This window comes from Hydra vulgaris, chromosome 10, assembly GCF_038396675.1.
Source record: "Hydra vulgaris chromosome 10, alternate assembly HydraT2T_AEP".
NCBI classification, from domain to species: Eukaryota; Metazoa; Cnidaria; class Hydrozoa; order Anthoathecata; family Hydridae; genus Hydra; species Hydra vulgaris.
Genome location: NC_088929.1, coordinates 33,612,411 through 33,684,499, shown reverse-complemented (window position 1 = coordinate 33,684,499; position 72,089 = coordinate 33,612,411). Strand labels below are relative to the sequence as shown.

At 27.7% G+C, this 72,089-nt stretch overlaps 5 protein-coding genes and 1 long non-coding RNA gene across 7 annotated transcripts in view; 4 read left to right on the top strand and 2 right to left on the bottom strand.

Annotated features, from left to right (window-relative positions):
* Window positions 1-346, bottom strand: part of LOC136086283 (tigger transposable element-derived protein 4-like) — a 772-nt gene extending 426 nt beyond the window's left edge. Inside the window, exon 1 of the mRNA XM_065808575.1 lies at window positions 39-346. Within this exon, the coding sequence (XP_065664647.1) occupies window positions 39-346 (308 nt within the window). The remainder of the gene's footprint in view (window positions 1-38) is intronic.
* A 16,634-nt stretch (window positions 347-16,980) lies between these two features.
* LOC136085924 (uncharacterized) lies at window positions 16,981-29,083 on the top strand. Its single transcript, XR_010641263.1, has 2 exons — window positions 16,981-17,121; window positions 24,968-29,083. It is a non-coding gene; the product is annotated as an uncharacterized LOC136085924 (long non-coding RNA).
* LOC136085923 (ARL14 effector protein-like) lies at window positions 17,573-23,737 on the top strand. Its single transcript, XM_065807866.1, has 2 exons — window positions 17,573-17,812; window positions 17,930-23,737. The coding sequence occupies exons 1-2, from the start codon at window positions 17,578-17,580 to the stop codon at window positions 18,265-18,267; spliced, it is 573 nt and encodes a 190-aa protein (XP_065663938.1). The 5' UTR covers window positions 17,573-17,577; the 3' UTR covers window positions 18,268-23,737.
* A 4,681-nt stretch (window positions 29,084-33,764) lies between the features above and the next one.
* On the bottom strand, window positions 33,765-50,043 carry LOC100209847 (14-3-3-like protein). Of its 2 annotated transcripts, none has more exons than XM_065807871.1 (4): window positions 49,692-50,043; window positions 36,408-36,717; window positions 35,428-35,777; window positions 33,765-34,158 (listed from the first exon to the last, which is right to left on the bottom strand). In XM_065807871.1, exons 1-4 carry the CDS (start codon window positions 49,753-49,755, stop codon window positions 34,109-34,111), a joined length of 774 nt encoding a protein of 257 aa, XP_065663943.1. In that variant the 5' UTR covers window positions 49,756-50,043; the 3' UTR covers window positions 33,765-34,108. The 2 variants fall into 2 exon arrangements, with proteins under 2 accessions (XP_065663943.1, XP_065663942.1); XM_065807870.1 differs by having other exon boundaries at window positions 33,765-34,161; window positions 49,692-50,032.
* Window positions 50,044-59,699: 9,656 nt separating this feature from the next.
* LOC100198813 (A-kinase anchor protein 17A) lies at window positions 59,700-65,866 on the top strand. The gene is made up of 3 exons (XM_065807869.1): window positions 59,700-59,885; window positions 61,845-62,545; window positions 65,110-65,866. Exons 1-3 carry the CDS (start codon window positions 59,738-59,740, stop codon window positions 65,797-65,799), a joined length of 1,539 nt encoding a protein of 512 aa, XP_065663941.1. The 5' UTR covers window positions 59,700-59,737; the 3' UTR covers window positions 65,800-65,866.
* A 3,029-nt stretch (window positions 65,867-68,895) lies between these two features.
* The window catches only part of LOC100197920 (nuclear cap-binding protein subunit 3), a 34,819-nt gene continuing 31,625 nt past the window's right edge, over window positions 68,896-72,089 (top strand). Inside the window, exon 1 of the mRNA XM_065807868.1 lies at window positions 68,896-69,075. Within this exon, the coding sequence (XP_065663940.1) occupies window positions 68,995-69,075 (81 nt within the window). The 5' untranslated portion in view covers window positions 68,896-68,994. The remainder of the gene's footprint in view (window positions 69,076-72,089) is intronic.

Sequence of the window (72,089 nt, the reverse complement as noted above, 5' to 3'; positions counted from 1 at the left end):
TATTAAAATTGAACAAGATTTGACAAAATTTAACTGACCTTTCTTTCCAATTATAAAACCAACAATCAGATGCTTTAAAATCCAACTCTCCTAATGCTTCTGCGAATTTTAGTGCCTTTTCTTTTAGTATGGTACCATCAATTGGTACTTGTTGACTTCTTTTTGCAACGAACCACGAGTATATGGCATTGTCTATATTTTTGAAATTACCACTACGAAGTTTCTTCCGTTTAGATTTTGTGCCATTTTTTTCCAGTGAGGTTAATAACTTGGTTTTATTTTTAATCCAGGTTGATAATGTGTTCTTTGGGACTCCATACTTTTTGGCAACCTCTTTGTTAGACATCCCAGTCTCTAGGTCTTTTAATGCCTTGCATTTTTCTATTATAGATTTGTTCGTGAGTTTTCGTTTAACGAGCGCTATGTTGCTGCGTTTGACAAAAAGAATAAATTATATATTAAAGGAAAACTTTTCAGAAATTCGATTCTTAAAAAAAATCGAATTTAAAAATCGAATTAAAATTTTTTTTTTTCGAAAATTAGAATTTAAAAAAATTAAATTTTATTAAAACATTTTTGAAAAAAAAAATGTTGAAAAGTTCGAGATAACGAGAGAAAATTGCCCTGTGGACCGAAAATATTGTTCGAGATACCAAAAAGTTTGAGATAATAAGGTTCGAGATATCGAGAGGATTTTAGCCTAAACTAGTACGTTATGTCCATGGGACCGCTAAAAAAGATCGAGATACTCAAAAGTTCGAGATATCAAGTATTCGAGATATCGAGAGTCGACTGTACTAGGCATAATATTATTATAATTAACATAGTAATATTATGCGTCATGTAACTTATACAAATAAACCTGAAGCTTTTTAGGAGTAGGTACGGGGCGGGGCGGGGCGGGGCGGATCAGCGGGGCGGATCATTCAAGTAACACGGCACTTTAAATAGTTAGATTCAGGGTTGCCATCTGGTGTTTTTTAAAGCCAGATTTCTCAAATCTGGTTTGTTCTTTTATAGTTTGGCTAGGGTTTTTTGTTTCGGTTTATTTTAGAAAATCTGGTTTAAATCTGGTTTATATTAGAGTCTTTGGTCTTTTTTTGTTTTATCTGGCATGTTTTTTAAAATCTGGTATAATTCTGGTTTACTTAATAATAAATCAATTTAATCAAATTTTTATTTCATGAAAAAAGTTAATTTGAGGGAAAGAAAGATTTCCATTTTTTCATTTTATAGAAGAACAATCAAGTTGAAATAAATGAAAGAAATGCGCTCATCAAAATCTTAAAACATAAAAAACTTTTACTTGTAATGTCATTAAAATGTTGCTTTTATCCCTTAATTGCCAAAAATATTAGAAAATTCTTACATTCAAAATGACATTTTTTGAGAAAAATTTGCCTGTAACGATTGTTGTTTTCCAATTTGAAAAGGCCTTTTCAAATCTACTGTAATATCTTATGGATGCAAAAAGTGAAGAAACTAAAAATCTTTACAGAAATCGTCATAAACCATAAATTAATTGACATTGCATCATTAGAGCGAGTCTAAAAACTTTTAAGAAAAATTAGTTTCTAAAAATACTGCTGAATTCTAAACTGCTTCGTGAGACCATTTAGAAGTTTCCTGAGACCTAGACCTCTGCAACATAGATGTCTACTGCCTTGGCTGTCTATGTGTTCCGTTTCTAACTATTTTGTTAAGTCTTCTCACAGGTTATCTGCATAAAAAATATTTTTTACCAGGACTTTAAAATAATGGAGTCAATTATTGCAAAGGTTGGAAAAGAAATCTATATCCATATGCAAGCGGAAAAAAATATATATATATTTTACAGGTTGATAGTGTCGGATTTAGTATAGGTGTTAGGGAGTGAACTACTTTCCCCACGCCACTATAAAGGCTGGACTGGCACCCCATTAAACATTCACAAACTCGTTCTTCTTCTCCTCTCTCCCTCTCTTAGAAATTAAATTTTAATATTCAAGGATGAATTTTTAGATAAAAAAGCATTTTTTCAAAATATAAAATATAAACAAGCTTTAAAACATAAAATTATGATATATATTTTTTTTGGTCTGGTTTATTTTTGTTTCGTTTTTGGCTTGTGCCAGAAAAAAAACCTGGCAACCCTGGTTAGATTTCTGCAATCGAATTCAACCTTAGCAAACATATTGTAAACATATTTGTATACTAAAATAGCATAATGTAGTATATAGTATAGTTATTGGGATCCTAGTGAAAATCAATTACTATGCCTTAAGTAAAGTTAGATTTTACTTTAAACACATTTAAAGTAATTATAATTGTAATCTACAATGTAGACCTACATGTAGCCGACAAGACTGTATAAATTTTTATTTTTTAAATATTTTTAAAGTAATATCCAACTTTACTTAGGCATTGTTTATCCTTTACTTAAGGCTATGCTACAGTATAGCAAGATATCTTATTGATAAATTTGAATGGACATCTAAATGTCATTTAATATTATGTTGAATATTTTCAAGATATCATTTAATATGCAATATATTTTTGAAGGTAAAAATTGTCTTTCCTATTATAATTTATTTGAAGATTCATTTATTATTGTGAAATGGCTCCATAGCAAACTTACATGCTTATGTCTTTTTTATATTATGCTATGTATAACATAATATTATAAAAGTCTGCAGATTTTTAAATGACCTTTATACATGCTATTTAAAAGTATCTTTGTTATGATTTTTAAATGTGAGCACCAATGTACTTTCATTGTACTTGCTTAAAAACAATTATTAGTAGTAGTATATAAAATTTAGCAATGTGTTAACAGCGAATGAATTAAAAACTCACTTTGACAACTCACTTTTGATAATGTAGGTATATACTAATAAAAATAATAAAAATTTAAACAAAAACTACTTAGAAGACTTAAGACTTAGTAGGGTTAAAAGTCCAAAAGTAATTTTTGTTTAAATTTTTTATACTTTTTGTATTAAAAATTTTTATTACTATTAAAACTTATTAAGTTAATTTTTTTAATACTAAATATTTGTCTAATTTGTTCTTGAAACTGTTTACATTTGTTGACTTGTGGCAATGTTGGGGTGTTAGCCAGGAATATATTTTATAATAAACAAGAATATATCTATAGTCCCGGTTCGGAGCCCTCATGTAACCCAAACATCAAGGGCTAAAATGGGTGAGACATATTTTCAAAGTTATAATTTTTTAAAACTTTTTTATAAAATTAAACTTATGATTTTTCAATTAAAATAAAATAATAATATTTTTTTCTTATTTTTGAGAAAGAATCATCTCTAATTCAGATAAGACTAAATTTTTTCAGCAAATCCTTATCACAAAAATCTAGATCTTCCTACACTTATGAACAGTAATGTACGTAATGAGTCATCTACCCTTTATCTTCTAGGATCAGATCTTACTTTTGATCTTTGTATCTCTTTATCATGCTTGCCACTTTATTACTCCTGATTCTATTCTTTATCTCTATAAATCTCTTTTAATTAGAGTACCAAAAAAAAGCATAGATCTTACATCATTGAGGAACTCAAATGTATTATTAATTAGTATAATTACCCGACAAAAAGTTTATAACATTATAACAATAACATTGTTGATTTAACAATAAACACAGAGTAATTGCTACCTAGGTAGCAATAAATTTGTGTTTATTGTTGATAACAAAGTTAGATTAAGGTATTAGTTAACTTTATTATTAATCTTAATTAATTAATATATTGTCAATATCATTATTCAATTTATTTTAAATATTATTGCATGTATGTTCAACATAAATATATTTTTGTTAGTATGTTATCGTTTTAACTTTATTATCAATCTAAATTTATTACTATATCAATCTTAATCGTTCTACTAATACATCAAACTTTGCCATTTTTAAATTGACCAATTTGCTCGCTTAATCGTTTATCTTAAAATAAATATGTTTTATGACAAATGCCCTCATGTTACTATGTAACTTAACATGAGTAAGATGAGAGCATTCCGTGCAACATAATATTGTTACGCGGGCAATATTTTAACATGAAGGCAAAGTTCGTAGCACCAGAGCTTGGCAATTTCTTAAAACTAGGGCACCCAGGATTACTACTACTACTACTGCTACTACTACTACTACTACTACTACTACTACTACTACTACTACTACTACTACTACTACTACTACTACTACTACTACTACTACTAAAACTACTAAAAAAAAAAGATATTAAATTTTGGGAAGTTTAAACCCATTAATATTTCTACAGTATACTCAGTGCCATTTGGCTAATGATTAGGCTAGCTAACACCCTGAATATGTTCCATAAATTTTCTATTCTGTTTATAATGAGTTATTATCTCAGTATAAACTTGGTTTGTTTTCAGCTGTATTTTTTATTGTTACCTCTGCATGTTTTAAACTTTGTTTGTTTGCGCATATTTTTGTTCTTTTAACTCAACAATTTTGGTTGTCCTGATTACTGTCACTTAATTGAAATGATGAATTCCAATAATTCCAGCAATTTCAACCCTTTTGCCTGCCAAATCTATTTTTATTTTATATTGTGGAACCTTCTAACTGTACAATTAATGAGTTGTTAAACTATGTTTTGGTGATTCTCGCTACACTTGCTCTTTTTAATTCACACAAAAGTTTAAATTCTCCTTATTTGTTGCCAAGTAATATTGCATGTAAATATTGTGGTTGTTTATTGTATATGCAAATATATATATATATATATTTATATTATTTTTTAGATGATTGGCGAGCAGATGGGTATAGGTGAAAGCAAAATGGGTCCAGTAAAATTCCTCGGGGTTTACCACTTTACACAAAGATCCATTTTGCCACAGTTACACCAACAGGAATTTCAAATGATTTCCAGAAGTTCGTGTACTGTGATCTGAGTCGGACAGATCTTGTTGTTATTCATTACATCGGTAACCATGACCTTGCAATTTTAGTTCCTCATGGTAAATATATATCTTGCATTTTGATAATGGTTTTTGTTTTTATTTTAAAAGGTTTAGGTAAGTTTACTACTAAATAAAACCTACTTTAATAATATTTTTAATTAAAATTAATGTTGTGTAGCCCCTTCTCTTTTTCATTCTAAACTATGTCTGGTTCAGTCTCCCCCCCCCCCCCCTTTCCCCTGTTTTATGCTTCATATGCCAGTGTATACACACACATACGAATATATATATATATATATATATATATATATATATATATATATATATATATATATATATATATATATAAATAAAAACATATATAATTTATATGTGTGTGTGTACATGTATATATACTTCAGGTAATTCCAGAAAACCAACCAAGTTCTTACCAACAGCTTCTTCTGTGTGAGATGCTATTGCTGATTCCTACAGTTACAAGGACCTTCTTCTCGATTGCAAGGATAGCCAGGTCCAATTTCAACCAAGAAATTCAAGACAGTTTAAGTACGTGCGTAGTGTAAAAGCCGCTAGTATGAAACTAGGCACTGAATCTTTTTTAACTTTACATGAACTGGCATATATGATTCCAGGCTTTGTGTGGTCCATATCCACTTATCCTGACTTGTCGGTTTTGTTTGGAATGCAAAATTTAATTAGTCAACTTGCCATGTGCTCTCAAAATTTTTTTTCATATGATACAACATTTAATTTAGGAGATTTTTATTTATCCATTCTAGTGGCTAAAATAAGTTGTTTTGTTGAGAAGCCTTGCATGCCTGTAGCATTTGTTTTACATGACAGGAAGTTTGATACTGTGCATAAAAGCTTCTTCAAATCTTTAAAAAAAAAATTACCAGTTCTAAATCAGGTTGTGATTGTAACAGACGGTGAGAGTGGGATTAGCAAAGCAATAAAAAAAGTATTACCAAAATGGAATCTGGTATCTTGCTCCAATCACATTTTGTCTGATATTGAGGTTTGGTTAAAAAAACGCAGTGCTTGTCATGCAGAAATAGTTATTTACAAATCTCAAATGCAGGAACTTGTCAGATGTGAAAGTGAAATCTGTTTAAAAGTTAAAATTGATACATTGAGACCTTCTTGGAGCGAAGCATTCTCAATTTATTTTTCTGACCACTTACACTCACGTATTTTATTATCTTATATTGGTCACCTCAGATTTGTTGGTCTAACAGATAATATAATTACAAATAATGTATCGGAATCACTAAATGCTATTATTAAAAAGTTTCAGGATTGGAAAGAAGCGCCTGTTGATTCAATGGTTGTTGCAATGCATCGCCTTCAGACCTTCTATTTGACAGAAATTAAGCGGAGTTGTAGTGGTTTTGGACCCTACACTCTCATTGACAGCAGTCTCCTAATCAGTATGTCGCATATATATACTTGTTTGCTTAAAACCTTATTTGTAATTGTTTTTTCCTTGGATTTTATAATTATTTAGTAAATATTTACAAATGTGCGATATTCTCACAAGTAAATAATGATGTTTTAAATTGAAAATTTAAATAATTTAGATAACACAGATGACATACCAAAAGTAGAGAATCCAGAGCTTGTTATTGCAGAGCTGCAAGCAGCTGCCAATATACCAATCCAGCAACTCATACCTCCATCAATATGTGTGCTTTCTAATACATTTAATGTTGTACATATTCCAAGCCTTAAAGTTTTTACAGTCTCTGCACCTGACGGAAATGCCCATGTTGTGAAGCTGTATCCAAAGGAAAACTGCACGTGTCCTTCTTCAACAATGTGTTGTCACATACTAGCTGTTAAACGCAGTATTGGAGTTGAATGTAGTGAACGAAAAATCATAAATTTGACCAAATTGCGGTGTAACTCACGGTACATTAAATTACTCTGAGGTGCCTAATAAATAAATAATCCTAATAAACGAGGAAACATTTTAAGAATATAAGTAAAGAATCTGCAATATTATTCAACATGAGGCGGTCTAAATAAGGTCTGGATAAATGGGGTAAAAATTTAAATAAATATTTAATATTTGGCATCTCCGAGTACAATGTTAGTAGTTAAAAATATACAATCAAGTATAAATTCTAATCATTGATGACATTTTGGGTTATATGTTTCAAACAAATGTGATTTATCTTAATATCTAACTTGATTAAATAAGTAAGTGATCCTGGAAAAACTATAAGGTCACTAGGAGTTAAAAACTGGAGCTCTGATATTATTTTTAATACATATACTTGTCCTATTTATCTTTAAACTTTTAATTATATAATAATTTATTTATGTATGCAAACATATATATATATATATATATATATATATATATATATATATATATATATATATATATATATATATATATATATATATACGTACATACATACATACATAAATTTATATATATATATATATATATATATATATATATATATATATATATATGTATATATATATATATATATATATATATGTATATATATATATATATATGTATATATATATATATATATATATATATATATATATATATATATATATATATATATATATATATATATGTATATATATATATATATATTATATATGCTTGTATATGTTTATAGATATATAAGAAGGAACAAGTGACTTAAATTCTCAAATGATAGACTGATTTGTCTTTCGGGTTACATCCCAGAAAAGAGAATGCAATAAGGTAACATCTTATCTACACTAGAATGTCAGTTTTTAAAATTTTTATTATTTTTAGTAAAAAAGGTGACAAAAAATCAGGATGTAAGATGCCAAGAAAAGGCGATTTAAGTTTTATCCCTGCACCAGATGCAACTGCCAATCTTGACATTAGAAATTTAAATGGTTGGAGCATGAATCAAAGTGTTGACTTAGCGTCTCAAACTTTGCATGTTGGTATCCTTTCCTCTGCAGCAAGTTTAAGTACGGAGATTCCGTTATCTCAAAATGAAATGTAAATAACTTTATTTGCATTTTAACTTTTTAGGTGTTATCCATCTTTTTTTATCTTCTATTATATTTGTAAACAATGTTACCTACATTTCTACTATTCTTCTATTATTTTGTGTGTATTAAAAAGGATGCAAAAGAGAGTGAAATTTGATGACAACTGTGTCCCAACGCCTGAAGATTCTCTATCAAATTTTCCATTTTTATTATCAGTTATGAATACAGATATGAAACCAACTACACTTGAAACACCTATTTTAATTTGTGATGATACAAATTCAATGGTTACTGCAGATGTGCAGACATGGCTTCAATTTGAAAATTTGAATCTCACCAATGCTGATCGAAGCCTTATTTTAAATCCAATGGGGCTTCTCAATGATAAAGTTATTTTTGCAGCAATGTTATTGTGTAAGCGCCAATTTCCAGATATTAAAGGTCTTGAAGACCCGATTCTGTGCTTTGCTGGTCTATGTAATGCTTCTAGCAGGGCTTTTGTTCAAATTTTTAATGATTCAACAATAGGACATTGGGTAACTGCCTCTAACCACTATTGTAAAGATAGTCAAATCAACATTTATTGTAGTCTGCAACTCATTCCGAGTAAAGACTGCATTTACTCAATTTCTAAATTTGCCTGCTTACAGTCTGTTGAAATAGAGCTTAACATAAGCAATGTAGTCCGTCAGAAAGATCTTTTGTGTGGCTTTTACGCAATAGCAAATTGTGTTACTCTGTGTTTAGGAAAAGATCCTTGTAACTTTAGATACAGGGAGGACTTGATGCGCCAACATTTGCTGACGTGTCTTGAAAATTACAGAATAACACAGTTCCCTGTTGATAGCTATAGAACTGTTAGAAAAAATGTAGTTCGAACCTCAAAATATTCTTTGTATTGTGTGTGTCGTAGCATTTTTAAATCGACAGACTCATGATTCAGTGTTTAAATTGTAATGAATGGTTTCATTCTTCTTGTGTAGGTCTATCCGAATCAATGTTTACAGAGTACAAGGCAAGTCTGCGCAAAGTTTACAAATGCATTAAATGTTTGTAGAAAACTTTTTCAGATTCTTTCAACTTTTCTTTAAGATATTTGTTAATGTAAATTTTAATATATTGAAATAACTAGTTGAAATTTTTACTAGAATGACTAGATGAGTTAGAATAGTATTTAGAGTTAGAACAGTGTTTAGTGTTAGAACAATGTTTAGAGTATGAATAATGTTTAGAGTTATAACTGCGTTTAGAGTTAGGATAGTGTTTAGAGTTAGAAAAGTGTTTAGAGTTATAGAAGTGTTGATAGTTAAAGCAGTATTTAGAGTTCAAATAATTTTTAGAGTTAGCATAGTGTTTAGAGTTAAAACAGTGTTTAGAATTAGAACAATATTTAGAGTTGGAATGTTTAGAGTAAGAACAGTGTTTAGAGTTATAATAGTGTTTAGAGTTATAACTGTGTTTAGAGTTAGAACAGTGTTTAGAGTTAGAATAATGTTTAGAGTTAGAATAATGTTTTAAGTTATAATAGTGTTTAGAGTTAAAATAATGTTTAGATTTGGGATAGTGTTTAGAGTTAAAACAGTGTTGAGAGTTTGATCTGTTTTTAGAGTTATAAGAATATTTAGAGTTGGAATAATGTTAAGAGTAAGAACAGTGTTGAGAGTTATAATATTGTTTGGAGTTATAACTGTGTTTAGAGTAAAAACAGTGTTTAGAGTTAACACAGTTTTGAGAGTTATATATGATAACAGATGTTATAGGATGTGACATTGTTGAAAGGCAAGATCATCAGCAAATATAGCCACTTTAGATTTTTATTTAATTGTCCAAAAGATCATTGATATAGAAGAAAAAAGAAATAATGCTGGACCGAGCATAAAAGGTTGTGGAACCCCAGAGGTTATTGGAAAAGAGAAAGATCTGTTGACCTTCAAGGATAACTTAAAATTCACATTTTTCAATGATTTAAAAATCTTTCTCAAAAGCAACATATGATGAAAGCTTATGAAGAAGCATGCAATTTTTTATGGAAAACCTTTGATATGTTTACTGCCTCCACCTAATGCCCAATTAATCCTTAAATATATATTATATATATATATATATTATTTATATATATATAAATATATATATATATATATATATATATATATATATATATATATATATATATATATATATATATATATAATATATATATAATATATATATAATATATATATATATATATATATATAAATATATATATATAATATATATATATATATATATATATATAATATATATATATATATATAATATATATATATATATATATATATATATATATATATATATATATATATATATATATATATATATATATATATATATATATATATATATATATATATATATATATAAATAAGTAAAAACACTGACATAATTTTCTTTAACAATTTGTATCACCATCAGATGAGCCTACCGATGACGAAACAAATTGTTGTAGAAAAGTAGATAAGTGTTTTTACTAATTTATTATTGCTCATGTTCTTTAAGAACATTAAGCACTCTATTTGTAGAATACACTAACTTATATATATATATATATATATATATATATATATATATATATATATATATATATATATATATATAAATATATATATATATCTATAATACAATATATTTTTATAAATTATATTGTAAGATGAGAAGATAAGTAAAAATCTTTTTAAGTGAAATTTCTCATACTAAAGAGCTCATATATATTTATATATATATATATATATATATATATATATATACATATACATACTACATATACATATACATATACATATACATATACATATATATATACATATATATATACATATACATATACATATACATATACATATACATATACATATATCATATGAATCTTTGTTGATGAAACACAGTGTAAAATGGAAAAAAAAAAAAAATTTGTCAAGTGATTTTTCTACTAATATATATATATAATATAATATATATATATATATATATATATATATATATATATATATATATATATATATAAATATATATATAAATATACATATACTATACATATACATATACATAAACATATACATTATACATATACATATATATATAAATATATATATATATATATATATATATATTATATATATATATATATATATATATATATATATGTATTTAACAGTTATTTAGTTTTGCTTTAGTCATCCGAAGCTGGTAGAAATATATTTTACTGGTTATATATTTTATCATGTCATGTATCTATTTTACAATCTACTTTTTATAATATTATAATATTTATTTCTTTAGTTCTACCGCGTTCTTTTACCTTGCATCATTACTTTGGTTTAGTTTGCCAACTGATGAAGTATGGTTTAAATTTAGTAAATTATCAAGATTTGAAATTTACTTTATTGATCATATTCTAACAGTTTGTGACATGAAATCCAATTCAAAACAATTAAGATAAGAATAATTTTCTTTACGGGTAATATTTATAAAAGGTAAACTTTAATATTATTTCTATATGGTTTTAATACATTGCGTTTTTGTTTTTTTTGTATTGTCAAGACTCATTTTGTTTTTAAGCAATAAACATTAAATCTGCATTATCAATCAATGAAGTTGTGCTTCAATATCTGCTGGGTGAGGTCAAAATTTATTAAAATGTTTATCAAATTAATACTGATGACCTTAATGAAAGAAATTATTTTCCTGTTGAGTTATGAAACAGCTTATCTCCTTCATGTATGCCACCTCATTGTTTAAAATTGAAAATTGGCGTAGGTAGATCGCCTGATATAAATCGGCAAATCACGTTTTTTTTTTGTTTTTTTTTTGTAAAACAATCATTCAACTTTGAAGAGTTTGACTCAAACAATCAAAATTTTAGGCGGATCACTTGATATAATTGGCTGATCACGTTGTTTTTTGGTAGAACAATCATTAAAATTAAAGGAGTTTGATTCAAAAAATCAAAATATTAGGCTGATCACTTCATAAAATATGGCGGATCACTTGATATAATTTGGCGGATCATTTTGTTTTTTTGTAGAATAACCATTACCACTTATAGAGTTTGATTCAAAAAATCAAAATATTAGGCTGATCACTTCTTAAAATATGGCGGATCACTTGATATAAATCGGCGGATCATGTTTTTTTTTTTGTAAAACAACCATTACCACTTATAAAGTTTGATTCAAACAATCAAAATATTAGGCGCATCTCATAATCCAAATTGGCGGATCACGTTGTTTTTTTGTAGAAAAACCATAAAAATTTATAGAATTTGATTCAAACAATCAAAATATTAGGTGGATCACTTCATAAAATTTGGCGGATCCCTTGATATAATTGGCGGATCACATTGTTTTTCGGTAGAATACTCATTAAAAATAAAGGAGATTGATTCAAATAATCAAAATATTAGGCTGATCACTTCATAAAATTTGGCGGATCACTTCATATAAATTGGCGGGTCGCGTTGTTTTTGGTAGAAAAATTATTAAAACTTATAAAGTTTGATCCCAATAATCAAAGTATTAGGCAGATCATTTAATATAAATGTGCGGATCGCTTGATATGATTGGTGGATCACGTTGGTTTTTGGTAGGAAAATCATTTAAACTTATAGAGTTTGATGTAAATAATCAAAATATTAGGCAGATCATTTAATATGATTGTGCGGATATAAATTGGAGGGTCACTTTGTTTTTTGAGTTCATAAAATTTATAAAATATAATAAAATTCAATAAAATTATAATATGCAAAAATCTTCTAAATATTATATTTTTTAATGAAATTAAACTATATCTAAATTGTATTTTTTGTGTTTATTTTATGAAATATGATTCGCTTAAGTACCGTTTAAATGATCCGCCCTGCCGTTTGTACCGTTTAAATGATCCGCCCCGCTGATCCGCTCCGCCCCGCCGTTTGTACCTACTCGCTTTTTAGTTCACAAGATCATTTTTTATCGGTATAAAAGTTTTAAAAAATTTAAAAAATGTAAACACTGACATGTTTAAAACTTTATATTTCGTTTAAGGTTTAAGTTAAAAACAGTAAAAAATAAAAGTTATGTTTTTTATGTTATCTTGTTTGAAATTTATTCTAGATTCAGAATCAGAGCCGTAACCACAATTTTAATATTAGGGGGCCTTAGGGTTCTTTTAAAGGAGGAAGGGGATAAAAAATTAGTTAAAATTATTTTAGGTATATGTTTTTCCGTAATCATTATAATTTGAAAAATTTTTGGAGGGACCAAGGCTCCCTCGGTGGTTACTGCTCTGAGAATATATATGTATATATATATATATATATATATATATATATATATATATATATATATATATATATATATATATATATATATATATAAATATATATATATATATATATATATATATATACATATATATATATATATATATATATATAAATATATATATATATATATAAATATATATATATATATGTATATATATATATATATATATATATATATATATATATATATATATATATATGTATGTATATATATGTATATATATATATATATATGTATGTATATATATGTATATATATATATATTTATATTATCAGAATATATATATTCAATATTATAAGAATAATTGATTTTTTTTGAAGTAAAGGTTTTTCAGCTCCTATAGCAACGCCCATAGCAACAGCAATTTCCTGACTTTTAGTAAACTAAATTTTTTATTTAGTACCTAATTGTTTTTGCAATCTTTATTTCAATTTATTTAGTACCTAATTAATTTTTGCCGCAAATATTACTAACATATATTTTTTAAATGTGTTTTTTTTGACCTTGTACAAAGCATAAAATTGAAAATGAAAACTTGAAATTTTCAGGGTGTACTCTTCTACAATTACTTGAGGGACTGTAGCAGAATCACAGTAAACTCATGATAATATTTTAAGTTTTGAATAATTATCTTAAACAAAAAATGGATTTTTTGTTTTTGCTTTAACTGCTTAGATCTGCCATTATGATGGCAGATCTAAGCAGTTATAGCAAAAATAAAAAATCATTTAAGCAGTTAAAGCAAAAATTTTTATCGAAAATTTCCAGGCCAGTAAAAATGTTCTGAAACCTTGTAGTGCTTGTTCTTCTAAGGTGATAAGTAAGATGTTTGCTATGACAAAAACAAATAATTTACTTTCTCTGCTCTTTACTAAAAATAATCTCAACCCATAAACCCTTCTTTGTCATATCTTTTAATTGATTACCTCCCATTCTAAACCTAAAAAACATATTCTCTTTTCATTGGGAGTACAACTAATGGGATAGACCCCTTTAGTTAAATAAATATTAACATTGAGAAATTTTTGTTCTTCTTTTTCATCATTCACTTAATCCATTTTATTTAAGAAACTAAAGTAAGTTTTTTTAAAAATTGCATCTACCAAACTGGTTTAATTCGTCAACCAAATTATATATTTTGACAAAAAAACCCTCATAATGTTGGTCAATTACGAAAAGTTTAAGTAAATACCAGTGAATAATATTAATGATACAAATAACAATGATAAAAATAATATAAACAACTGAAACAAATACAAGAATGATAAAATAATTTTATAGTTTAAAAAAAATCAGTACTCATTTTTAAACAACAATAGTAATAAGCTAAAGCAGTTGGAAACTGCTTTAGTTTGTCACTATTCTATTAAATAAATTGCTCCATTAATGAAACACAACTGCATAAACAACAATGATATGTTTGTTTAATTAGAAAAGGTATACTTTGTGGGGTTTAAGAAATAGTACAACAGACATTTTATAGTAGAGTAAATAAATGTAAAATAAATGTAAATAAATAATGGTACAAAACAGCAATAAGATATTATCTAACTACAGTTAAATCATATTTTGCAATGTCACCTGAAAATAAAACTAATCCTACCTTTATTGAGTTGAATTCAATTTTTCCTTAACTGTTGGTGAATGATTAATAAAGTAAACTTAAATTCATGGAAGTTTACTAAATTAAAACCATATTTCAACAGTAGGCAAACTAAAATAAAATAATGGCAAAGTTAAAATCAATGAAATAAAGGAATAAAAAAGAATCATTTTTTTAAATATAGTTGTTTAATAATAAAAACAAATCAAAAACTTCAAGTCTGAAACCTTATAACAAAAAACTTCTTCAAACTCCAAACATAAATAAAATAAATAAAAAATAAATCCAAATAAACAAATAAAGCTCCAGCATAAAAAAAATTAGAGACAAAATAAGTATTAATATAAAGAAGAAAAAGAACAATTACGCTTTAACTAATGCTACTCTTTAAGCTAGTACTACTTTTTAAGCTAATGCTACATTTTAAACTAATCTCTTTAAGCTAATACTACTATTTAACCTAAATTTCTAGCTTATTTATCATAAATTAACTACAACTTGTAAAATCAAACAATTATCTCACTTGTAGTACAATAAAAATGATTACTTGATTTTAAATCTGATGTAAAACTTTATGACACTCACAACTAAAAATGTAACTCATACACATACATACAGATACAAAAATAAAAAAAAGAATAACATCATAATACTATTATGATATGACTCATGTCTTTATCAAAATACAATAATATTACAATTAGTATCATTAATAGTAACTATATATTAAAATTTCATATAATCAAAATTATTAATAGATATTTTATTATAGAATTTATAGAAATGGCGTTGCAACTCATAAAAGTTGAAACTGAAATTACATTGAATTTCAGTTTATAACAGCCAAAAAAGTTAACAAGGATTAAAAACAATACATAAGATCTGATATTTGAGGTTAAAATTTAAAGTATTTATAAATGTTGTTTTTAAATCGATTTATGTTTGGAGACTATGATTTCTTGTGTTAGTACATTCCAGTCATTTACAACTCTATAAGTAAAATTTTTTTGTCTGATTGTGTTGTTGACTCCTTATGCATTTTTAATTTATGACCTCTTGCTTGACAATTAGTATTAAAATATTCAATTCAGTAAGCAAATTTAGTTCATCAATTTGTTTTACTAACTTGAACATTTGGATCAATTCACCTTGCCTTATAAAATATATAATAAATTTTGTAAACTATATATATATATATATATATATATATATATATATATATAATATATATATATATATATATATATATATATATATATATATATATATATATAATATATATATATATATATATATATATATATATATATGTAAAAAAAGTATATTTAAAAAAAACTTAGTATATGAAATATATAATGACTATATATTTCATATACTAAGTTTTATTTTATTCTGATTCACTCCCAACAAGGCTGTAAGCAGCCACTATTAATTTAGGAGTTACTGGAAAAAAATAGAACTATAGAGCAAGGAAATGGTTGACTTAAAAAAGTTGAATCTTGTATGAGTCAGGAAAACAGGAAGATGGGAGAGAGTTACAAAGGGTTGAAGAACGGAGGAAAAAATGACATATTTGCCTAATTACTAAGTACTAGTATGTTTTATTTTAATGCAGTATATCACTGTTGAAAGGAGCTTTCATCTCTAGTTCCATCTTAAACTAATTAAATTAGTTATTACAATATTATTATTGTAGTAAATATTATTAAATAATAATAATAACTAAATTCAGGAACTAATAATAATAACACACTTACGAATAAGAACTTATGGTGACAGTATTTCTAAATGTAACTTAAATTATACAAAATAAAACCTCTTTTTCTCTAAAAACTCTTTAAGTACTTTCTTAATTCGTCCTACATTAAAACGTCTGCAATATTTAAGGGTAATTCCATGTCAAAACAACAAGTCGAAATAACCCACCATCTCAGAAATACTTGATTTTTGGCACAAATGCAGTTAATAATATCATTAGGAATAATCAAGAATAATTTGGAGCCAATTTCATTATTTTTTTGTTCTCTGCGCTCTTAGCAATGTCTATAGCAACACTAAAATGTTAAAGTATACACAGTTGCATTAACCATGCCTTTACAAAATTTAATAGGCATTGAAACTTTGAAGAAAGAAATCAAAAATTATTACTTAAAGTTATTAGATCTTATATTTGATGAAAAACTTTGAAATGCAAACCGGGTTTTTAACAATAATTTTTCAGTTAACATGTCTAGTTTAAGATTAATTGCAGAAAAGGTATTGATCTATTCATTTTAAATCTTTACAATAATAGTTTATATATAAATACCTGTAAGAGGCAAAATTTATTTCACTGTTTTTTTATGCACATATTTATTTTATTATTGTTTTATTTTTGCAATTTTATTTTTACATTATTGTTTACCGTTTTGGTTATAATCTCCATATAGAGAATTGCTAAAATCAATTTCTCACATAAGTATTAATACTCAAATGTTAAAACCAATTGCTCCATTTAGTTAATTAAACAAGAAACCATCAATTCATTTTTATTTTAAACTAAATAAGTGTAATCATAGCTATAAAAATTAATTTCTGGTTTCTTCTTTGATTAATTAAATGGAGCAATTTGTTGTAACAGTTGAGTTTTGATTATAATACTCATGTGAGAAACTATTATTTATTTAATTTTGGTTTTAGAAAAATAAAATGTTGAAATTAAATATTATTATAATGGCCGGAACATCACAATGCTCAGTTGGATTGGTTTTAAAATCAAATTGTCACAAGTTAACGTTTACAAACAACATTGGAATAAACTTTTTTCAAGATTTAGCTCCAGATGAGCAAAATTTAGTTTTGATTATTGACTTATGTTTTCATCATCAAAAGTTCTATCTTGAGAAGTTCCCTGTGTTTCAGAATAAATGCTGTGATCTGCTGTTAGTTCACAAAAGACCGTGCAAAGGTTAGTAAAGCTTGTCATAAATTTTTTTGTAAATGTTACTTAGTCATAATTTTATGTTCTTTATGTTAATTAATACTAGACACATTTTATTTGATTAAGTTATATTTTTTAATTTAGCATCTCTAAGAGAAGTCATGTTAAAAACCATAGCTTTAAACAACAGGTTCAATATTGTACCTGGTCAAAAAATTTGTACAAGATGCTTAGTCAAATTAAAAGCTTCCGTTGAAATTAATACTGATAACATTGATATTGCTGATGATTACACAAATGAAAGTATAAATAAAGAAAACGTATTTAATGTTCAACAAGAGGCTGATATAAATAAAAACAGACAAGAATTTTCTGATTGTCTCAGTATAATTGGCATGTCACCAGTCAAGCTTCATGGAAAACCATTTGCGAATCATATGAGTATTGGGAAAAAAAAATTAAAACTATATCAACAGTTTTAAAAGAAAATTTATTAAGTTCTTTAAAAATTCCATTGACAGAAGTTGTAGTTTTTGATAATGAATATATTCTTGATTTAAAAAAAAAAAGTTGTACAGTTCAAAAAATTGTTAGTTTTGAAAAAAGATTAACTTGAAAAATGCTGTTCATTTAAGGACAAAATTCAAGTATTGACTTTGCGCCCACAAGAATGGTCAATTGAAGCAGCAAGTGAGTATTTTGGTGTTTCAAAGTATCTAATAATAAAATCTAGATATTTAGCAAAGAAGGAAGCAGTTACACAAGCTAAGTGAGGTAAAATGCTGCCTGATCAAATAAATACTTATGTGAAAAATTTTTATGAAGATGGTGAAAACTCTCGCCAGATGCCTGGTCAAAAAGATTTTGTAAGTGTTAGTTGGAAAGTCCATATGCAAAAGCGACTACTTTTCTCAAGCTTGAAAGAGTTATTTGTCTCATTTAAAATTCTATATCCACATGTAAAGTTAGGTTTTTCCAAGTTTTGCGTTTTAAGACCTAAATGGTGTGTATTGCCAAACTCATCAGGAACCCATTCTGTGTGCGTTTGTATCTACCATCAAAACATGAAGTTAATTCTCCTACCCATTAAAATTGATTATCATGAACTATATAAATTTATTGTTTGTGATATGCAAAATAAAGAATGCATGTTAAATCGATGTACACAATGTCCAAAAAGTACATCTAAATTAGAAGAAAAACTATTCGAACTAATAGGGCAGTTTGAGGAAGAAGATGCTATCGAATTTAACCAATGGGTTACTACTGATAGATCAGATTTAGTTATACAGTTTGTAAGCATACCAGATGATGTAGATATGGTGATGGAAAAACTAGTCAAGCTAACAGCTTCATATATTTCTAAATGCCAATCTAAATATTTAAAAAATCTTAAAGAAGAACTGCCATCAAATAAGGCAATAACTCTAGAAGATTTTGTAGAAAACTATAGTTGTTGTGCAGGATAAAGTACACGGTTTCCATTATAATAATCTTCAGTGCACACTTTATCCAGTAGTTGTGTACTATAAAGAAAATTAAGTTTTGCATTCCACTTCATATTGCATTATATCAGATGATAACAATCATGATACCAATGGTTTACGAGGTACAAAAATCAATTTTTTTTTTAAACATCTTCGGTTCCAGCAAGACTGCAAGCAGCCACTAATTAAAGTTGGAAGTTACTGAAAGAGAAAAGATGAAGATTGTAGAGCGAATAAAGGTTGATGGATGACTTAAAAGATTGCAAATTATATGAATCAGGAAAGCAAGATGAAGGAAGCGAGTTCCAAAGAACTGATGTTCGAGGAAAAAAACTAGACAAATAAGCGTTTTTGGAGCACTTAGGAACAGTCACAGAAAAAGGATGACACTTAATTGAATGACGAGTAACACGAGAATGAATTTTAGTAGATGGCACAAGACGCTAGCTCTTTAGAGCCCAGCCCATTATAGTATTTGTAGAAAAGAGAAAGAGAAGCAACATTACGACGATGTGATAATGGTTGGAGGTTGGCTGCACGAGCAGGTCCAACTATGCTTACAATGCGTTTTTGCACCTTTTCTAAAAGAGAAAGAGCATCATTAGAAGATCTGCCCCAGATATGGCAATAGTATTTCATACAAGGCCGGATTTGAGATTTATAGAGATAGAGAATAAAATCCGAAGTAAGAAAGTGACGAGCTCGATAAAGAGATGCAACCTTAGCAGATGCTAATTTTGCAACTGATTTAGTATATGGTTTCCAAGAAAGGTTGGAAGTAAGAGTTAATCCTAGAAGATGAAGAGTAGGTGACTCATCGAGAACATCACCGTTCATAAATATAGGAAGTTCTAAATTATTGCGATAACGATTGGCTGAAAAAAATTGAGTTTTATCTGAATTAAAGTTCACCAGCCACTGTGAGCCACATGCTGTAGCAGAAGTGAGATCCTTTTCAAGCTCAAATGCCTCCTCCAAGCAATCATAGGGTGTTGGTTTCTTATCACGACAAGATTAAATGGTAGTATCATCAGCAAACAATGCCACCTTAGATGTGAGAATATCTGGAAGATCATTAATGTATATTAAAAAGAGTATAAGGCCAAGGATAGAACCTTGAGGAACCCCTGAAGTTACAGAATAAGAAGAAGAGTGTTGTCCATCGAGAACAACTTTTATGCTACGATTGGAAAGGAAGGATTCAATGATCTTAAAGATGTTGCCGGATACACCATAAGAAGAAAGCTTATGGAGCAGACTAGCATGCCAAACTTTATCAAAAGCTTTTGAAATGTCAAGAGCGATGACCTTAACCTCTCCACCTTCATCTAATGCACGATAAAACCTGTCAGTTATTACTGTTAGCAAATCAGCTGTAGAACAAGAAGATCAAAATCCATATTGATGGTCAGAAAGTAAGTTATTGGATTCAAGATGAGAAATTAAATGTTTGTTAATTAAAGATTCAAAAACCTTGCTTAAGATAGAAAGAAGACTTATGGGACGGTAGTTATACGAATCAGATCGTTCTCCAGAATTTTTGAAGATAGGGATAACAGATGCCGCTTCCAGCAGGCTGGAAAATAAGACTCTGAGAAGCACTTGTTGAATAGTTTTAAGAGTATTGGCGACAGCTCCGGAGAACACTTCTGCAAGACAATAACAGGTATGTTGTCCAGGCCACAAGCTGTAGAAGAGTCTAGGCAGGAAATCACTTTAGATACAGATGTTGGAGTGATATGAATGTCAAGCAATGGATCAACCTGTTTGTTGGCAATATCAGGTAGAACGCAACTAGTGGAATCAAGAGATGATATTGATGAAAAGTTTTTAGCAAACAATTCGGCTTTGTCTTTAGGTGAGGTGACAAAGTCTGAACCATAAAAGAGAGGTGGTTATTATTGATATTATTAAAGATTCTCCAGAAGTCATGAGAGCCTAATTTTTGAGAGGAGATACGAGATTTCATGTCCTGAGAATAGCAGGTTTTGGCGTTAGCCAAAGCCTTTTTACAATTGTTTCTAGCAGTAATAAACAGAGGTCTGTTTTCTGGAGAATTGTTTTGCTGATAAATATGGAAGTAACGGTTTCGATTGGCAATCGCAGCAGCACAGTGTGAGGAAAACCATGGAGGAGAGTGAGGCTTGACCAGGAATTGTCGAGAGGGAATAAAAGATTCCATTCCAGCCTGAATCCACGAAGTTATGTAAGAAGCACATTTGTCGACAGGAAGACGAAAGATTTCTACCCAAGGGCCATCACAAAGAAAATCATGGAAAGAATTCCAGTCAGCTTTACTGTAGTTGTAAGAGGTTCGATAATAGGGGGATTCAGGTGATGAAGAAGAATGAGATATTAGTTTTAGAAAGATCAAACTGTGATCAGAAAAACCTAAGGGTGAATGTGGAGAAACTGAGCACTGACTAGGATCAGAAACAAGACATAAGTCAAGTAGAGAAGGTAAATGATTCGGGTTGTCAGGAAAGCGAGTTAGAAAGTTGACTATTTAAGTTAGGGATTGAGAAAGGCAAAAGTTGTAGGCTTTAATGCCTGCAGAGTCAATGACACTAGAGCCAAGCCATTCAGAGTGGTGAGCATTGAAGTCACCGACAACAACTATATTAGCTGATGGATAAAGAGAGAGGGCTTGGTCAATATGATCAGAAATAACGTCAAAAAGAGTGCAGTCTTGAGATGAAGGAGAGCGATATGGAACAAAGAGAAAGGCAATAGAGTGAAGTGGTGCTAAACGAAAGCACATGAAAGAATAGACTGTGGATTCAAACCTAGTTTCACGACAAATGGGTGAATTCTTACGAATGTAAATGCCGAGGCCAAGCATGTGACTAATGGAGTCTTTACGAATTAGAGGAAGATAACCATCAACACTAAGATCACAAGATGAGACAGCCGAACTCAAATTAGTCTCACAAAGAGCAAGTAGGTCTGGTGAAATTTGCAAGAGATAAGACTCAACAGAAGAAAAGTTACTTCGAAGACCACGAATATTAGTGAATAATAGGTTTAGAGAACTTGGTGATGATGATGGTTTTTTGTGTTTTATGGTTTTTGGTACTTTATTCATTTTTAAATTAGATTGATGAACTTGACTCAAAGCATTGTAGCATATTGATAGTACTCAGAACACCGTTTAATAGCCCAAGCAATTGCCTCATTACTACTAATAAACCCTAAGCCGTAACAAAGGGCTCCAAATGTGGCCTCCACAATGCACACCAAAAGCACAAACAGGGACACCATCCATGTGCAACATGGCACTGTTAATACTTTGACATTTTTCAGTTGTTGATGGAATCAGCCTCTCTGAGAGCTACCACAGAGTTCGGGAAACCTGACTACCAGCCGGCCTCAGAACCATAAAACTGAGTTTTAGAGCTGTAACCTCATTAGGAGATAATAGAATGAGTTGCCTAGTCATAAAAACAGAGACACAAGCAAAACCCATGCATTGAGTCAAGAAGATCCAGTATTCAACATCCTAAACTGGAAACAATGTATTAAAAATACATCTGCGCCAGCCTAATAGATGAAGAAGGGGTGCGAGGCTGGTCAGCAGATAGAATCTGTTTACCCCTTAAGTCTTTGCCTAAGAGGCCTTCTACAAGTCAGTAGCGGGGTGCATTTAACATTTGCCCAAGATGAGTATTTTTATCGAGACACCATCTCTAGCCTTAACTCAACCAAGAGCCCCAAGGCAGGGGGTGTTTTAAATCGGAGTTGGCATCTCCTAGCCTTTGCCTACAAAGGCGTATCCTACAAGGCAGCAGGACATGAAGCAGATTGTACTGGGTTACATGTTACCAGTAGAAGGATAACCTGATCTGACTTAAATTATAAATAATCTGAAGCAAAAGATACCCAGCATTGCAAACGTGATCTATTTTTCTAATGGCTGTTTATATCAGTATAAATACTGCAAAAACATTTTTAACCTATATCAGCATAAATCAGACTTTGGGACAGATGCAAAATGGGTTTTCTTTGCAACCAGCCATGGAAAGCAACCTTGTCATGGTATAGGAGGAACAGTTAAACGGCTTGTAGCTAATGCTAGTTTGCAGAAAATTTCTACAAATCAAATATTGAACTCACGTGATATGTTTACATATTGCACTAACAACATCAAAGGTATAAACTTTATTTTTATTTCAAGTGAAAGTTTGGTCGAAACAAGATTATTACAATCTGAACGATTTAAAAATGTAAAAACAATACCTGGAACTAAAGACTTTCATGAATTTATTCCTGTATGTCAAAATGAAGTTAAGATAAGATACTGCAGTGATGATACTATGCCTAGTTTGACTTAAATATTTAAAAATTGTAAGATGCAAAGTGATGTGCAAAGTTGATGTGGAATTTAAATTTATTTACCAACATGGCTCTTGAATCTTGAAAGACATTTGGTTGCTCCTTTTTATCAATTATTACTCAGAATCGTCAGTTTGTGTATGTCTATGATATGTATATGACAATATATTTCATTTGTTAAAAAAAAATTACCTAATTTTGTTTTGTTTTACAGTTCAAAGAAAAACAAAAAAATATTTATAGTTCACTAATTTGTATAAAGATTTGTCAATTCATAAAAACACGGAATTCAAAGAGTTAATGCGTTTTGATATTTAAAATTGAGTTTATTTATGTACATGGATATTGCAGTTTTACACCTAAGTGAAAATACCTTTTATTTTTTTGACTAGCTCTGAGTGAATATACCTGTCTTTAATGTTTATATATTTTTAATTGAGTTCATTAAGTATTCATATTGTAGTTTTACACATAAATGAGAACTTTTACTTTCTGGATGTGCCTAAACATAATTACTTATCAATCTTCTGTCCAATCTCAATATACTATCAATCAAAAGTAAAAATTAAATTTTTTAGATTAGTAAGTCAAAAAAACAGCGCAGTTTTTTTTTTGTTTTTTTTTAGATATTTATATATACTTTAAGAATATGAAGTTTGGAAATATATAGATCATAACCTTTTCTGTAATTCTTCTTAAAGTAAGCATGTTTACTTTTAAATTTTATTAAAAACGCCGATTTTCTCTTATTGATTTATTAATAAATATAAAAAACTATTATTTCTTAGTATAATTTTATGGTATAGTATCTAGGATATATGTGGAAAATTTCAAATTATGAAAGAATATAGTCAAGGTAACAACGTATGTATCGACATTTACTTGTTACTAAGGACGTTGCTAGGGGAGCGTGTTAAGTAAAAATGCTACTTTTGAATTTCAAACTAGCATAACTTCTAAAATATTCCGATTTGTTTAAATCAACTTTGGGAAATTCTTTTTAGCGTAGTTAAGTATCTTTGTTGCAAAAATTAAGTTCTTTAGAGATAGTGGGTTATTTTTTTTTGAATTTTTGTTGTTTTGACAGGGAATTACCCGTAAGCTATTTTGTCTGATGAAATTTCACATTATTCAAAGCGGACAACTTACTCTAATGTAGGACAATCTACTCCGGAGTAAAATGTCCTATCGGACAGTTTACTCCGACGGACAGTTTTCTCCGTGACAGACCGCCAATTGCGAAGACCTCATCTGGCTTTCGTTGAGTGGAGACGCGTTCTATACCGAAGAATATTTTCTTTTTTTTTTTAAGGAAAGAAAAACAAAGATATTAAAATTATCTAAAAAATATCTTTTTAATTAGGTTATATATTTTATCGTTACGATGGAAAAGAAAAACGATTTTAAAAACAAAAATGACGCAAATAACAAAACAAGTGAATCGATTATATCGATAAACATCGTTCACAATATATTTCAAGAAATATTTGCCAAGCAACAGAAAGACATCTTTAACTTCATAAGCGGAAATCTAAAATTTGTTCGAGAGTAATCTATGTCTTAGCAATATCGACATAGAAAGAGCTCACAGAACGGGAAAAAATGAAGAAAACAAGACCAGAACCATAGTTGTCAAATTTCTTCACTATAAGGTCTAAGTAAAGGTGTTACAGGCAGCAAATAAACTCAAAGGATTGGGAATCTATATTAATGAAGATTTTTCCAGCGAAACACATGAAGTAAGAAAAAATTTACTACACAAAGTGAAAGAACAGAGAAAGAATAGTAAGTATTCTGTTATTATTTACGATAAACTCATTGTGAAAGATTTTAGGAGAAAGCAAACCAGCGCTTAATCACATTTTCTATTTTTAACCTTTAAAAAACACAATTTATTATACTTAAAAAAATAATTACATTATTGTTCATTTTTTTTTTTTTTTTATTTAATACATTTATCCTTACAATGAGTCAAAATACCATTTTCCAAAACACTGAATTTAAATCAATTCTAAATAAAAAAACAAAATTATTTAATAAAGATTCTGATCCTAATATTGACTATTATAAAGAACAAATTAGAAATTTCAATCCAATATACTAATGATATAGAATCGAAAAACCTTATTGAAGGTTTGGATAATAATTCGTTCTCAATTTTGCACTTAAACATAAGAAGCATACAAAAAAATTTTGAATTATTCAAGCAATTTTTGTTTAAAAGCAAAATTGATTTTAAAGTTATTTGTCTTAGCGAAACTTGGTGTCACGATGTTACCATTGAGAATGATTCAAATTATCAGTTACAAAATTATAAAGCAACTCATCAGTTTAGGAACTCTGAGAAGACAGGTGGGGGATAATGTATTTTTATAAATAACTTACAGACATATAAATGTAAAAAAGAGTTATGCTCAACAAGCAATTATGAGTCTTTGCGCATTGAAATTGCAAACAAAGTCTTAAAAATATTATTGTCTACGTTATATTTAGGCCACCTTCTGGAACAATAAAACTATTTGAAGATTACATAGAAAAGATATTTAAGACCAAATCAAGATGAAATAAAACCGTGTACCTCGTGGGCGATTTTAACCTCAACTTTCTTGAGTACGACGCAAATAAAAAAATGAAAAACTTTTTCAACTGTTTTGTCCAGAATGGTTACATTCCACTTATCAACAAACCCACTCGAATTACCAAAGAAAGTGCTACTGCAATTGATCAAACATTCACTAATGAATTCATAAATATCAAAATTAAAACAGGAATATTTAAATCTGGCATTTCTGACCACTTTCTAGTATTTATAGTGTCACAAAAGTGCGATAATTTAAGTGCCCAAAAAGTTAAAAGAAAAAGTAGAGTAATCAATGAAACTAATATAAATTATTTTCATAACCAATTATCTTTTACAAATTGGAATCATCTTTTAAAAATTATAAACGTTAATAAAGCATATGATATGTTCCTTAACAAGTTTCATAAAGTTTATAACAAAGTTTTTTCGGAGACTACGAAATTTGTCAAAACAAAAACGCAATTAAATTCTTGGATAACAAAGGGTATTCTAAAGTCGTCCTAAAAAAAACAACTTGAAAATGAAAACAAGTATAAAAACTATAAGCGTCTTTTTGAATCAATTTTAAAACGTTCTTTAAAAATATTATTATTCTGAACAGTTAAGTAAACACAAAAATGAAATGCAAGAAAGATCTGGAATATAATTAAAGAATAAACTGGAAAAAAAAATCTTGATCGGAATAGACTTTCAATCAATCTAAAATCAAATAATGAATTTATTCAGATAAATCTTTAATTGCAGAACAATTTAATCAGTATTTTGTTAATGTAGGTTCTAACGTAGCATCAAAAATAGAAACCACAAAAGTAAAATTCGAATCTTTTTTAAATTCTAATAATACCAATGTGATGGACAATAATGAACTTACGGAAAGAGAACTGTTGGATGCAATGTTTGTGTTAAAACCTAAAAAAAGTTTAGGATATGATGATATCAGTAGTCGCGTCATTATAAAATCAGTAAAATATATAACTATTCCACTACTGCACATTTTTAATCTATCTTTAAAACAAGGCGTTTGTCCTGAAGAACTTAAAATTGCAAAAGTTGTACCAATTTTCAAATCTGGTGATGTTTCAAACGTCGTAAACTATAGACTAATCTCAATTCGTCTTTGTTTCTCAAAAATACTAGAAAGAATTATGTACAATAGACTTTATTCCTTTCTAAATAGTAATAATATTCTTTACAACAAACAATTCGGATTTAAGTCAAGACATTCCACTGACCATGCCATTATTCACCTTATTCATGGCATACTTAAAGCGTTTGATGAAAAAAAATATACAGTAGGAGTTTTCATAGATCTCAGCAAAGCGTTGATCATAACATTCTTCCAGCTAAACTAAAACATTATGGCATAAAAAACCCAAACATTGATTGGTTTAAAGTTACTTAACAAATAGAAAACAATATATATTGTATAACGAAGGAAAATCAAAGTATATGACAGTCACATGCGGTGTTCCTCAAGGAATAATACTTGGACCACCAATCTTTCTTGTTTATATAAACGACTTACATAGGTTTTCTAATATTTTCACCTGAATTTTATTCGCCAATTACACAAACTTTTTTTACTCTAATAGCAACATCGACTTCTTATTTGAAACTGTCAATAAGGAACTCACAAATTTAACTGAATGGTTCAAGTAGAATAAACTATCCTTAAATATAAGTAAAACTAAGTACACTCTTTTCCATAGACTCCACGAAAAAAAATTATTCCATTAAAACTTCCCTATCTTTGTATTGATAATTCTAATATAAAAAGAGATCACTCGTGTTCTTAGTAGTATTTCTAGACAAAAATCTTTTGTGGCGTGAATACGTATGTATAATAGAAAAAAAATATCAAAAAATATTGGCTTATTATATAAAGCCAAAAGGTTTTTAAACCTGTTAAAAAAATATATATACTTTTTAAAACTGTTTTTAACTATATAAAAAACATATACTTTATTTTATTCACAGCTACCCTAGTTATGGGAACATTGTTTGGTGCAGCACCAACGCAACCAAGATAAAAAAACGAAAACAGTAGACAAAAACATGCTATACGAATTATTTCAAACGTAAACAGTTTAACGCTCTTAAAAGGTTTATTTAATAAACTAAATATACTCAATGTTTACCAACTAAACATTTATCAGATACTTACTTTTATGTACAAAATTGATAATAAAATGACACTTCTAATATTTAATACCTTTTTTAACAAAATAAATCATGTTTACTTTACTAGATTTTTAAATTAAAACTACATTCATACCAAAACCTATTACACAGCCACCAACTTCTCTATTGCATATAGAGGACCCAAATTATGGAATTCTAAATTTAATAACGACATCAAAACTACTGCTTTTTTTCACAAATTTAAAATAAAACTTAAACAAAAACTTCTTATTATTGACAATGAATTATTTCATATTATCTATTTTTTATTTACCTTTTAACTTTATTTTTGTCTTCTTTTTTATTATTTTCTGGTTTTTTATCTTTTTATTTATCTTTTTAATTTCCCTTATGCAAACAAGCCACCTGGTTTGCTTTTTTCTATTCTTGTTATTATTAACTTAAACAGTGTAAAAAATAACTCAATAATAATTATATTAATAATTGATTAAGAATCAATAAAATTATTTCAACGAATAGTTCTTTTTATAACTTTATTTCAAATCAGCTCTTATATTTAATTTTGTTTTGTTTTTTGTACACCTTGAGGTTTTTATTATCTTTTTTTGTACACCTTGAGGTTTTTATTGTCTTTTATTAAATTGTGTCATTTTTTTTGTTTGTTTTTTGGCTTTTGTTAATTAAATAAAAAATATATTTCAATTAATTTTTAACGGTATTATAAAGTATTTATCTAAAACAACTGCTTATAATGCTTATAAGACTATTTTTGTCTTCTTTTTGCCCCGGCCATGTAAATATTTATTTATACATTTTAGTATTGTAGCATTATTTAAACGGCGAAATATACACATTAAAAAAAAAAAAAGACCTACCACCGATCCTTATATATATATATATATATATATATATATATATATATATATATATATATATATATATATATATATATATATATATATATATATATATATATATATATATATATATATATATATATATATATATATATAGATATAGATATATATATAGATATATATATACATATATATATATATATATATATATATATATATATATATATATATATATATATATATATATATATATATATATATATATATATATATATATATATATATATATTTATATATATATATTGACAACCTCTTTAAAGTCTAACAAAACATTTCATAAACTTCACCGAATATTTGATTTGTCAATGGACAAAATATAAAAATTATACAATTACCTAAGAATTCACTTTAAAAGGGTTGGTTATGAATCTAATCTTTTGGGTAACAATAGTAACTGGGATCCATGCTAAGTTTAAAAGTAAACTGTAATGAACTTTCTAAACTTCTATTTTTTTTACTTATATATAGAAATACTATTAAGTGCTATTAGTTTTAGCTAAAATTTCAATTTTAAAAGAACATTATGATTTCATAGAATACAAAAAAAATAAGTAATAACGTTTTTTTTGGAGAGTTCACTTTGTCATTGTATCCAGGGGTGGCGGAACAGTGGGGGCTTCAACCCTCTCACTTTTAAAAGTGTGGGGGGTTTTGGTATTATATTTTACCCCCCACTTTTCAAGTCTCCAAAATTATTATTTCAAAATTTTTTATCTTGTTTTAAATTACAACTTCAAGCAGCTAGAGGTCAATTAGTATTTTGTATTTAAAATACTAACTTAACGTATTTGCTTCGAATCACATTTTACAACTTCTTGGGAGCAATTAGCGTTTTGTATTTGAAATAATAACTTTATGTGTTTGCTTTGAACAATATTTTACAATTCACAAGGGAGCGATTAACGGTTGTGAATATTATATAAATCTATGCATAAGCACATTTTACATAATTCACAATTCCTATTCTTACGACTAGTATTTCCTTTCAACTACAAAGAGTCATGACGGAACCGTCTCATAAAAAACAACGAACACTGATTTCTTACTTTGTACATAAGAAGCATTCTTCAAGTCCAACTTTACCAGCGGAAGAAATTATTCAAGAAGGAAACGACATTGAAAAATCTTTTCTTACTTGTTCCTGCTGTGAGTGGAATGCCGAAAAAACAGAATTAAATCCTGCCAATATTGAAGCAACCAAAAAAATCAAATGATAAGTGAAATGCTTGATAAGCAATGCGATGAGCATTACGAGTGCTTAATTCGCGTAATCTTAACATTAAAATGTGTTACTCAACAAGGCTTAGCTATTCGACGGAATGATGAAATTGAAGACAATCTTAATTAGTTACTTTTATTGAAGAGTGAAAATAATCCACCTCTATCGAGCTGGCTGTCAAACAGTAAGTACATGTCTCATGATATTGTTAACGAGACGATAGAACTACTGGCAAATTATGTGCTAAGAAATGTATTAAGTGCTATTAAATCGAGAATTTTTTTTTCTGTAATATGCGATGAAACTCGAGACATTTTCGGTATTGAGCAAATGGATATATGTGTTCGATCAGTTTCTGAAAATTTTATAATATACGAAGATTTTCTTGGTCTCAATGCAGTTGATGCTACCGACAGTAAGTTGCTTCTTTATGCAATATATGATGTTTTATTAAGATGTGAACTAGACAAGAAAATGGTGCGGGGGCAAAGTTACGATAGTGCCGCTTCAATGTCAGGGCATCTAAGTGGTGCTGCTAAACTATTTCAAGATGATGTCAATGAAGCGATTTTTATAAACTGTTACACACATCGGCTCAACCTTGTTTTTCAAGATGCTTGTAAACAAGTCAGTTGTATAAACGAGGGATAGGAATTGTGCCAGCTATTGTATAATTTCATTTGTTTAGCTCCAAAGAGACTAGTAAGGTTTAAAAAGTTACAACGTGATATACTTGACGAGGATGTCAAGCAAATCAATTTAAGTGCTCCTTGTCCAACTCGTTTTACCGCGAGGACCAAATCATATGGTTCAATTCTGACATATTTTCAAGAAATTGTTTTAGAGCTTCAAGAAATTTCTGAATAAAATGATTCTAACAGAGCCCAAGCAAAAGGTTTACTTGATAAATTATTATCATTTCAATTATATTTTGGGCTTCGTCTTGCTTATGCTGTGTTTGCAACTGTAGAGCAAGTCTCTCAACATATGCAATCTGCTGAAGTAGATCCTCAAACAACTGCCTCATCAATAATATTATTAAAAATTCATATATCATCTGAGATCAGAAACACGTTTTAAATCATTTTTTGAATCTTGTGTTAATGAAGGAGTTAAGAAAATTGGTTGCAATTCACCTCATGCTTTATTGCTTCGCCAACGTTTAACTCCTTCTGTGTTTGATGATAATAATTTGAACATTCACAAATGGGACACGATGGAATATTACCAAGCTTAGTATTACGAGGTACTTGATGTTATAGAAAGTAAATTAAATTAGCGATTTTCAGAAAATTCAATGGAATCAATAATTGCTTTAGAAAGGTTATTATTGTCCACTGAAAATGGTGATACGGACAAAAAAGCTTCAGATATTATATAGGTTTTCTATAAAAATGATATAGTTCATGTAAAATTAAAAGCTGAACTCTTTCTATTTAAATCCATTAAGGAAACTTACAACATTACATATAAAATGAACATTAAACAGATAACATCAATCACAGCTATAATTGATATAACGACTGTAAAGGAGTCTCAATAATGTTTTCTGAAAGATCAAAACTTCTTAAAATTTACTTGGCGATACCATTAACAACCTGCACAGCCGAAAGATCTTTCTCTAAGATTGTAACATATTCTTTTAATTTTTAGTGAAATATCTTTATAGTTGATATTATACTTTATTGAAAATGGATGCATGTGGGTTGTTTTTTTTTAAGAATAACTGAAAATTAATATTAGTTTTATGAAGTTTGCAAAATATTTTAGCCTCCCCCCCCCCTCACTTTTTTTATTTCTTCCGCCTTCCCTGATTGTATCTATATTTAAAATTGAAGGCTATCTATATTTAAAACATGAAGTGCTTTAAATATTGCTCATACACGTTCTTTTGTACTTTTACTTTGATTCGAACATGCTTTGTTTTATCAACTTTCCATTATTACTTTGGTCGTTGATCTTTCTAAAAATTTTGATTTGAGTCCGATAAAATTGTATAGAATTGAACTTAAAATAAAGTTAGGAGTATGAACTATTTTTAACGTCTTGTATTTTTTGTTGTGGTCAATAAATTGTCTAATTTTTATTCATTAAAGCTAAACGAGACGCTTTTATTCTTAAGTCAAAAAGAAGAATATGTAACGTTTTCATGCGTAAATCAACAATACTCATTTCTCTGCAAAACAAAAACAAGCCTTTAAATTTACCTTCACCATCAAGACACTGTCTTTTCAACACTTTTCTCGATTCATTTTATCTGCTTTACTAGACAAGCAGATGATTTACCTAACATACTTCTATTTCCTAAAGCTTTTGCATCTGTAGCCTTTTTTACCAATACCGATAATAAATTGACAGTTTTTCAGAAACTTAGTGGAAATCGTAAATAGACTTTTTGTGATTCAAATTCCCTGTAAATACCGATCGACAAGTTTTAGGCTTATTCGTAAGTTATAATGGATTTGTTAAAAAGTAGATGTTTTTTTTTTATCATTCAATGCGATTTTTTTTAAAGGCTAAACGTTTATCTAATAACTTCAATCTTTTTTTTCCTCTAGAAATTTATGGGGGAATCTTTTAAGTTTAAAATTATTTAAGTCTAAAATCTTTTTACACTTTGAAGGGCAGCCTAAACTTTTATTTTAGATTAAAGGCTTTAGACAAATTAACTAAAAAACAGCTTGTTTGTAGAAAAATCAGTTTACTACAAATTGAAAAAATATAATTCAGTACATGCTCAAATAAATTTGCAAATAATTCTAATAGTTCTAATACTTCTATTTTCACATCTCCCAGATCTACGTGACTGGACGGCTCCGTTGGTCACTTTTTGCGACCATTGTGTCGCATAAACAAACAAATAATTCTAATAGTTCTTGACGATTTAAAAACAAAAAATCAATACCGACGCTTTTTTTTTTTTAAACAATATATATGACCATACAAATCATTATAACTTATCAAAGTAAAAAAAATCTCAAATGCCCTTAAGTCTTGATTACTTTCACTAAAACATTACTGCATTTCTAAAAAAAAAAAACATTTTTTCTTTACGTGCATGATAATAAACTGTAGACTTTTCTATGTAGTGGCGCAGTGACATTCTTTTACTATTTTATCTGTAGTGTCGTTTATCATTTTATTAACTACTTCCTATGAAATGATGTATGACATTTGTCATGTAAAGACGAAGGACATCCTTTTAGCTAATTTCTGATCAATTAAAAGTTACTATAGTATTTATAATTGATATGATAAATTGTTCAAATAAACAGTTTATTTATTAAATAAAACAAAAAACTGCAAATAAATTTTTCTCTATATTTTAACTATAAAAAGTTAAAAATGCCAAACACAGTTAAATATATTAAAAACTCGTTTAAATAAAATTATTGCATATATACACGGCACAAAAAAAGATTATAAACAAGTAATATATTAAACAGTAGATAAATAGATCAAACTTGTTATTTTTATTAAAAAAAAAGTGGTAAAATTCTTCTAAATGTTTATTGATAAATATTATAGTTTAATAAATATATAGTAAGTAAATATATATATATATATATATATATATATATATATATATATATATATATATATATATATATATATATATAAACATACACATGAGGAAGCCCAACATTAGGGGTCCAGGTCTTCAACATCTTGTAGCTCATTACAACCATCTTTCTCTGCTGAAAATACAATGACTTTTTAAATTTAATAATAACAAAAAATATTTTTCTGTTAAGCAAACTCCAGTTAGTGAACTAACAATATACTATTGATTAAAGATTTTAAAAATATCTATTAAATGGGCAAAATTAGCCATCAAAAAAATGCTTTTACTTCTTAATAAATCATTACTGCACGAGAATCAAGTCACAAGTATATATTTTTGAAAATACAGACTGATAATATACTATACATACATAAATACATATATATATATATATATATATATATATATATATATATATATATATATATATATGTATACATATATATATATATATATATATATATATAAATATATATATATAACCCTTAGATGTTGTCCGAAAGTTTTTTCCATATTTTGTTGACAAAAAGTAAAAATTAAAATGCAAGACCGGAATTTTTTTTTTTAATAATGATAGACTGCCTGCCCCAACCAAACCCTCAGTCGATGTAGCAGCACTCCCTTGCGGGTCAGGCTATTTGTCAGTCGATGTAGCAGCACTCCCTTGCGAGTCAGGCTATTTGTCAGTCGATGTAGCAGCACTCCCTTGCGAGTCAGGCTATTTGTCAGTCGATGTAGCAGCACTCCCTTGCGAGTCAGGCTATAAGATAGTCGATGTAGCAACACTCCGCGCATGATTTACAGTAAAAAAAATAAAAATAAAAACATTTTATTAAAAAAAATTAAAATAAAAACATTGTTTATATTGTTAAAAACATTCAAAATGTTTTAAAAACATTCAGAATGTTTTTAAAAACATTCTGGTCAATTAAATTTGCGTTTTTGTGGTTTTTTTAAAAAACGATTAATTTGTAATTAAATTAATGGTTTTTACTTTCGTCCAACACGGAAATGTTGGACGAAAGTTAAAAGTAATTAAAAGTGACGTATATGTTGGCGTAAGAATCACTTTTTTCCTTCCGCTCTTCCCAAAGCCAACAAACTATAGATCTATATATATATATATATATATATATATGTATATATATGTATATATATATGTATATATATGTGTATATGTATATATATGTATATATATATGTATATATATGTGTATATGTATATGTATATATATATATATATATATATATATATATATATATATATATATATATATATATATATATATATATATAAACTGATAACATAACAGACTGATAACAGATATATACAGACTGATAACACAAGAGTCAAGTAACAAGTATATATGTTTGAAAATACAGCTGTTTGTTATAATTACCTGGAAGCTGCTCTGTTGGTTCTGCTGTCCATAATGTCAAATTATCTCTAAGCAACTGCATAATTAAAGTGCTGTCTTTATAATTATCACCACTTAATTTATCTAAATTTTCTACAGCATCTTCAAAAGCTTTTTTTGCAATGTTACAAGCTCGCTCAGGCAAATCCAAAATTTCAAAATAAAATACTGAAAAGTTAAGGGCCAAGCCTAAACGAATTGGATGTGTAGCTTCTAACTGCTCAACAGCAGTGTCTGAGGCAAGTTTGTAAGCAACCAAAGAACTTTGAGCATAATCTTTACGATCAATTCCTGTTGAAAACTCCGCTAAATATCTCAAATAATCACCTTTCCTAAACAAAAACAAATACTGTTTAGAAAAAGCTACTTTTTTATACTATATTATAATATACTACATTATTTATACTATGTTTTGACAAAATTAACTTAAAATTACACAAGATACTATATATACATATTGATAGATATAGAAAGACACATAGATAGATATAGATATATATAATAATATATAGTATAATAACATATATACACATAATGTATGTATATATATATATATATATATAAAATATATATATATAAATATAAATATATATATATATATATACATATATATATATATATATATATATATATATATATATATATATATATATATATGTATGTATGTATTTATATGTATATATGCATATATATATATATATATATATATATATATATATATATATATATATATATATATATATATATATATATATATATATATATATATTATATATTGTGAACAAATATTTTTAATGTTATTAAAAATATGTTTGTAATAACTACTTTTTCAACCTTTTTTTTACTTTTTTAGTCTACTTTTTTTTTAATACTTTTTAAATCTCCTCCAAACTCGAAAGAAAATTCTCCTTCAATACTATAAGGCCAAAACACAAACCATAATAAATAAAGATAAAGTTTACATTTTATAGTAGAAGACCAAAGCGTCTGAATTTTCATTTTCATTAGATTTTGAATGATTAATAAGATATGTATCTAGAAGATCAAGAATGTCATTACATATATCTTTTAGTTCTTTTTCTATTTCAACCTGATAACTTGCAACAACCTTCGGAGAAAAATCATTTCCTTTACTCTGAATATTGGATATAACACGCCAGGATACTCTTCGCATGCCAATAACATTTTTATAGGCAACTGAAAGTAAATTGCGCTCTTCTTGTGAAAGTCCATTTCCCATTACAACAATACTTTTCATATTTTGAACCATTTCTAAATTTTACCAAAAAAATAATTAAAAAAATATTTAATGATAAAATATATTTTAAATCTTGAAAAAGCATTTTTACAGTCTAATGTAGTAGTGTATAAAAAAAAAGCATAAAAATTATGACTATTTTTCATTTTTATTTACTAAAATATATTGTTTACATATATATATAAATATGTGTGTGTGTATATATATATATATATATTGCATTTATTCTAAAATATTATACCACAACCCTTGGAATTACGAAAAATAAAGTCAGCAATAAACGGCCGACCTCAAACTGTTAGAGATCGGCATCAGACCGGCAAAAAAAAAAAAATTAATACAAAGGGGTTACCATAAAACATAAACACAAGGTTGGTAACTTTTTGCCAACCTAAAACACTATAAGGTCGGCATTGCTGAATGCTGACCCTAATTTTTGCTGTTATAATGAAATAGATTAAATAAATAAAAACATTTTATCATTAAAACTATTTAGTCTTAAATTTAATTATTGCTTGTTTTGCCGACCGCCTGATTATTTATTTGCTAATTAAGCATGGAAACAATGCTTTAATTTAAAATTTTAATCTGTTATCTGACCATTTTATGCAGTCAAAATATTTTTAAAATGATTTTAAAAAATCTACTATTATTCTAAAAAGTTTAGAAAAAGAAAAAAATTATCTAAAATTGTTTTAAAATATGCTTTTTGAATAAATAAAGGTATAGTTACACTGATAAAATAAATTGCTGTTAGACTAATTAAAGTTTGTTTTTTTTAATAGAAATTCCAAGTTATACATAAAAAGTTTTTTAAATAGGTAATTTCAAAGCATGAAAATTATTTTAAACAATAAAAGATAAGAAAAAAAAATCAGATTCATGCTTTTAAACGTTTTGTATGAATGCTAATAAGTTACCTAGAATAACCTTTTTCTTTTTTTTTAATAGTAACGCGTGCATTTTTTATAGAATTTTCAGTTTTACAAACTATCAGACCAATTTATGTTTAAAATAAAACTTGTTAAGTATTATTTATAATATCAATAAAGTATTTATAGTTCCTGAATTATCTATTGTTCAGTAACTTACTTAATAAAATTTATGTAATTTATTTTAATTTACATAATATTTTTCCACACAAAATATTGTTTTAACAATTAACCGTCAGGCGATAAAAACATGAATACATTCTCTATATTAGACCTTCTTTTTAAATCTATCATTAAAACAATTCACTGGTTTTGTTTTTTTGGAAAATTATATTTGTAATTAATATTTGAAAAAGTAAATTTAAAAACGAATTTTTAAATTTTGCAATAAATTTTTTCTGATATTACTATTTTATTTTATTAACATTCTGCTGTATGCGTGTGTAAAAAAAAAAAATCTAACACCTTATCCAAATAAGCTAAAAGTAAGTTTAAGTAGGAGAACAATCAATTTACTTATTTTAAAAACTATTATTCTGTTTTCCAAATAGAAAATAAACTTAATTAAAAATAACTAAATTAATTGACTTATTGCAAAACTAATTATTGAATATAGTGAATTGTCATCAAGCAAGAATATGTATGCAAAATTTGAAGAAAATCTATCATCAGGAATTGACTCAAAAATTGATTGCAAGATTTAATATTCGCAGACAAAAAGACAGAGACAAGGAGTCAATAAAAGCATTGGGAAATTTTTTTTTTTTTAAATATTGTTAACTTGGTGACTCTTAATAATACTTTGATCATTTTATTCAAAACTTTGCTTATTTTAGATTTTAATTGTTTGCATAATTTCAAAATTCTTGTTTTGCAAATGAACTTTTTTAGTAGATTTCATATACAAATTATCACTCATTTTATAATGCTTATGCACTAAGTGTCGAAAAAAAATATTGGAGAAAAAAAGCTTGAAAAAATTGAAATACTCATGGATTTTTGTTATTTGTTCTTAAATGACCAAAGTTACATGGTGACCGAACTTAGGTAATTTTACGATATTTGTAGTTGCATTTTGTAGTATCTGATTTTTACGTTGAGTGCTACGAATTTTACCAACATTCTTACGTAAATTCTTTCGTGTGGATATAATACTTAAATAAAATTATTTGTATTACAACAACAATAATGTCCAGAATGAATAACACAAATTGCTAATAATGTTCAAAGGGAATTATTTGTTTAGCAATCATGAAAAAAAAAAAACAACCCAAAATCAAACTCTTCAACTTTAAACTGGATTTTAACAAATACTGAAACAACTAGCAAATTTCTATGAAAAACTAGCAAGTTCTATGAGGATCTAATACTATTTGTTAAACGAATACTATTTGTTTGTTAATAGAATAGTACTAATGAAAAGTTTGCTTAACAGATAGTACTGTTCGCTTAACGAACCAGTAGTATTTGCTCAACGAACAGTACTGTTTGCTCAACGAACAGTACTGTTTGCTCAACGAACAGTACTGTTTGCTCAACGAACAGTACTGTTTGCTCAACGAACAGTACTGTTTGCTCAACGAACAGTACTGTTTGCTCAACGAACAGTACTGTTTGCTCAACGAACACTACTGTTTGCTCAACGAACAGTACTGTTTGCTCAACGAACAGTACTGTTTGCTCAACGAACAGTACTGTTTGCTCAACGAACACTACTGTTTGCTCAACGAACAGTACTGTTTGCTCAACGAACAGTACTGTTTGCTCAACGAACAGTACTGTTTGCTCAACGAACAGTACTGTTTGCTCAACGAACACAACTGTTTGCTCAACGAACAGTACTGTTTGCTCAACGAACACTACTGTTTGCTCAACGAACACTACTGTTTGCTCAACGAACACTACTGTTTGCTCAACGAACACTACTGTTTGCTCAACGAACAGTACTGTTTGCTCAACGAACAGTACTGTTTGTTTGCTCAACGAACAGTACTGTTTGCTCAACGATCATTACTGTTTGCTTAACGAACAGTACTGTTTGCTTAACGAACAGTACTGTTTGCTCAACGAACAGTACTGTTTGCTCAACGATCAGTACTGTTTGCTTAACAAACAGTACTGTTTGCTTAATGAACAGTACTGTTCGCTCAACTAACAGTACTAATTGCTTAGCGAATAGTATATATTCGTTAAGTGAATATTGCTATGTTTTAATAACTACCCATATTATTTTTAACATTATTGCAATATTTAAATAATATTACAATATTGTTTTTTTATTGCCCATTGATTTTTCTACATTCTCAAAATTACCCTTTAGTTGTTCTTAGTTTTCCTAAACATTGGATCTGCATTTGAAATCTAACGTTATTTCATTTTTAAGCAATAATGCCAATGCTGATAAAAATTAGGTCTTTAAAGCAGTTAAAGGCTGTTTTCTATAAGACGAAATAATTCGCATGAAACGAATTTTTTTGTCATGACGCAACGCCGCACAATGAAGCGAAAAGCTCAAAAAGTGGACATTAGTGGATTGCACCATTTTCATCAATTTTTTTTACAACTTTTCAGAAAACATATCATGATGTGATTATATTATATTAAATGTTACATGATGTTTAGTGGTTTGTAATTAAAGTGAATAATTGTTGTTAATGTGTTTGTACGGTTTTGTGTGTAATTGCTAATGTGTTTGTATGGTTAAAGTGAAATTTTAGGCATGTTTATGTGGGTTTTAATAGTAATCTTTGAGGTATGTAATTTAATATAAATTATGATTAAAATTTGTAAGAGACAAGTTCTCATTGAGTTAAGAAAAAAAAAATGTAATGTAACGTTGTGCTTATGTGAAAAACTACACATTAGGAGGACTTATGTTTTGGATAAAATCAAGGAAGTTGGAATTAATAATCCCAACTTGCGGCTGAAGAAAAAGTGAAGTTGAATGTTCACAATTTTAAAGATTTAAAAGGTAAGATTAAAACATTTCTCGCCAAGCTCAAGATCAAATATGAAAAGCACAAAAGAACCTTCTCTCCACTTGAGGAACGCGAGAAAGAATGGCTGGCGTTAGAACTGTACCCAAGACCTGCTCCTCCCACATCAAGATTAGGAAGACCAGCTACACCATGGACTGATAGTTCGGAGAGAACTAAAAGAAGAAAAGTATCCAGGTATATTAAAATCTATATGCTACCTTTATGGTTGCTAATTTTATGTAAATTTACATTCTTTTAAAAATATAAAATATTTTTTTAGTTTGATTAATGACCATTGTACCAAAGAACTCGCATGTGCTGCTGCATTTAAGTCAAGCACAGGAGAGGCAGACTTTTCAAAAGTTATTAAACATTCTGTCAAAAATCCAGCTCTAGCCAGAAAATTTTTTGAAACTACAAAAACAAACTCAATAATGATGAAAGCAGAAGAGGCACTTGCTTTAAAGATAAATTGTGATCTCAGTGATTCACAATATTAAGTTCTTAGAAACTCTTCACTGAAACAAAATGCAGAGATATTCCCTCAGTCAAAGTAATATTTGATGCAAAATCCAAATGTTGTCCATAAAATTTGGAAATTTTAGAAACATCTGCCGAGTGTTATGTTCAGTCAATGGTGAACCACACTTTATCAAGAATTATAAACATATTTAATACAAAATGTCTAGATGGATTAGAAACAACTGGAAAATTTTATATGAAAGCTGGAATGGATGGAGCCTCAACTCAAAGTGTATACAATCAAAGGTTTGATGACATAGATCTTGCAACTGGAGTTGAAAACAAAAAATCCTTGTTAGAAACTGCAAATGTTCCATTGAAACTGGAAATAGGGGAAATCACAGTATGGTCAAACCCAATGCCTTCAGGCCCCCACTTTTGAAGGCCTCTTCACCTGCAATACCAAAAAGAAACAAAGAAGTCAGCAAAAGTTGAAGAATTAGATATTAGGGAGCAAATAGAAAGTCTTCAAGATTTTGAACTTGAACTCCCCTTCTCTAACCAGAAAGCAAAGATAGAAACTAAAATTAAGATGACTATGTTGGACGGCAGGCAGTGAATGCTATAATATTGTTGGATACAAATTTTTGAACTCATTCTACACTTGGGATATAAAATGGAAACTAAAAGATACCAGTCCCTATCTCCAGAAGGTAAATTATCTGTAAAATCTCGAAAAAAAGAAATCAAAAGAAAGTTTAAAGAGTTATTTTGTGCTCAGGAAGCACAATAATAAGGCCATATGAAATGCAAGATACAAATGCAAAATATCTAGAACTAATGCGGGTGATGCAGAACCAATTCCATTATTTACTAATAAGGAGCAACCCTGTGATCTCTTTGATTGCTTTCAGGAACCCCAAGACATTTGCTAGTCCTAACCTTAATCTTGACGTACAGGACCTCCTCAGAGGAGATGAATAGTTGTTTTTTTCTTAATAAATGTTATCTTTTTAAATTTAAACTTTTTCTTGTAAAAATTCACTTATCAGTATATATAATCAGGGATTACATATTAATGCTTATAAAACAAGGTAAATTCGCTTCACTGTGTGCCGTTTTGATTTCCAGATATTATTTTTCATGCAACTTTTTCGATATACATCCCACAAACATGGATACTTTCTAATCTGAAAATATGGTACATATTTGAAATAAAGTTTTTTAATATTTTTAAATATGATATATTTAAAAATAGTATTTAGTATAATTTTTTTTTTTAATGTTTAATAAAATATATGCTAACCTCAGATAGGAACATTTCTGTGGAAAAACTGTTACTGCAAGAAACAACAGATGGTTCAACTCTGAATTAAAACTTTCAGAATTGACAACATTAGTAAATTCATCTTTATTTGATGAATTTACTAATGTTTATGGTAAATTCTATGTAAATCAATGTTGTTGTTGTTCATTGTTGTAGTTATTTTTTTAATTGTTGACATCACTTGATATACTATATAAATATGATTGGTTTTCACTCATAACAATCTGCAAAAAGTTGAAATGAATATGACTTTTTTTTCACTGCAGCGAAATCAGCAAAATTAGCAGAAATGTTTACTTTTGCGCATACTTATTGACAAAAAAATTCTAATATTTTGCTTTGGAGATCGTCCAAATCGCAGCAATTTTCATTTAACTTAATGGGCTATTTTTTTTAAAATCAAGACTCTGAAGGGAAAACTTTTGATCTTTTTTGTTTTGTTTATTGTGAAAGTTTACGTTATGTAATTTATGGACGATCCCTTGTGGAAGACAACCTTAAACGTTATTAATTTAATTTAAGTTAATAACTGCTGTAAAAGATAGCATTTATGTTCTTATGGTCACTTAAAAGCGTATGCGGGACCTTTCTTTTTAGAAAAATCCCGCATGGGCTTTTTGGAGTCATCGCGCCACTGCAACTTGGAGAGAAAGGGGCGTAACTAAAATACTTACTGTTTATAAGGGCACTCAAAAAAAACTTTATTTAAAAAAAAAATACATCTTAGTTTTAAACATAAATAATGTAATTAAAAAAGTCTACAATGTTAAATTATATTCTACTTGCAGATGTGTTTTAGTTAGAACACATTAAAAACACATTAAAGATAAAGCAAATTAAGCTTTTCCTTAACAAGCGGAGAACCAAGTACTTTTTTGATTATTATAATAGTATTTTTTTGTGACTTTTTGTTATAAGTCATCAGCTTCATTAGAACTAAATAATGTTAAACAACCAAAAAGTAGTTTGGAGAGATTGAAATCAAAACCAAAGATAGCTTTGTAATATTTTCAATTCATTAAAGTCATTCATAAAGCTGTTATCTAATTCTTACCAGTTAAGGTAGCTTGATGATTAATGTCATAAAACCACTTTTAAAAAAACAAACAATATAAGTATTTTTCTTTTTTAAACAATTGGCACATAAACAATTACCTTTGTATGTATAAACCTTATTTTCCCTTTACAAACTCTTCATCTTATTTAAAAATAACATACAAGTACATGAATATGCATGGATTGTAGCTCCTGAAGTACCAATTGCACATTTTTGGACAATATCGATAACAATGGACAGGAATAATACCAAATACTAATTAATTAGCTGATGATTAAAAAATCAGTAACAACAATATTTCAAGATTAGGTCAGGATAGTCATCATGACCACCATGCAACTAATAACCATGGAGCTCTTGGTTGAGTTAAGACTAAAAATAGTGTCTTAATAAAAATACCCAATCAACTAGTTTTTAAAATTTAACTACTGTTTTGTAGAAAGCCTCATAGGCTAAGACTTTATGGGGTAAGCAGAAAATTTAATTTAACCAGCCTTGCACCCCTTCTTCATCTAATAGGCTAGCTTAGAGTCAAGCCTGTTTTACATTGTTTTCTTTTTAGGATATGAAAAAAAAAAGATCTTTTTAACTATAATTATGGATTTTTGCTTGAGATTCTTTGATAGTGACTATGCAACTCTAATGCTGTTTTCTAATAAAATATAACTCTAAAAGTTAATAAAGTGGTTTTGAGGCTGCTGAAAGAAGGCTTATGATCTCTGTTGTAGGGTGATTCCAGCTCAATTCAATTTATGCACAGCACCATGCTATCTCAGATTTTGATAATTTTCGCAATACAAGCTGATATTAATGAAAGAAAACTTCACTCCAAATTTTAGTGTCTGAATCCTTACGATTTCATAGATATCAAATCCATTTTTTTAATTATATTTTTCAGCACCATTTTCTTTTAAAGCTAGTTACATAACATAATTAGCTTTAACTTATGAAGTACTTGCTCAATAGCGTTGAAAATTTGTACCAAACTATTTTTTAGAGAAAAGAACTCAAAAATGATACCTAAAACACTAAAAAATTTAAACTTCACTATGAAAATTCAATTTCAAAATGGTGTAACACTTTTTATAAGTTTTTTGATGTCCGGTACAAAAAAAAGTATACCTTGAGATGCCTAAAAGAAATTTTTCCTATGTTTTTATATATAACAAAACTCCTTATTACAAAAAAACTGCAGAGGTTTTCTTTTTTGAATCTGATTTATTTGCATTAAAAGTTTTATAAAAAAAATTAGAAAAATTGATATTTAATAATGAAAAAAAAAAATTATATACATTAATTTTTGCATTGTTTCAAAAAGATTTTAGAATCTCAGGTACAGTTCTAATATATAAACTTGTTTGCATTTCACATTAAAGATCTTCACTTTGCATAACCTTCATGTTTAATGAAGGATTTTTTGTTTACGAATCTTCAAATAATTATTTTAAAAAAATTTCTTAAAGAACTAAAAAATAATATAAAAATATTAATGATAAAGAAAGATGTTCAATTGGATTAATAAAAAAAATTGTATAATAAAGAAAAGATATGTTCATAATGTATAACTAAATGTCATTTAAGGATGTTGGACCGGGAGAACCAACTAGCAGCCAGATTTATGAAGATGAAGATAATGAACTTCTTAAATCTCAATTCTTTTTTGACGGTTATGAACATAAGTTCTCTCAAAACGCATGCTGTGAATAGTCACTCAAGAGTTGCTCTCGGTAAAAAGAAATGTTACATGTTCAAAAAACAGTAAAGTTAGGTATTGCAAGGACTTTAAATAAAGGTCCTGATCAGTTAAGCCAAGAAGATTCCTTCAATAAGTTATATGAGGAAGTTAAATGAAAAGCAAATGATATGGATATACTTTTAGGAAAAATTAAAGAAAAAATCTTAACTTTCAAATGGAATCAGAAAATTTAATTACTACTGTTTCCAATACCTTGGTCTAATAAATGTATAGAAAAATAATTTAGTGTTACTAATTATATGGTGCAGATATCACGCAAACTGCTGCTGAAAAATGGTGTCTTTCCCTGAAAAAAAAAAGAAAAGGAAATATTTCATTTGTACTTATGTGCATTTACTGTATGCTAAGTTTAAAATCAGTTATCCTGATATAAAAACTTGTTTTTCTCACTGTTGCTCAAATCGCCCATAATGGGGCATTACAGTGTGAGCATCTGGTTAATGATTAGTGCAGTTGAATCATCCAAGGTTTATCATGAACTTATTGATTTATTTCTAGTAGGGCTAACAAGAATTGCATGTTACATTGTTGCCCTCTGTGTCCAGAAGATTCTTTATTAAGACATTATCTTGAAAATGAATTCTACTCTCAAGTAGATATTGATGAAGATCATGGTTATTGTATAGATTACAAACAATGGAAGACAACAGACCGATCTGTGCTAGTAAGTCTAACAGAAATCAAGTAGCTTAATTAATACTTAAATAAATAAGTTACAAAACTTACTTTTCATTTTTACATTGCAAAACATTCATACATTGCTGATTTTTTATAGAAAATAAAAAATGAGTTAAATAGTACTGAGGTCATTGTCCTTTGTGATTTTTCAGAAAATTATGAGTTTGTTGTACAAGACGAAGTACAAATTTTTCACTGAAACAAAGTTCAAGCAACATTGCATCCTACAGTAGTTTATTATAAAGTAAATAATGTCCTTAAATGTGATTCAATATGTTTTATCTCAGATGATTAACTGCATGATGTAGATATGGTATATCATGCAATGAAGTTATCAATGGAACATATTAAAAGCAATATTTCTCATCAAATAGAAACTGTTCATTACTTTCAGATGGGTGTGCTGGCCAGTACAAAATTGCAAATATTTCATAAATATATACCACCATGGGCAAGATTTTGCTATGAAATGTACATGGTTTTTCTTTGCAACAAGCCATGGTAAATCACCCTATGATGGTTTTGGTGGGACTGTTAAAAGACTAACTTCAACTGCTAGCCTTCATTGAGCAACAACAAATCATACTTACAGCATCTGGAATGTTTTTTTTTTTTTTTTTATGAAAATGAAATCATAGGAATTAGTTTTTGATACGTATCTAAGGAGTCAAACATGATAACTCAAAAATTGAAATTTTTTTCAAAGATTTTCAACAAAAACGTTGAAACTTTAATAACCTCATCAGTTTGAAAAACTGATGATGATCTTTAATATTCTCATCAGTTTGAAAAACTGATGAGAATATTAAAGATTGCTTGACTAATATAAGCATTGAAATGTTTGCATGTTTGGTTTATAATACCAACCCATAGATTGGACTAGTGGAGGATATTGATGTTGAAATTTAAAACTGTTAAGTTAGATTCGTGCATCTATTTTACCCTTCAAGGTCATATTGCTAGTCTTCTAAAGATGGTGTGTGTTGGGTTCCATCAACAAACTTATTTTTAATGATTAATATTCCAACAATTGTCACAGGAAGACAATACAAAATCAGTGAAATTGATCATCAAAGCATTAAAGAAAGCTGAGTAAACTTTAAACCAGAGAACTAATTTTTTATAAAACTGTTAAAGATTGTTAATTCTTATTGTCTTATTTTAACTTTTTTTATTACAATTTAATTATTTCCATGGTTTATTTTTGAATTTCAATATTTTTGGGGTTTAGAAATATAAATCTTTAAATGCAAATAAATCTGATAGAGATGGTGTGTGCTGGGTTCCATCAACAAACTTATTTTTAATGGTTAATATTCCAACAATTGTCACAGGAAGACAATACAAAATCAGTGAAATTGATCATCAAAGCATTACAATTTAATTATTTCCATGGTTTATTTTTGAATTTCAATATTTTTGGGGTTTAGAAATATAAAACTTTAAATGCAAATAAATCTGATTTAAAAAAGATTACCCTTGCAGTTTTTTTGTTTTATTGCATTTGTTATATATAGAACATTAGAAAAAAAATTTTATAATCATGTCTTTCAGGCATCTCAAGATAAACATATTTTGTACGGGGCATCAAAAAACTTATAAAAAGTGTTACACCATTTTGAAATTGAATTTTCATAGTGAAGATTTAATTTTTTAGTGTTTTAGGTATCATTTTTGAGCTCTTCTCTCTAAAAAATAGTTAGGTACAAATTTTTAACACTATTGAGCAAGTACTTCATAAGTTAAAGCTAATTATGATATGTAACTGGCTTTAAAAGAAAATGACGCTGAAAATATAATCCAAAAAGAGATTGGATTTGATATCTATGAAACTGTAAGGATTCAGACACTAAAATTTGGAATGAAGTTTTCTTTCATTAATATAAGCTTGTATTCCAAAAATCATCAAAATCTGAAATGGCATGGTGCCGAAAATTATTTTTGGGGTTGATTTGACATGGAATGACCCTGTAGCTCTCTTGTTTTCTTTCTTTTTCTGAAAAAATACTTTGATTCAAGTTAGGATTTCTAAACAATATATATATAAATATATATAATACATCCATAGATTTGTACACTTTTTCTAAATAAGGTATAAAAAATAATTTGTTAAGCTGTATGGATTTAATTATATTGTCTGTTATTAATGTGTGTAACACAATTTTTATTATATCAAAACTGTTATCTCCCTTAAAATATTTAAATTATCTTTTAACACTGTTTATTTGAGGGTTTTTTTAGAAAACATTACACTGTAATTAATTACTTTAAAAACATTTAAACCCAATCATGAAATAAGACATAATTTTAATTAAAACCAGCTTATTTTTTGCTAAGAACTTTTTTTTTTGCAGTCCCTACTCTTTCTATGAGATAATCCATCCATAATTGATGATATGAGATAATCCAAACATAAATGATAATGTAAGCAATAGGTGCTAATAAAATAACAATTAAAAATCTTTATATAAATTATTTACAACAATTATTAAAAATAGCTTCAGTTGATAAATAAGTTTAAGTAAAACATATATTGTTGCTTCCTTGTTCAAAAAAAAAGTAAGAAATAAACAAACAAAAAAAAGAAAAGTAAATTGTCGCTAACTAAAAATAAAATTCTTTTATGATATGAATATTTGGGAGGTAGTTAAACAAAACTTTTCAAAAATATCTTCCCATACTCTTCAAATGTGCATTATAGAGTAAACAAATGCTAAATTGAAAAAATTAAAAACATTTTTAGGGGTGTAACAAGGCTCTGAAAAAATTTAATGAACCCATAATATTATTAAAGAAAAGAAATAATTTAAATACTTTTTGAGAGTCAACTTGACTCAAAAAAAACAAAAACTAATACACAAAATGAATAATTGTTTTATATAAAAAATACTAATTTAGGTTATAATGCATAAAAACTATGGTTTTGTTATTTCTATTAATACTACTAATAAACTTCTTATTTTAAAATTATTCTTCATTCACATAAACTTTTTAAGCTTAATACTTAAAGTCACATGGTAATAGGCATATAGGTAAATGATTTCAACTAGAGCTTCATAAGGTAAAAATAATTTCAAATGTGAACTGTTTTAGTTTTATTTTTAAAAATTGAAACATTGAAACATATAGATATAAAAATACCTTCATAATAAATATACATTTTGAAAAAAAAGTATATAAAAAATTAGTGATTCATAAAAAATAGTAATGTATAAATTAGATTAAAGCTTAATAGGGTAACTATTTTAATCTTTATACCACTAAAATTCAATTTGAATTAAAAACTAATTTACTAATTACAGAAGAATATGATTATAATACATACAAACAAAGAGAATGCGAGATACTATTTAATAAAATAGAATATCCAAATTAATATTTAAAAATATTCTTAGAAAAATAATAAATCATTCTTTAAATACCATATCCTACATATTATTATGAAAGTATGTTTTTTTATTAAAAACATTTATTTGCAATCTACTGTAAATAATTTTAATAAGTTATTTACAGTAAATACATATATACTCATTTTATACTATTTTTTGCTAGTTACTAGGTAATTGTGTAAAAATATAAAAATCACAAAACCATGTATGTATTAGAGATGGATAGCCATACGCCTAGTGCAGTTGTAACACATATTTACATTAAAATAATTGATACTTTTTATCAAAGATCGATGAAAATCGAAACAGTTAAAAATATACTTTTTAAACTGAGCTAATATTTCATCAAAAAAATCTTAAACTCAATTTATTATACAACTTGCTAATATCTTAAACTGATATAATTTACCTTCGTATCGTTCTGCTTGTTCAGCTAAACGAGCTAAGTAGAGGTACTCATCCTTATCAGCCATTTTAACAAAATACCAAAAAGCAAAATCAAAATTTCTCAAAGTAAAAGCAATTCGTCACCGAATGTTTAAAGAACAAATTTTACACGGAAAATAACTTCCTTAATGCGAAATGAATAAATATCATAAAATATTTATTTTTCTATTCCTCATTTTTCGCTTATTATTTCATTTGAGGTTTGCAGTTCAAAATATCATTACCACAAGTTTAAACTATTCAGAGACTGTAAATAGATGTTATAATTTATTTATTAAGTAGATTAAATAATCAATACATTAGCTTGAGGTAAATCTACTTCTAAGATAATCAGGGCGGGTTTTGTCACTCGCCAAGGAGGGGGCTAAAAAGGTCTTTAAAATAAAATAAAAAAAAAAGGTCCGCATATTTTCATTTATAAGTGCTTTTTTAATTTTTTGTACTTTAGCTAACCTAACTTGCTTTTTTAATTTTTTGTAGAACCCGCCGCTGAAGACAATATTAAAATCCTGAAATTCAATCAATTTGCGGAATAGCCTCTTTTGGTAAATTAGGTGTTATTTTCCATGGATTTAAAATTAAATATAGCGGATATTTAAAAAAAACGGTTTTTTCTTTGGGAATAATTAATACAGACTTATATTGCTGTAAAGAAAGACTGACAACTATGACTGTTTAATATAATGGTTTGTGGTTTATCCTCCTCCGGCTAATTGCCATATAGATGCCACATACCAAGTTCCTCCGAGACACGTTCAGCTCTCTACATTGGCGGGTTTAATGGGGGAAGGGGGAGGGGTAGTAGCCCTCCCCTTCCCCCATTAAACCCATTAAATATTGATATATTTTCTTACTTGCCTTAAAAGAAAAAAAACATAGGAATATGTTTTTTTATTTTAAGGCAAGTAAGAAAATATATCAATAATCTTTATATGCATAAGTTATGCAGCATAACTTAGTTTTAGTTAGTTTTTAGTAAAAATGCACAAAGCATTCGTGCTTTTTACAAAAAATTAAACCATAATGCATTGTGGTTTAATTAAAAATTTAATTAAACCATAATGCATTGTAACTTAATGTATTCTAAAGGGATAGTCGTCGAGTTTGCTTCATTATATAGTTTATTCTTATGTATCCGTTTAATTAATATAATCGATCATTTATAATCATGTATTTATTTTATTTTATACAGAATAGAAAAAGAACCTTTAACTTTTATTGAGGATATTGAATATTAGTTAAACTCAAAGTCTTTAAATCAGAATACAATTAATATGGATTAGTAAAAAAAACTGTTTGCCCGGACCTGATTTTATTTATCCTTTTTTAACACATGTTAAAAAAAGGCAAAGAATTAAATGTTTCTATTATTTAGATGGTTTCGGTAACACAATTTTGTTAATAACAAATAAAAGTTAATTAACAGGTGGTCTTAATAAGCTTGGAGTAGGCAGGTAAATTTTCTTTCTTGCCATTACCTCGGTTGCAGTGGCTGCCAAGAGTTCTGTGTCAAACACGCTCGAAAGGGCACTACTACTAAAATACTACTATTAAGTTCGGCAATAATACAAAGAGATAAAAAAGTAACGCTGCACAGTGGGGCAGAGTTGCTTCAACACTGGACATTTGACGCAAATGAAAAATTGCGTTGTGAAACATTTTTTGGTGGAATGTATAAAAGAGTCTCTGGTCCCTCTTATCTGCATGTTTTTTTTAGGGTAGGAGTGACCTTTAACCCTGTAAAACCCATAATGTAGCGAGTTATTAGTACTACTTTGTTTTTTTAGAGTTAAAGAAGAAGTTTTTTAAAAGTTCCAAATTTTTTTCAGGGATTCTTCAATTTTAGGTTTGCCGCTACCTTTTAGTAATGAAAAAATATTTTTAAACTGTATTTAAGATGTTAAAAGTTATTAGTTCATGTTAAAAGTTCCAAACTCTTTTCAAGGATTTTGTGCCCAAAAAGTACACATGGTAAACAGAAAGCTCCATCAAATATATTGGAGTATGTTAGTTATGCATGGAAATTTTTCTATCCATATAAATTGAAAACTTCGTCCATTTTTATTTTTAGGAAAAATAAATTTCTTACTAGGAACAAAAAAATATTGTCTTCTTTTAGTCCCAGTCATGTAGATTTTACTTATATAAAACGCCATCGTATTCTTTTTTTAATGACGAAATAAATAAAATAATTAAATGACGTTCTTTTTTTTTTTGTAAGATTTGTTTTGATCAAATTTAAGCGAATAAAACTTATCGAGTTTTTGAGTGACTTTTTACATTAAATTCGAATTAATGTAATTTATTTTATTTAATCAATTAGAATACGTTTTAATATCATTTATTCATGCACGCTTTTGATTTTCTCTTTATATTATCACTTATCGGTTTTTTAAAAAATTTTACTCGAAATTACTCAAAAATACATTAAAAACGTCTGACAAATGTAAACAAATGTTTAAAAAACTATGGAGTAACTTTTCCTAAGCCTAAGTGCTCTTAAAATAATACTTTAACTTAAAAATCCAAAATAAAAAAAGTTAATTTTGTCCAGTTTTAAAGCTATTCTGCCCCACTGTGGGAAAATTGCAGAAGACAGGGATTCTTGATGTCAAGACTATATTATGAATCAAGAAACCGCTTTTAGATGCGATGTTTTTGTATATTTAATTTATAACAAATTTCAGTTAATTTTTAATATAAGTAGATTATTGTGGGGTAGACCGGGGCGATATCGCCACTTTTAATTTCAAGAAAAAGATGTTATTCTGGCATAACCCCTAATTAAGATCATGTAAAATATTTATTAATTAAAAATTATAACCTAATAACTATTGATTGATCATAGTCGCCGCCTAATTTGATTGGTTGTTGTAAATTTTAAATGAAATTTGCTGTTTAATGTTATTATTTGATATTATCGTGTCACTCTTGCTCCAAGTGGCATAATTATTAATTTTGTGAAATTGATTGAAACTACTTTTGAGAATAACTGCTAAAGTGAGTACTTCATAAGTTTATCAAAACTATTTAAATAGGTTTTATATATTTTAAATAGGTTTTTGTCCAAGAGGATTATTGTGGGGTGATTTCTCCACAGAATGATAGAATAGCCCCACAGTTAAAAAACTACATATAATGTACAATATTTTTGCTTTCTAAACAATATTTAATATTAATATTTATTATTATACAAACAATTTTATAAAGTCATTGGACATATTTCAGAAATTATCGTATAATAAATTTGTTAGAAGTATTTTAAAGATATAATAAACCAATAGTTTTTAGAGATACATTTAAAACTAAATTACTTTATGATTTAACTTAAAAATAGTTTCCTAAAACTCTCCTAAAATTTTGAAAATGTCATTTGTTCCAATTAAATGCATTTCTTATATTCACATTTCTTATCGTTAAATGCTCACCATCTCAGATTGTTTATAGCCACTATATCGATTAGCGTGTTGAAAATACACCATCATAAAATGCAAGCATCGATATTTAAAAAGATACCTATTATGCCAATCGATAATAATTATCTTGCTGCATTTTTACCCTAAGCGCCAAAATCTAAAACTCGCTGAATATTACTTATGTTTCAGATGGTATGCATGTGTCTCCCAAAGAAAAAGAAATCCTTCAATGATACCAATCTCCAATTGGTTATTCAAGCTGGTTAAGATAACAGTAAAATATTAACAACAGCAAAAACATTTGGAGTACCGAGATTAACGCTAAATGATAAGATAAATGGACGTTGACAATCAAACTCTTTGGGAGGAAAAACAGTGCTTACAAAGCAACATGAACAAGCATTAGTAAAATGCTTTTTTTACATGGCAGATTGCGGATTTCCATTGAAAAAAAAGTGATTAAGGTATAATGCTTATTTACATGCTAAAAAACTACATCGTCGTCGATTACTTTACAAAAAGATTTGCCCACCACAGGGCATAATTCTCACTTAGATTACTAACTTATACAAAAACTAGAAAGTTTCTGGATGTGTTTTCCAACCCAAGTTACTCGATGAAGAAAAAATTCTCCATCAAACAAAAAAATAAAAAGCAAATGGCTCAAGAAAGAAAAGGAATTATTTGCCCAATCAAATAAAAGCAAATGGCTCAAAGAAGAGGAAATCCCATAGTTTAAAATCATTATTAAATCAAAAGCTACTGAGTACATCAAAAGCTTATAACAGAAACAGTATAAAACCACTCACTGCTGTGTGTGCGGTGTGGCATGGGCGGATTCATCAAATGGCTGGCTCCAATGCCTTTCTAGTCATATATGGGCATGTGAAGTCTACTTTTGCTTCACCATGTGCACAGAATTTGACAAAATATAATAAAGCTTTAACTCTTTTTACATTGGTGATATCGCGAAAGTGGTGAAATCGCCCCGGTCTACCCTACCCAGTAAGAAAAAGACGTCAAGGTGTTGTTGTAATTTGGTTGGATTTGGTCGCGACGCAAGTTAACTAAATTCCAACAATGTTCCAACGTCGGCATAACGGTGTTATTTTAACGTTTGTCTGTCAAACGTTGGAACAATGTCGGAAAAACGTTATCATCTAACGTCTTGAATGTTAACATGAAAACGACGTTGGAACAACGTTGATTGTTAACTTAAAACCAACATTAGTATGATTAACGTTAGAACGACTTTGGAACAACGTTGCGTTTCTTACGTTTTTACTTTTGACATCAAAGCAACGTCAGCATTCTATTTATTTATTTGTAATTTATTTATAATTGACACATATGGTTGTTACATTGGTAAATAAAAATTTCTAACATATATAATACTTCACATAATATTTTATCTACAAATAAATAATGCAATCATGATTTTTTTTTTAAATACCCATTATTAAACTATTTAATAGTTTAATTGAATGTTAATAAAAATACAGAGATTATTTTTTAAGACATTTAATTCAGCTGTTTTAATACATAATATCTCTTTATTATTTGAATAGAAATTTTTTGTTATTTTTAGTTTCTTGTTAAACTAGTTATAGACTAGAAATTACCTAATAAGCTTTCTTATAACTTGTGTAATGTGTTTCCTTTATGAATTTGTATTGTAGTATTTTTTTATTCAAAGATTAGTATTTTATTTTCTTGTAACTTATTGGAAAATAAGTTACAAAAAATAAAATTTATAGAATTTGTATTAAATTTATAGAATTTGTATTAAATTTATAGAATTTGTATTAAATTTATAGAATTTGTATTAAATTTATAGAATTTGTATTAAATTTATAGAATTTGTATTAAATTTATAGAAATTGTATTAAATTTATAGAATTTGTATTAAATTTATTGAATTTGTATTGTTATCTCTTTTGTATTTTTTTAATATTCATTTAATAGTAATTTTAGTAACTACATTTATTAGGAAAAAGTAACATTTATTAAATATTACTTAAAGTAAAGTTAATAATTAGTTTTCTTATACAATACATATTTATATACTGTAGTTAATCTTAAATTTTTCATTATTTTGTAAGTTAACTAATATAAATACATAAACAGTTAAAAAAAAAGACAGTGGATTTTTATAAATTTTAAGTTCTTAAAATTAAATTTACTGATAAAAACTTTATGACATGCTACAATATTTTAACCGACACTTATTTAACACCTTTTGAACCTTGTTGTTCAACGCATTTTGAAGCCATTTTGTTTTTAATGTTTTTATTACTTTATCAACAACCTCAACGTTTTTACAAAAAAAATCGTTCGCTATAAGTAGCATTTAAAAATACAACTTGCGACTCTTGTCAATAATTAATGGTCGTTAAACAAAACTTTATAATAATAAAAATATGTAACGTGTGACTTTTGTCAATAACTAGCAGCGCTATTATTGACAAATTATTGATGCACATTAAAACCACAACATCTACCCTAGCTCAACAAGAGCTCATACATAACTGTGATACTTTCGGTTAGGAAGTACTCCTCTCCCACAGCGAGAGAACCAAACAGGCTGTAACTCTGTTTCACAATTTGTTGGATAGTTTTGATCAGCGTATTCCATACTAATGTCAGCTTCGCCGTGGTCCAATTTATTTGAGAACTTGGATCTTCGATTACGACATGTTTTAAGTTCGTTTCAGGAGGTTTAACCAGTGTCAGATTGTGATCGTCATCAGTTGTTATATCTTCTTTTTTTTTGTCTACACGACGATGGTGCAGATGAGAAAAATGTTGTGGCAATGTATGTCCATTGACTTCAACTTCAGCTGTTAAACCATTATGCAGTGCCACTATACTTCCTTTTAACCATCGCTGTATACACGGCGTCATATGCTTGGGCTTCACCCACACTTTATCGCCAACTTTTCATTTTTGAAACTTAGTCAGGGACTTTTGTGTTGACTCGATTAAATCGATTCCAGCAATTTGGAAGAGTTTATATTGTTGGCAAAAGATTTCAAAAGGTGTGCCGTGTTTTGATGGAACTTGTTGATTAAGAATACAGACATGGGTATACCACATTTTGCTCTCACATTTATTCTTCTTACAGTTCGACGAACTCTTTTAACAATTCCATTTCCCGATGGTTTATCAACAGCTCGATAAATAAGTCTTATTTTCCACTTCGACGCCATTGCTTGCATAGTCTGAGATCTAAACGACTCAGAATTATCTAGGTGAACTTCGGAAGGAGGTCCACGCAATGACCATATTGTTTCTAAAGATTGAACAACTATTGTTGTACTTTCGTCGCTTAATGGTGTCCACAACGTGTATCTGCTTGGGCCACAACCAATACAGGTAAGGTATAGCAACTAACCAACGTGAGTAACATCGCAGGCTACTCTTTCCCACACTTTGCTTACAGTTAGATTCCCTTTATCCAACGAAATCACATTAGGATCAATTGAATTACATTCATCACATTCAGCGACAACTTGTTTCACTGTGTCTAATATAATTAATATATAACTTATGACGATACATTACATAATATCATAATATTTGATTTTATTTTAAAAGTAAGTAAATGTTATTTTAAGGATCTCAAATCATTTATACTTTATATTATAAAGTATAAATCACATGTAAATTAAACATTACCTTTTATTTACGCCAATAAGTGTAGAATTATAATTGCTCTCATCATCATTATTATCATTTGCTCAGTTTTTTTAAATATTTTTACATGTTTAAAAAGCAATGTGATTGAGTTATTGTTAGAATTACATTGAATAGTGATGTTAGCTTAACAATTTAATTAAGAATGAAAAAAGCTAATAATGTAAAAAGGTAAAATGAAGATAACACAATACTGTGAGTGAGTTTTTCAATCTAAAAATAAGTTATTATATGTAAATATATTGCTATTCATTATTTGAAATTAGGTGCAAAACTATTTAAATGACTTTTAAATCACCTGACACATTGTCAGGAGAAAAAGATTGCAGTAATATTGGAGGTTGATTAGTATTAAGCGTTACCACATGAAGACATCAAATAGTAATAATGATCTTCCTTTATGCTTTTGCTTTATTCCTTTGCAAGTTAAATGTGTTTAATGTATTGAAATATTATATTGAAATACAGAATAGTATTTCATTGAGAGTATTTTTTCGAAAACAACACAATTATCTAATATTATCATGGAGTCAAACGTAAGATACTCTTTTTATATTGCATCCCAAGAAATTTCATTGATATAGAAATTACTATATAAAATAAAAGAAAACAACAATAAAAAACTCATCAAATGTATATATATACTCTTGATAAGTTTTTTGTTGTTGTTTTCGTTTATTTTTTATACTTCCTTTTTTTTTCCTTTTTTTCTTTTTGCATTACTTATAATATGTAAAAATATGTATTACTTAACTAATGTAGAAGAGATAAATCTATTACTTTCTTATTTAATGTTATTACTAACTTTTATAGTTTATTTTACAACTACTTTACTTTTAGCTATTTTGGTTACAATTTTATACTTATTTTATCGTTTCTCCTCTTTTGCTATTGTTGGGTGACTTGTTTGTAATTACTAATCTATCAGCTTGACAGGCAGAAAAATATGGATAACAAAAAGTACTAAACGTTATTTCATTCAAGCATCAAATTGAAATGATGGTAGTAAAAAAGTTTAACCGTTCACTAGTCTTAAACCTTTATATGTATTGTATTAAAAGGCAATTTTATTGAAATAAAAATATTTGTAATATAAAACGTATTGCTAAAATGACTGTGTATTTATAGTTTAAAATATCCCACATTCCATTTTATATCACCCATACGACTTTTTTAGGTAGGCAAAGATCACCCCGCTTCACCTTTTTCTTCCTGACTTGTTTTACTTTAAAATCTTTAAGTTAAAATCTTGCATTTGTCTCCCAAGAGTCTCTGAGTTAAAATCTTGAGTTTATTAAAGTATTGGTATATATAAAAATAGCAATAAGTGTTAAAAACAAACAAAATAAACCAAAATCAGCACAAAAAAAAAGCAATGGCAAAGCATTGGCTAAACAACCTTCAAAAAACGGCTGCCATGCATCGACCAAGCCGTAAACAGTGAGCAAGACTTGGATTGGATCATGCTAAATATAATTTATCTCAAATCGGTTGAAAATGAAAATCTATAAAATGCGTCGAAAAATATATCGGTCGAAAACGAAAACGTCATAAATCGGTCGAAAATAAAAAAGACTATAATCGGTTGAAATTAATTTTAGTCTGGTCACTACATGTAAAAAAATAATAAGGTAAACTAAGTATTTTGAGTGGACATTCTAATTTTTGTACAGACTTGTTCCGTATAACTTAAGATATTTAAAAATCTTTACGTACCACTTGGAAACTGCTTACAACTTTTGTTAGAGACAAAAATAGATGCAACTTATTGAAAAGATTTCAAGTATAAAATTTCCGCCATGTTGTTCATAAATCGAATACCGCAAAGCTTTAGTTTAGTTTTCCCAAATTATTGACAGGGGGTTAATAATTTGTAAATAAAGATGTTTTTACTGTAATTACTAAAATATATGTAATTAAAGTTTCACAAACCTTATCTAAAAACAAATTTATTAATGATTGTCTTTTAATATTGTATTAAAATTGAGAGAGAGAGAGAGATACACACACACACGAACGCAAAAAAACAAAAAAATATTTATCCTTGATGTAAATGAAGTCATCAATCAAGAACTTCAGCCCTAGTTTTTTTCCCTTTTAAAAATCTGCTCACGACATTTATTTTAGGAAGAGTTTACCTTTCGTTTAACGTAAAGATATATTTTTTCAAAAAACTAATTAGCTTGACGTCATCAGTACCAAATAAGGGCCCAATTTGATACTTTTAGAATTGCCCGTAGATTTTTCTCAAAATGTTTTCATTTATTAAAAGGTTTTCTTAAGAGTTTATCTAACGTTTGACGTAAATAGGTATTTTTTAGTTGGTTAAAAAAATATATATCAGCGTGAAGTCATCGGTAGGAAATAAGGGCCCAAATTTGACCCTTTAAGCACATTCATAAAGGCACGTAAAGTTTTTCTTATTCAAGACATTAACCTTAAACTATTCAATTAGTTTTGGTAATATCCACTTCATTTCCAAGAAAAAATTACACGTAGCGTCCAGACTATTTAAGCCTCAGTAGATTATCTAAAAATTAGTTCTACTTTTTAGTAGATGTTCTTTTTATAGAACAACTTAGTAGGTCGAGATTTATGTAGGTCTAACTATCTGACACGGTTTTTTCAGGAATATGGTATATATATTTTTTCATGAAGACAATCAGCACTTTTTTCAGCATTATAAACTGCAAAACAAATAAAAAAAACTTTATAAAGTTGATTTTTTCTAATTTTAATGGTAACTCTGGTTAATTTTGACACTAGATTCTAATTTTCCAGATTAGTCCTGCTAATATTCTGCTCAAATGCAAAAATAAATTCACAAAAATTGACAAACCCATTATGATTAAGTTTATTATTATGCTGTTTCCCAACACGTCCGTATTCCATAACAATGGTTTCCATTACTAGTGGTGCTGTAACTGTTGTTTCTGCAGCTGATTTATCAGAATGTACAGAGTTGCACTCTTTGAGAAACTTGTATTTAAAACCTATTTCAAGGCTTGTTATAGTTGTTACTATGCCTACACTAAAAATTCCAGGTAAATTTGTTATATAAACTAACATTAACATGTTGATTCCATTATAGCAATATGTAATCGTTAGTACTTTAAAAATATTTATAATAATCGTTTACTTTTAAATTTTTCGTAAATTTTCGGCTTTTTTATGTGAAGGAAAGAGTTTAGAGTCAGTTCTAAATATTTATTATGTTCAAAATTAAAAAATAAGCCTGATTATCAATCATTAAATAAACTTGAAAATTATAGGAAAGTCTTTTACTTTAATATCGAGTTTGAAAAAATTACATTAAATATAGTTATATTCAAAGTGAATACATCTAGAGTTCATAATTTATATATAAATATATAGTATATGTCTGTCTTTGCAAAACAGGAACATATTTTTCGCTGTTTTGCAAAACATACTTTATATATAAATGTATAGTATATATATTAGGGTGTATCCAGCGTCCCATACTTTCAAAAATTGATCTGTCCCTATTCTTAAAATTTTCCATTGATTCTCACTAGACACTGTTGAATTTTTTCAAAATTAAAGAAGATTTAGGGGGGCCGCCTCAAGTCTGAAACTTGCAATGAGACTCTAAACAGAAGAAAAAAAAGTTTTTTTAAATGTACGTCATGTTGGGTCTTAAAGGAAGCAAAACTTTATAAAAATTTCAAAAATAATAATTATTTTCAGTTCGTTCATCTAATTATCTCAGTTCTTTAAAATAATTTTCTCACTCCAACTACACAATGTTAAATAAAGCTTTTTCTTTTACAAATAAAACATTTTTCTTTGATAAATAAAATTTCTTCTTTTACAAATTTTGTGTAAACTTATATTGGATAATAATCCACAGATATTGGATAATAATCCACAGATATTGGATAATAATCCACAGATACACTAAAATTCCTGTAAAATATAAATAAAAGAATACTAGTTAAAAACTTTTTTAACTGCAAATCACATACTCATTACTAAATGTCCATTTTTTATTCAGTTTCCACAATACAATTACAGCTACAAAACTTTTTACATAATTTTTTTATAGTGTTGTTAGGATTTCATAGTGTGTTTGTTAACACTTTAAACCGTGTTTACCTGCACAAAATTTTTAAAAAATCTTTTAAATTTTTATGTAACTTTTTAATAATGTAGTATGCCAAAATGCAGATTTTAAGTCAAATTTGTCAATAATTAAAATTGGGTTTCTTAATACAACTATATATGTATTTGTTGGCAAAGCAAAATTAAATTTTGTAAGGTGACTTGAAAAAAATTTTTAACACTTAGTTAGAGGTACTTTTCAATGTAGCCTTTTTTTATAAGCAAGTTTATTGATTATAATTGAAATTAAAAGTAATAGGCTCATTAATTGTACAAAAATATTGAATATTGAACATTATCAAAAATATTGAGTGCTATAGAAAAGTTATTCTATTTTATGTTGAGGCCTAAAAAATTTTAATTATAAATGTTTATGTAGGTAATATTGTATAGTTATTCAAATGTATATAGGTATAAGGTGATGTTTTTAATTAAAAAGAAGTAATTAGAACAATTTCAGTGGTTCAAAATGAAATTAATTATAGTTTTTTTTTCATTTCTCTTATTAACTGTTATTCTGCAAGTTAACCTTTAATCATATAAATTAAAGAATACCATACCCTTTAATTTTAATTTTTATGTTTGTGTATACAATATACTAAGTTTTTCGATAAGGAATCAATTTCTTCTGGTTCCATCTTGTGTTCTCCATTAATAGTTTTTTATTTTATTTTATATAAAGTTATTAATTTGACAAAGCTAGAAACAAAAAAAGAAAAAAAAAGAGGAAAAAAAGCTATTAGGTGGTCTTCATTCTATTTAATATATAAATTTTTGATTACAACTTTTTTTTATTTGGTATAGAAACTTAAATTTTTTCTATTAAAATATGAGCAATAAAAAAAGAATTAAAAAATTTAATTAAAATCTGTTATTTTAAGGTGTGACTGTTTCAAATTGGGAAATCATGGAACGTTTAAAAGCCATGGTTGCACCTGACCAGTTTACACATCTTAAAGTTGAAAAATCAACATTAGATCTCTTAACATTTGATGCTGAAGCAGATTCAAAAACAACTTTAACTAAATTTCTTATTAAATTAGATGGAAAAGTTATAAAACTAGGTAATTTTGCTGAACCACTTCGTGTTAGAGCTGCTAGGAAAAAAATTCCATTCCCAAAAAAAAATGATTGGAACAAGTTTTTTAGAGAATCAAATGAAACAAATGAAAATAAACCTGGTGAACGTCCAGATACTATTTATATTAATCATCTGCCCACAAAACGTTTTGTTGAAAATGAAAATGATACTAAGCCTTCAGAATTAGTTTTAAAAGATGTGTTTTCAACTTTTGGTGAAGTTCGTGCAGTTGATATACCTAGTAATGATATTTATAGAGATAGGATACAAATGCTTGAAGAAGCCAAAAAGGGAAATAAAGAGAACTCCACTTCAGTAGTTGCACCTGTAATGCCACAGCAACCTGTGTTTAAGACATTTTCTAAAGGATCAAGTATTTATTTTGACTGTTATATACAATATATGGATTATGCTGGATTCTCAAAAGCTATGCGGGCTTTTAAAAATAAAAAACTCTTGTATTTAATTGAGGAAGAAAAAGGTGCTACTGCTCCAATAGAGGTATTCTTTTGAATTTTTTTCATCAAGCAGTAATTTTATATCTTGATATTTTAGGCCTGAAGGGCATAAAATTATGCATAATTATTAAAATTAACCTATCAAGCATATTTTATTAAAAATAATACCTAAAATCACCTAAGTTCGATGGTTTAAGCTTTAAATAAATATTTTTTCAATATATTTTCTGAATTATACTAAAAAAATAAATCTTTAATTTATATTCTAAAAACAAAATAATAAAAATATAAACTAGGATTCAATAATTTATTTCACATGAAAACAACTAGTTTGACCAAATTTCTAATACCATTTCATAAGTTTGTCACTATATACATTCCAATCAAAATATTGCAACATTACAAGTTTAACCTACTAATTACATATTACAATATCACAAGTTTATCATCTCTATAACACATCACAAAAACATATAACAAAATCACAAATTTAACTTAAAAAATTTTGAAAACAAGTTTTCTAAAGTTATTTTATCAAAAAATTATCAATAAAAATTATTCAATTTAAATTTTAAAAAAGCTTTTTTTTAGTTAAGAACTTTGATAACTTTTAGTCAAGGATGCGGAGTCTGGCTTTATATCTCTACTTTTTCCAAGTCTGTAGTGTCCAGAAGCTCTAAACATGATTGTTGACTTGATCTGCTATAGGAAAAAAGTTCATGAGATTTAATGACTTGAAACTTATTGTTTTTAAGCCCAAAGTCCTTGCCGCTATTATACCTAAGGACTCCAGGTTCAAAAAACAATTGTTCCTCTAACCTAAAAGTCTTAATTCTTTTCCTATTAGTAGTCCATAAACTTATTTATATTTTAAGAGCTCCTGGATACCAAAACCTAGCATAAAGTAATCTATTTGTGACTTTCAAATCCGGAGTCCTTTTTTGGGACTCCGCATTCCTGCTTATAGTTATAATTTGTTAAATAGCAGAAATCAAAAATGATTTTTAGCAAACAATTTATTTAGATGACTCTTGAATATACTAGTGTTAAATTTTCTCATTAATTTTAAAATTCATGTTTTTTTTTGTAATTGGTTTACATACATTTTTCACAATCAATGTATCACAACATTCTTGCAAATTGTTGTTTTTATTGTTTGTGACGGGTTGTACATAATCCTTAAGTTACCAAAGTTATAGTATTTTCATTGATTTTCAAGAAAAAGAGTACTTGATATTTAAAAATAATTTATTTTAACAATTTTTATGCATGAAGTGACAAATTTGAGAAAAAAAAGTTTGTAAAAATTGAAATATGCTTGCTTTTTTGTTATATATTTTAAATGACAGAAGTTACATCTTTTTTAAAAATAGTGAGCAACTTTTTTTTTCATTCTTTGTTTTTGTATACTCCTGGGAACATATTGAAAGTTGTAATTTAGATAATATTATAATATTATCTAAAATATAACTTTCAAATCAAAACTTTCAAAAAGTATACAATATTTTAAATTTTAATATTTTATTTTAAGTTTGTTATTTTGCAAGCAACTTATTCTAGTAAGTTGTTATTTATAAACGCAAAGTTGCAAGAAAAGTATTATGTATTTTGTTTCTAATTTGTTAGTATGACATTTAAAAATTATACTTGAATTTTTTTTCATTCTTTTTGTTTACTTTAAAAAAATGTTTAGCATTTCTTCCAAAATTTATTTTGAATCAATAATTTTGCATATTATCCTTTATTATGTGATTCTTATTGCTGCATATTATAAGATACTTTAAAACAATGTTTCTAAAAAAGATATTATAAAGGAAATTTGTTTTATCCTTATAATTGATTATATAATTTGTTTCAGCATTTATAATTAGCTGCAAATATTTTATGATGATGTAAAAATTAATTATAAATTAAGCTATGAAAGCTGTAGTAAATAATTCAATTATTAATTTATTGCTATATTAAAATGTCTGCTTTTTTTTTTGTATTAAAAAATGACTTTTTAGTATTTTTCAATTTTAATCTCGGAAAACATTGCAGATATTTCAGTTGACCTTTATTAAATCATCTTTAAAACTACGTAACAGTCAATTTGCTTTGCATAAAATATTTTTTTAAGCAAAGTAATAATGTTCTATAGTAATACAAATATTCTTATAATATGCACATTCAAAAGGTTTAATGTGCATATTATTAGAAATTAAGACTTTTATTCTAAATATTAAAAATCTATACGTTTTTTCAACAACTTAACTCATCAAAGTTTTCATAACAGTTGTTTTTTTAAAATAGGTTTTAAATGCTAAACTAATTAAAATTTTGCTTAACAATCACCTAACCTTACTATATAAAACAATAAGGAATATTCATAGACATTGAACAAAAGTGACATACTAACAACGAAAATTAATTTCTAATGATCAAGTTTCTGTTTTTTATTATTTTTTTTTGTTTCAGTATAGTAATCAAATAAATATTAAGCTTATATATTTTTTTAAATTCTTCCAAATAAAAAAATATATTTAAGAATAAAAAAAAATGTAACTGTTTAACTAGTAATCTTTATGTTACTGTTTTATAATTGTTATATTACTATTTTATTTTTAGGTGGATTTCGATAAAACTCAACATTTAAGTGAAAAAAATATTAAAAGAAGAGATAGGCGTCGTGATAGGTTAATAAGGTCTGATGCTGAGGAGGAAGAGAAACGAAAAAAAGAACATGAAGAACAGTCTAGAAAGCATGAAATAGAAATATTAGAAAAAAGAAGAAGAGAACTTTTAGAACTTGCAGAAGTACAAGATGCATTAAAGTTAAAAGAGCAAAGAAGACTGATGCGAGAAGAAAAACGTAAAAAGAAAAGGGAGCAAAAGAGATTAGTTATTAAACAAAAAATGGAAAGAGAGAAAAAAATAGCAGACTTGACTGAAAGTATGAAAAAGCAGCAGAAAGAAGAAGCAACTATTTTAGTAATTGAGTTATTAAAACGAATTGCTAAGCGAAAGCAAGAGGAAGAGATTGCAGAAGCTCGAAGACAAGCTGAAATTTTATTAAGAAAACAAATTGAAGAGAAGCAACGTAAACTTGATGAAGAGAAAGCAAAAGAAGAACAATTAAAAAAAAAGAGGATTCATGAGCTTGATGATGAAGAGGAAGAACTCAAAAAAAGACTGAAAAAAATTATTATGGAAAAAAAAGAGAGGGAAAAAAGTAAAAAAGAAGTTTATGCCAAGTCTAAACCCACAACTAATTCAAAAAGTGCTTCCTCAAAGTTCAATAGTAACAAGCGTCGTTAAATCTTATTTTATATATATGTATACATTTAAGAGATAACAGGTTACAACAGAAATAATAGGTGTTTCAGTATATATATATATATATATATATATATATATATATATATATATATATATATATATATATATATATATATATATATATATATATATATATGTATATATATATATATATATATATATATATATATATATACACACACACACATATATATATACATGTATATATATATATATATATATATATATATATATATATATATATATATATATATATATATATATATATATATATATATATATATATATATATATATATGTAAGTTAACATGGTATTGTTGGCATGATTACATATCAAGAGATAACAAATTATGGTTAGCATTTTAGAATACTTTCAACAATTTTAGAATACTTTCAACAATTTAAGACCGTTTGTTCTAAAAATTTTAAATAAGGTTTAAAAAGAAAAAAAATACAGAAAAATTTTCTTTTTTATTCATTTAGTTATATAGTTTATTGATGCATCGATTTGTATAATAGTTTTTAGATATTTTGGGATGAAAAAATGAAAAGTCTTTATACTCTATGTCAAGTAGTATTTTCTTGTGTTAACAGTTTTTTATTTTATTTAATTTATTTTTTGTTTTAGATAAATGTTTTAACACTTAATTTTTTAACTTATTTTGATTTGTTGATACTTTTTACTTTACTTGTTTCTATTGCTTTACATAATGAAAAAAGTTTTACATTACAAAAATAAGTTACGTTTATAGGTCAAAATGTTTATATTTATTTAAAAGTTAAAACAATTTACTAGAACATATTTTAAATTTAGAAATATATAGTTTTTAAATTATTATGAAGTATAAATGTATAAATATTATTTAAGAAAAAAATGTTCGCATAATAATATTATGCAAACCTTTTTTTTTTTTTTAAATGCTCACTTTAATCTTGACAATTTTTTTATGAAAAAAAAATTATTCTTTTCTTCAAGGCTATAATTAATGTCTTTTATATATCTAAATACTGTCTGCCCAAACTTTCAGTTGATGTTTATACTGAAGTCCCAGTCTATGGTTATTTCAGTATGAAGTCATTATTTCCATTTGAGAATGTTTATACCTTACCTTCTAGTAAGTACTCAGTATATTTTTATAGTGAAAACTAGTTATCAACTAACTAATAACATCTGATGATTGTATGAAACTTTTTCTCAAAAAAATAAGCAAACATTTTCCTTAAAGAGTATTATTAAAAAATGATGTCAAAAGAATTACTTAGAAACTATGGGATCATCATCTAGAACAATTTTTTAAACTAGCCAAAGTCAGTCAGTCAACTGTTTCTCAGGTTCTCAAACGTTACAATAAATTTTTATCGTGAGTCAGGATCCGAAAGAAAGGAGGGGTTGAATAAAATGTTGTCTATAAAAATTTGTCATTCACACTTGCAGAATCCTGGCAGGAGCTATTCTAGACTGTATTTGACAGTGCCGACCGTATTTGGGCACCATTTAAGGCACTGCCCAAATACAGCAAATTTCCTTACAGAAAAGGATCAGCAGGGGGGGGGTACTGCCACCAAAATTATTTTCCTAGAATAGCCCATTCCTGGACTATCTGACTATGAAAGAGCGAATTAATACAATACACCAAGTTCTTTTGTGCAAAAAGTCAAGAATTTTTACAGTATTTACTCTTATCGCAAAATAAAATATCCAAACCATGCTGAAAACTGTACAACAAGAAAATCTTATCGCACGATAAAATATACAAAAGAACTCTTATCACAAGATAAAGTATCCAAACCATACAGAAAACTTTATGGCAACATTATGCCAAAGTTCGATGGCTGCCTAATTCTTGATGATGAAGGTTATGTCAAATTAGACTTTAGACAAATACCTTGTTGCAGGTTTTATGCTGACATTATGTGTGGAGCTGTCAGCAATAAATATAAACATAAAAAGCTGGATAAGTTTGGCAGGAAGCGTACGATATGGCAAGCAATTTGTAGTTGTGGTAAAAAAATGAAAGCCATTTGTAACGTTAAACTCTACAAGAAGGAGTGCCTGGAAAAATGTCTTTTACCTTTTTTAAATTCTCATAATGTTCCTGCAAAGTTTTGGCCTGATTTAGCCAACTATTCTAAAGCAACAATGAATTGGTACTGAAAAAATGGCCCTGAAATTTTACCTAATAATCACACTATTTGTAAGTTTAAGTAAAATAAGACAAGATTTGTAAGTTTTAGTTAAAAAATGAATAAAGTCATACTATAAACTTATCTAGATAGTATTTTTATGATGTTAGTTAGTTATCTTTTTAAAGCATATTTGAGTTTTAAATTACATTGGATAAATCTTTCATGTTTAAATCAAATGGAATGATTCAAGCAAAACAAACCTAAAAATAACTTAATAAGAAATATATATATTAGGGCCTTGCAATTTTTAAATCAAGTGTTGCTTCGATTCAAAATTCGATTAGAAAAAAAAGATTCAAGTTTTTTGAATCACTATTTATTTTGTGAGTAATGTTGTTTTTTTAGATATCCAATGCTAAGATGCTACCAAAATGTTTTTATTTATCTCAGCCAAAGTAAAGTAATTGTTATCGAAAGTAATTGTAATACTGCTTCCAAACAACCACTGAAAAAATAATCTGGGCAAAAAATATTTTTTTAAGTAAAGCTTTTTTTTAAAAAAAGAAGCTTAAACTTGGACTTTCTTATACTACTGATTCATGATTCGATTTGTGAATCAAGACCCGCTACGATTGTTAAAATCTGTTCCAATATAATGAGCAAAATATTCAAATATTATATGTTTTGTACATTTAATTTACCTCTAATTCATTTTAACGCTTGAGAATTTGTTCTAGAAGTTGACTTTAGTTATGGTTACTTTCTCAACTCTGTAAGTCCAAAACACAAACCTTGACAAACAAAGCTGCTGCATAGAGAAACAAGTTGGGTGTGGTACTACCAGAAATGTGGCGGGGATTGAACTTGGAACTTCTTGCTTATGAAGCAAGTGGTCTACCACTACCACTAATTATTAATAATATTTATATTTAAAACATATTTTTATATAGTTTTTAGGTATGTATTTGCATTAAAGGCTTATGGTTATAATGGTTTAAAACAAAATAAATTTTGTTACAGAGTCAAAAGTAAAAGTATAATAATAGAATGGATTTTGAAAATTTACAAATTGAAGTACCAAACATTTCTTATGATGAACTTCCGCAAAATTATGGTGTAAAAGTATATGTATGTATATCTTTTGTTGTATTTTTTTGTTTGTTTAAACTAAGCTAAATATACTATAGGCTGTACGGCATACACTTCTTTTGATGAAAAGAAGAAGGGTTTAGTCAGGGGTTATTTTTTTTTCCTTTTTTTTTTACTCTACAGCAAATATTGTTTTTTTCACGAAAAAATGTCTACATACAGCAATGTTTCTGCAAAATCTCCATACGGCTGCACCAACACAGGGGGTTCTGCCGCCCAAATTATTTTCATAGAATAGCCCCTGATAGTATTGCATTTTTAATACAAAGTGGTTTTTAAATAAAGTTTAAAATCACTTGGCTAGCTTTAATGACAAGATTATATTAAGAAGGTTTTATATTATATATCTTTGGAAAGTGTTGCCACTGTATTTTAAGGGTGAAAAATCAAACAACTCTACAAAATCTTAAGATGTTGTAAGTACTGAGTTTCATTATATTGATTTAAAGATTAAGTTTTGAGTTTTGTTTAGTTTAAAATGTCATGACTTTGTCAATTCTTATTAAATTCAATACAACTTAGTATAGAAAAAAAAGGTTTTCAAAAGGACAATAACCATATGTGCCATCCAGGAACTTCTGTTATCTCCTAATGAGGGTACAGCTCTAAAACTCAGTTAAATGGTTATAAGGCCAGCTTATATTAAGGTTTCTTGAACTCTGTGGTAGCTTTCAGAGAGCTGATTCTATCAACAGCTGCAAAATATCAGAGTAATAAAAGTGCCATGTTGCGCATGAATGGTTAATGCTTTTAGTGCACATTCTTGATGCCACATTGTTAATGGTTAATTAACAGGATTAACCCATTAAGCCAAAATATTAACCAAAATTAACCCAAAGTATTAAACATAAAAAACTATCCCCATAACCTAACTGTTTTAATCTATCTTTTATAAATATTCTTGGTTTGTGAAGCAACCTTTCATCAGTTGAGTCTCACCTCTTGCAAAATTCACCAGACTTGCTTGCTCTTAGTGAGACTTTTTTAAATTTAGCTATTCCTTCTTCAGACTTTATTTTTGATGGGTACTATTTTTTGATTTGCAAAGACTTCAATAGTCAAATGCTTGGCTCGGGGCTATACGTACATATCAATTCACTTATATGTCGTGAAATCAGTTTCGAATCCTTTGACCATTCTTGTATTTGCTTCCGCTTAGCATCTTTTCACTCTATCACCTATTCTTTTTGTTCTTTATTGTTTTCCTTCTTCTCAAGACTGCACTTTTAGATGTGATTTCTGATCAAATTGACCATGCCCTCTCTCTTTACCCCTCTGCCAATATCATCACAATGATTGGCTTGGCTCTAATGCCACTGACCCTGCTGGCACTAAAGCCTATAACTTCTGCATTTTTCAATCTCTTGCTCAGATAGTTAACTTTGTGACTTGTTTTTCAGCTAATTCTAATCATTTACCTTCACTCCTTGGTTTATGTCTTGTCTCTGATCCTAGCTTGTGTTCAATATCTCCTTTTTCTCCCTTAAGTAGTTCTGACCATGCAATGATCACTTTAAATCCTTCATCTTGTACTTCCTTTTCAGACTCACCCTATCATCTCACTACTTACTATTACCCTAAAGTTGACTGGGATTCTTTGCGTGATTTTCTTTGTGACTGTCCTTGGGCTGATGTCTTTTCTCTCTCAACTAAAAAATGCGCCTCCTACATAACCTTCTGGATTCAGGCAGGAATGGATGCTTTCATTTCTTCTTATCTTTTCCAAGTCCAGCTTCATTCTATTCCATGAATTTCACCTTTTTGTGCAGCTGCTAATTCTAATTGTAATCTTTTTTTTCATCTTTTTCAAAAAAACAAGTCTCATTTCTTATCTCAGAAGTTAGGCTCTAGAGACTTTCGGAAAATCTTCAACAGCATCTTTAACAAGGGTAGGTCTAAAATTCCATCTCTTTTTTATGGGACTGATCTTATTACCTCTCCCAATGTTAAGACAGATCTATTTGCAAAATACTTTTCTTCAAATTCATCTCAATTAAACTCTTCTACGACCTGTGGTCCAGACAACATTTCTATCACAGTCTTACAAAATAGTTGTCCAGAACTCTCTTCAGTTCTCTCTAAACTATTTAATAAGTGCTTGACTGAGTCTTGTTTTCCTGTCTACTGGAAAGTGATTTCTGTTCCAATTTTCAAGAACTCCAGTGAAAATTCTGACCTCTCAAATTTTTGTCTGATCAGTCTTCTTTCTGTAATTAGCATGGTCTTTGAGTCTTTAATCAACAAAATTATCACATCCCATCTTGATTCAAATAACATACTGTTAGACAATCAATACAGTTTTCAATCCTCTCGCTCTACTGCAGACTTGCTAACTGCTGTGACTGAAAGATTTTATCATGCATTAGATAAATCTAAATAGGCATATCTAAAGCTTTTGACAAAGTGTGGCATGCTGGTCTTCTCCATAAGCATGTTTTATATGGTGTGCCTGTGAAAATTTTTGAGGTTCTCAAATTGTTTCTTTCTAGCTGCTTCATTTAAGTCATCTTTAAAGGCCAGTTTCTTTATTTCCAGTAACTTCTGTGGTACCTCAAGGTTCTATCTTTGGTCCTGTTTTGTTTCTTATCTACATTAATGATCTTCCTTATTCTATTCTTTACAAATCTCTTATTTGTCCCGGTATGGAATACTGTTGTCATATTTGGGCTGGTTCTTCTCTTCTAGACAAGGTAAAAAACGCATTGTAAACATAGTTGGACCAGATCTATTTGCAGAGCTTGAACCGCTTTCCCATCATTGTATGATTGCATCTCTTTTACTTTTTTACAAATACTATCATGGTCACTGCTCAAAAGAGCTATTATCTCTAGGTAAATCAACTAAAATTCATTCTCGCTTGACTTGTCATTCAGCAATGTCCCTTGTTTTACTGTATCAGCCAAAGTTTTACAAATAAAGGGAGTTCTCAACACCTAATATAAATAAAATAATAGATCTGTTAAAAAAGTTTTAATAGAAGTGTCAGGTTATTA

Coding starts and splice junctions, on each gene's coding strand:
- LOC136085923 (XM_065807866.1), top strand. CDS start 17,578: ATGGCCGGAACATCACAATGCTCAGTTGGATTGGTTTTAAAATCAAAT. Junction 17,813..17,929: donor TCACAAAAGACCGTGCAAAG/GTTAGTAAAGCT, acceptor TTTTTAATTTAG/CATCTCTAAGAGAAGTCATG.
- LOC100209847 (XM_065807870.1), bottom strand. CDS start 49,755: ATGGCTGATAAGGATGAGTACCTCTACTTAGCTCGTTTAGCTGAACAA. Junction 36,718..49,691: donor ACAAGCAGAACGATACGAAG/GTAAATTATATC, acceptor GGTAAAATTTAG/AAATGGTTCAAAATATGAAA. Junction 34,162..35,427: donor ACCAACAGAGCAGCTTCCAG/GTAATTATAACA, acceptor TTGTATTTTCAG/CAGAGAAAGATGGTTGTAAT.
- LOC100198813 (XM_065807869.1), top strand. CDS start 59,738: ATGGTTTCCATTACTAGTGGTGCTGTAACTGTTGTTTCTGCAGCTGAT. Junction 59,886..61,844: donor GCCTACACTAAAAATTCCAG/GTAAATTTGTTA, acceptor TGTTATTTTAAG/GTGTGACTGTTTCAAATTGG. Junction 62,546..65,109: donor GTGCTACTGCTCCAATAGAG/GTATTCTTTTGA, acceptor TTTTATTTTTAG/GTGGATTTCGATAAAACTCA.